At 38.3% G+C, this 66,673-nt stretch overlaps 5 protein-coding genes and 3 long non-coding RNA genes across 12 annotated transcripts in view; 2 read left to right on the top strand and 6 right to left on the bottom strand.

Annotated features, from left to right (window-relative positions):
* Positions 1 to 6,572: 6,572 nt before the first annotated feature.
* LOC136241784 (E3 ubiquitin-protein ligase TRIM71-like) lies at positions 6,573 to 9,022 on the bottom strand. The gene has a single exon (XM_066033102.1). It carries the CDS (start codon positions 9,000 to 9,002, stop codon positions 6,714 to 6,716), a length of 2,289 nt encoding a protein of 762 aa, XP_065889174.1. The 5' UTR covers positions 9,003 to 9,022; the 3' UTR covers positions 6,573 to 6,713.
* Positions 9,023 to 18,019: 8,997 nt separating this feature from the next.
* Positions 18,020 to 20,414, bottom strand: LOC136241790 (E3 ubiquitin-protein ligase TRIM71-like). The gene has a single exon (XM_066033107.1). The coding sequence runs from the start codon at positions 20,375 to 20,377 to the stop codon at positions 18,104 to 18,106; it is 2,274 nt and encodes a 757-aa protein (XP_065889179.1). The 5' UTR covers positions 20,378 to 20,414; the 3' UTR covers positions 18,020 to 18,103.
* An 18,566-nt stretch (positions 20,415 to 38,980) lies between these two features.
* Positions 38,981 to 40,031, bottom strand: LOC136241678 (uncharacterized). The gene is made up of 3 exons (XR_010694368.1): positions 39,937 to 40,031; positions 39,730 to 39,888; positions 38,981 to 39,678 (listed from the first exon to the last, which is right to left on the bottom strand). It is a non-coding gene; the product is annotated as an uncharacterized lncRNA (long non-coding RNA).
* Positions 40,032 to 40,304: 273 nt separating this feature from the next.
* On the bottom strand, positions 40,305 to 42,704 carry LOC136239944 (E3 ubiquitin-protein ligase TRIM71-like). The gene has a single exon (XM_066030686.1). The coding sequence runs from the start codon at positions 42,702 to 42,704 to the stop codon at positions 40,305 to 40,307; it is 2,400 nt and encodes a 799-aa protein (XP_065886758.1).
* On the top strand, positions 42,614 to 60,313 carry LOC136241801 (uncharacterized). Of its 5 annotated transcripts, none has more exons than XM_066033132.1 (10): positions 42,614 to 42,762; positions 42,818 to 42,934; positions 53,891 to 53,948; positions 54,210 to 54,307; positions 54,361 to 54,496; positions 55,872 to 56,521; positions 56,575 to 56,675; positions 59,613 to 59,742; positions 60,035 to 60,093; positions 60,151 to 60,313. In XM_066033132.1, the coding sequence occupies exons 2-6, from the start codon at positions 42,874 to 42,876 to the stop codon at positions 55,891 to 55,893; spliced, it is 375 nt and encodes a 124-aa protein (XP_065889204.1). In that variant the 5' UTR covers positions 42,614 to 42,762; positions 42,818 to 42,873; the 3' UTR covers positions 55,894 to 56,521; positions 56,575 to 56,675; positions 59,613 to 59,742; positions 60,035 to 60,093; positions 60,151 to 60,313. The 5 variants fall into 5 exon arrangements, with proteins under 5 accessions (XP_065889204.1, XP_065889202.1, XP_065889203.1 ...); XM_066033130.1 differs by having other exon boundaries at positions 42,618 to 42,762; positions 42,818 to 43,015; positions 56,441 to 56,521; XM_066033128.1 differs by having other exon boundaries at positions 42,620 to 42,762; positions 56,441 to 56,521.
* On the bottom strand, positions 45,021 to 47,720 carry LOC136241805 (uncharacterized). Its single transcript, XR_010694413.1, has 2 exons — positions 47,386 to 47,720; positions 45,021 to 45,263 (listed from the first exon to the last, which is right to left on the bottom strand). It is a non-coding gene; the product is annotated as an uncharacterized lncRNA (long non-coding RNA).
* Positions 60,314 to 65,174: 4,861 nt separating the features above from the next.
* Positions 65,175 to 66,673, top strand: part of LOC136240718 (uncharacterized) — a 2,955-nt gene continuing 1,456 nt past the window's right edge. Inside the window, exons 1-3 of the long non-coding RNA XR_010693930.1 lie at positions 65,175 to 65,514; positions 66,211 to 66,323; positions 66,452 to 66,673. The exon at positions 66,452 to 66,673 is cut by the window's right edge and continues 457 nt beyond it. This is a non-coding gene — a long non-coding RNA (uncharacterized lncRNA). The remainder of the gene's footprint in view (positions 65,515 to 66,210; positions 66,324 to 66,451) is intronic.
* LOC136240717 (uncharacterized) overlaps positions 65,590 to 66,673 on the bottom strand; it is a 2,557-nt gene continuing 1,473 nt past the window's right edge. The window contains exons 5-8 of the mRNA XM_066031753.1: positions 66,419 to 66,649; positions 66,207 to 66,356; positions 66,007 to 66,155; positions 65,590 to 65,948 (exon numbers count right to left, since the gene is read on the bottom strand). Coding sequence (XP_065887825.1) covers positions 66,145 to 66,155; positions 66,207 to 66,356; positions 66,419 to 66,649 — 392 coding nt within the window. The 3' untranslated portion in view covers positions 65,590 to 65,948; positions 66,007 to 66,144. The remainder of the gene's footprint in view (positions 65,949 to 66,006; positions 66,156 to 66,206; positions 66,357 to 66,418; positions 66,650 to 66,673) is intronic.

Raw genomic sequence — 66,673 nt, forward strand, 5'->3', positions numbered from 1 at the left:
AAACTGAATTACTGATGTATTCTTTACACCAACACAATACTCAATAGACTAGTTCTGTATTGCAAAAACAAACGACAAAGGATACACGCCAACATATTAGAAGCCAAGTAACTCAGAGAACTGTATGTTTCTGACTCCCTGTATTCGACTCTAGTAGGATAAGCGAGTTCTAAATATAGTGTACTCGTGTGAATAGGCTTCTAGCACACTCACGTGTGAATAGGCTTCTAATATGTTGGCGTGTATCTTTTGTCGTTTGTTTTTGCAATACAGAACTAGAGTATTGTGTTGGTGTAAAGAATACATCAGTGATTCAGTTTTAAGGTGAATTAAAGTAATCTTACTCTGTGTGTGTGTTAATACGCGCGCGCTATAATTATTATAGTTATAATATAGTATCGATTGAAATCTCTTGAGGCTTCCTACCTGTGGATAAAATATAAATTCTACAGTATGCTGTATGTTACACTAGGGTATAAAAATTTCCCAGTGCTCAAAATCAAGTTGAGCATGCATATCACGTGATCCGCCGATCCGTGATCCGCTAAATACAGACGCCCCAGCTTTATGTTACTTCAAAAACAAGCCATGGGAACTACAACAAAAATGTATTTGTCATAAGCTAATTACATGTGGTCCACAAAGACTTTGTAGGTGTGGTTCATGGGTGGGCTCTGAAATTCTTGGAAACTGAACAATGAAACTGCCAGACTACACAACAACCCCCTTTGTGATTTTTCCCCTGGAATACAGATGAGATGCCCTTGCTCTGAACAAGCCAGATCAATGCTAGCAGTTACAGGACAACATACAGAAGAGCAATGTCCCCTTTAAGCACATGATGGCAGACATTAATAGTGAACAGAAAACCCTGCATCTCAACCAAAACAAAGCATTGGCTATAATTCCAGCTGTACATGTCTTGTTTTCTCATACCTTTCTTGCAACATACAAAGTAACACATGAATTATCTTATCACTTGATCGGAGAGTCACACAAACCATAAACACTCTAATAGAACAGTCACCAAGAATAAAAAGTACAATCTTTATTAAACCGATCAAAACTTCAACAACTGGCAATGTGTAACAAACTAATAGAACAGTCACCAAGAATAAAAACTTACAAGACATTGAGCTAGTGACTTCATGCCTACAACAAGGATCACATGTAACCGTCGAGTCACTGCTGCCAGATATGGTGGAAACTTGACCCTCTGTGTAACGGATACTGTTCATTTAACCTTTTCATAAAGGACAGTTTCTGAGGTCCCTATAGACCTCTACCAATATAATGTTTACCTTTGAAAAATGACAACCTCCATAGCAATAAAATTTCATACAAATCGTTTGGTACAAAAGTGTCTATTATATAGAGGCTCCACTGCATTTATCTCTCTAGTTTACAGTAGATTCTCATATACGTATTTTATTTTTTGAACTCCAGAAGTGACTGTTCTATTGGAATGTTTTATGAACAGATGTTGAGGCTCAGTCACATTATAAAGGTGTACAGATAATAGTCATAAATGACATTTATTCTTATCATTTCTAAACTGGTACACTGGTGTTCTGATAATGTCCCATTGTACCTCATCAACTAAAGGTTTGGTCTAATGTTGTCGCTATGAAAGTTTAAGAAAGTTCTAACATTATCACTACAGCCATTGCTTGGCCATCACCTTTGGTATTGTATATTGCAATATTTGAAGGCCACATACCCTTTCTCCAGCTCAGCTGTTTTGCTATACCGTGATGGAGGTAGTGGCAATTACAGTGGAACTAAGCCACCTTTGGGCCAAGGGTCTTTATAGAGAGGTGACTGCCTAACATGTGTGCATGCATAGGCGGATCTGAGGGGGGGCCAAGGGGTGCTGTGCCCCCCCTGGCCCTTCTCTTGCCCCCCTTGGACCTACAGTACTATATTGATACCAGAAACTAGAATCATGCATTTACACTATATTCAGAAGTATATAGAAAGCCAATGGGCAAATCGAAGACAACAGTTTAAATGTACACTATGACTAAACTGTACACCTGTCCACTGTAAAGAAAGTGAGGCAATAAATTTTGAATTTTAGTGCAAAGATTGAGATACTCTAATAGAACAGTCGCGATTGTAATACATCAATTTACAATTTTTACAAATCATAACAAAACTAGCTACACCTTATTTTGATTTAGTATACACTTTACCACCAAATATAAATAGATTTATCTCAGATAGGCTAACCAATCTTTGTACGAATTGCAAAGCATACACTTTGTTAGCTAAATGCTATCAAAAATTCTCTCAAATTCAACCCTAGGAGGTCTAATTTAAAAAATATTTCTCCAACCACAATCTAAAAACTATATGTCCATCATTCATCCATCTACATACTGAATAAAGTTATGCAAATGAATATAACTTGTGTACTAGAATTCCATTCTTATCCTCTTAGTGGAATAAACACTGTTGTGCACTAAAACTTATTGCCCCCCTTTGGCCCCCCCTGATAGTGTCTCCTAGATCCGCCTATGTGTGCATGTGTAATGTCACTGTGTGTGTAGTGTTAGTGTGTTTGGTTATGTGGTTGTACCTTTGTGTATATATCCAGAGTCAAGGCCCTGTGGTATTAAGACTTTATTCAGTATTTTTTAAAGGTGGTACCTCAGTGTGACTAAATATTGGTACATTACAGATCCCTACATTTAGTCACCATCACCAACAAGTCTCAAGAGCCTGTTCTGAAGATCAAGGGTCCATGCTGCACCTCCTGATGTTGAGTTGATGTTGAATTTTCACTGATGCCGTCTACTTTGGAATTCAGTGTAAGTGATACCTGTCAACATTAATTTTCATTTCCACTAATGTTCCTAGTCAGCTATCCAAATGTAGGAGAATAAACGTAGGGTGTGATCACACCTGTTCAGTAATTTAATTCTGTGGACATTTTATGCAATGTTGTCTCTCCTGTTATTGAGGTTCACTGTACAATAATAACAGCTGTGTAATAAGGTCACCTGTCTAAACTGACCACTAAAATTTCATGACTTGCTTTGATACGGTCGTAAGTTGGCCTAAGGGTGGCTTGAATATATTGGCACATTTTATACCATGTGTTACCTTCCAATTGCAATTTTATTGTTATCCATCCATAGTTCCAATGGACCTTGATGTGAAGATGAAGGCTGTGATGATTGGAGCTTGTTTCCTCATTGTAAGTGTTACATCATCTAGTGTTCTTACTACACACCAGTACTTGTGTTCTTTACAGGATTTCATGTTCTTTGAACAACAACAGAACAACTGAGAAGACTTTGTGCCTGTAACCTGATTATTATGTGTTGTAGAAAGTGTTAATCTATGTTAGGCTGTGTTGTTGTAACATGTTGTATCATATTTTAATTTGATCACAAACACACTTTTATTACTGTATAGTTGAGGGGGTGAGTTTTCATCGATTGCCACCATTCAAAATTTTGAGTAGGGAACTTCTTCAGGAATATTTTATGTGTTTTGACTGAGCTTCAAATTTCAAGGGGGAAATTTTCATGGATAGCTGCCAACGTGTGATCATGAAAATCACTAAATACCCCCACTTTGTGGTAGGTTTATTCACTATGAAGTAATCAAGAGCTCCCAGTAATTTTTTGAAGTGTACTGCCAAAGTGCCAGTACAACACAGATTTTGTCCTGCAAAACATAAAAATGTACTGGTGCCCAGTTTTAAGCTTTCAGTGCTCAAGATGCTATAGTCATGCCAAAAGTGATGTAACCATGTCATAAAAATTAAATAATGTAACACACTGTTTCTAACCAAGTACAACAGACAGTCTTTAATGAAACTTCATGCATCCCGCAAGTCAAAGGTAACACTGGATAACACATTCACAGCTGACAAGTAGCTACAAGTAGGCTGGTGTTCAAACGTCACTGTTTTGGCTTGAGGTAAAGCTTGTGGCCACAAACCATAAACAAACAGCTTAATTAAATATTACTGCTTTTGTAAGGCTGCTCTCCTGCAGTAGTGTATATAGCACTCTGATTTATCCAGCCACAATGTCCAGACAACAATAAAATTAACCACTCAATATACAATATTGACCGAAAATTGGCTGATTGTCGAACATTATTTTGAGCCCTGAAGCTATGCTCATATGCTTAAGCAAGAACAAAGTTCCATCGTGTTGTTAGAGAAAGTTTAGGGTATGCCCTCTTAGCTACCACAGAGCCTGAAATTATGGCCCATTTTCCGACCATTTCTAGGTAATGTCTGCACACTCTTAGAAGGTTTTTGTACAGTACTATTGAGTGTGTCCGACCACATAACTAGGAATTTGTCAGATTGTTTTCAAAACATAATTTCAGGCCCTGCTATCATGAGATTGTATGTGGTAGTAACAACTATTTGTAAGTTCAAATCTACACCCACTAGCTGTGTGGGACATAGTGTGGACACAAGAAATGTAGGGGATCATGTGATCAAAACTTAGCCTCTTTAAAGTGCCAAAACCCAGCAGGGACCTGTAGATCTAATAGTCTTCCAACTGAGCTAATACTTCACTATTATTTTTGGTAGTGCTATCCCACTAAAAATGACCTCGAGCTCTTGCAATGGCTAAACATTCACAACTAATCTGTATACTGGTACTTATCATCACAGTGTATAGAACATACCTGTTAGGGTGGTACCAACCTAACCACTAACATCCTGCTTTATAATAACTGTTATTACAATCACACTTGTAAAATGTTTTTGGCCTGTTTACCATCCACTTGACGTTTTGAACACATACGTAGATAAGTTTTACACCGGCAGGAGATGGCTACCGGCAGGAGATGGCTATATTATCACTGGCAGGAGATGGCTATACTATCTGGCTAACAATTCTACACACTAATTATTTTGCCAAGTCTGCTATCTAAAGACATGTCAAAGCCCACACATTACTATAGCAACTCTGGAATGACATCACATGATATTATTGGCTTTGACAGAAACAGGTTATGTTTTGTGCTACTGTAGTCCATCTAGGTTGAAAAAGGTCACAGCAAAAGATGCAATGAACAAACATGTCAAGTCCATCTGTGGACACTATTGCTGGTCGTACACATCTTTACATGACAAATCAGCAATCTTTTAAGCTGCAATCTATAGGCTACTTGGCCAGATACTAAAAGAACTATTGTATGCATTATAAAAATACTTATTGTGAGTCAGTCTACTCCTGAAGGAGGAACTATTATGGCTATACCATGCACAAGAAAAAGTCTGGATGATCCATCATGTGAAACATGCACAGTTGGCTAGCCTATGATCCCACTTATACCATTTTGTAGACTAGTGCAATTTAAACAGTATTTGGTAGCAACAGCATAGAATAGGACATTAATTTGACAGACATACACACACACAGTTTACACCATACAGAGAAAAGTCATGTTTTAGCTATCACTTTCACACATACACAGAACACATAATTACATGATGTATGTGTTACACTTTCACTACAAATCCTGGAGACAAACCTCCTGGGAAAGAAGACGTGTTATACTTCTTGAGCGGTGTGAGAATTCAAAGTCCTACCTGGACAGGATGGATTTGTTTCCGTCACCTTATATAGTAATCCAGCTGGATTTTTTGTTCAAGGGAATAAAATCACCAGCCGAAAAATGTTAATTCATACATGACACTTGTGTGTTTTCAAGCTCATACAAAAACAACATGATGATCTGTACCAGTAAATGTATTATAAGTTTAGTAGGTTAATGTTCTTCCATCAAAGTGGCTTGAAAAGTGGCTTCATCTCCTTGGTCTCTTGGATCATTTGGTCCTGAAATAATGATGACAGGTGCAACCAAATAGTAAATTAGTAGCCTCTCTGTTGCCATTAGTAATGTTTGGTCCCATCTGTCATCCTATGTGTTGTAGAACAAACATTCACACTGTAATAAACACACACACATACTCACTACACGCACTAACATATGCTAATACACTATAATGTTGTAGGTCCTCTACAGCTCTTCCTCTAAACTCTTTAAACTTATTCACTCTCAAACTTTTAACACACAACTCTGTGTCATCTTTGTCCTAATAGTATTCAATAGTGTAGGGACTGTACTTCCATTAGTGTTCACTAACCTTATCTAAGTCATTATTCTCTTTGTTAACTTGTACTGTCTTCTTGGTTTCCTTATTGAAATACTTTTAACTTCATTCTGCACTTCCTCACCACTGCCAGTTCAACTAGCACTACTACAGCCATAACACACTAGCTCAAACATTACATACTACACTTTTTACTTAACATCTTATTATCACCGTAGCTGTCTATACACACATCACAGCTCTGCTTTCTTATTCTCTGAACTGTTTGTTCATGTCTCATTCAACATGTGTTGTAACTCAAACGCTTGTTGTTCTGCCACTGTCCGCATCACCTAAACAATTAGAATACAACAAATAACCTTTACAAACATAACAGTTAGTCACTCACCATAAAGGACTAGTCATTCTAATGTCTTTATTACTGTTCCTCTGGTCTAGTTCCAAACATTACACTAAACCGTTACTACTACCCATGCCAGTTGTAATGTTCGTTTCAATTAAACCACTTTAGTGAAAAATAACAAATCTACAACAACAAATAACACACTTCCTACTACAATCTACTAAAACATTAGTCACTACAAAACTACTAAAATACTACTGGTGTAAATTGTTACTAAAACACTACTAGCCTGTTACCATCAATATCAGCTATTACAATGTGTCCATTATCCATCATCACTACTCCACAAGGATTACTAAACCTTTTCTTGCCTTGATAGGTACCTTCAATGGCTGATGTAAACTTCCCATCTTCTTCAAACACCAACACACAGTGAGTGTCATAACAACTGATCAACAAGTGTCCATCTAGTGTATAGTGTATCCCAACTGGCCATTGTAACTTGAAGGGGACATCAGTAAAATTACCAAACACTTTAAGGAATTGTCCTTTAGTGGTGAACACCTGGACTCTATGATTCAGAGTGCCTGTAATGAACAACTGATCTTCACTATTGTTCAGTGTCAGGTCAACAGGATTATTAAGGGTACCAGGTCCTGTGCCATATTGTCCAAAACAGTAAGAGAATTGTTCGTTTTTAAATATTTTAATTCTGTGATCATGCCTGTCACACACAAACAACAGTTCTGACTGGGACAACACTAGACCATAAAGAGACTGGAACTGACTGTTAGCTGTACCTTTACTGCCAAATTGGGAAATAAATTCTCCATTTAGTTTAAACTTCTGAATACAGTATAACTTACAATCTGCAACATACAAATATCCCTTCTTGTCTACTGCTATTCCAGTGATGTGCCGAAACTTTCCATTTCCACTACCTGCTCCACCAATAACATGAGAGTATTGGAAGTGTTTATCAAATACTACTAACTGTTTGGTGGAATTGTCACGAACAACAAGTTCATTGTTAGGTCCTTTAGCCAACAGATAAGGAAATGTTAACTTCTTGTTAGTTGGTCCATATTTGTCAATGATCTTTATCTCCTGCTTCAAGTTATTGTAGTCACGAATGTTCGTCAACACTTTGATTTCTTCATGGTTCACTTCTAATCCTCTCCAGTAAACTGATAATGAATGATCTTCCTTTCTTTTAGGATTATACCATATATGGTACTGTCCTCTTGACTCTTCTTCAATATGTGTATTCTGTAAAAACTCCCTCTCCTTGTTGCAACGGATTTCTAGATCTTTTGATTGGTTCACTACAGGAGACCCAAAAATGTCTTTCAGTGTAACAGTTACTTTAACTTTATCTGGTTTGACTATATGGCCATATTTGGAACAACTACAATCAGGTAAATGTGGAAGACAAGACACATCACAAACTGAACCATTAACAAACTCAACTGGGTGATGACAAATAACAATCATGTCACTTGGTTTACACTCTGGATCAAGGCTAGTATGTTCCACTTGTTTCGTTACTTCATCAACTCTATTCTCAATCCATTTGTTGTATGTAAGTAATTGTCTGGTTCTGTTCACTGTTACAATTTTGTGGCAGAACTCATCGCAGCTCACCAATTGGCTTTCCACAAATTTTACACTTTCTTTTCGTACAGCGAGTGTCTTTTTAAATGAAGTCTTGATGGTGTTCACCTTTCCAACTGTTTCTTTTTCTTGTTGCTTCAACAACTTGTACACTTCACCATATGTAGCTCGTATCTTATCAATATTTGCTTCACTCTCAATGTCAACTTGTTTCTCACAATGTTCAATTTTCTTTACTCCATTTCTTACTCGTTCTAACAACTGTTTCAGTGGAGCAGTGACTTGTTTCATCTTCTCTCTTTCTTCATCCACCATTTCATCATCAACAAAGTCAAAATCATGATCTCGATGACCACGAGGATGATCCTTCAACGTACAATACTGACAGATCAGCTTACTACAAGTCTTACAGTACAGGTCTAGTTTCTGCTCGGAATGAGCCACTAACTTGCAGAATTCTGCCTTTTCTGGAGTACCGGCTAAAGCTTGTATGGGATTTTGGAGAAATTCGTTGATGGGAACAGTTTTGTGTGATTCAAAATCCTCCCAATTCTCGTGAAACTCGTTACACTTCTGACATAGAGGGTTTCTACACTCCATGCACCACTTGATGGCTTCTGATCCTTTTTTACATTTCCCACATTTCATCGTCACTGAGCCTTGACCGGATTCCTTGCGTTTTTTGAAAATTTCCACTAAACGATTAATGGTAAAATTAGTGGGAATATACGCTATCCCGTCTTGTGGAAGTGGTGCACGACATAACGGACAACAAACAATGGTCGCCATTTTCTTATTAGATTCTATACTTCTCTCTATACATCGCTTACAGAAGGTGTGCAAACACGGGATGGTCTTCGGATCAGTAAAAAGATCTCCACAGATGGAACAAGTTATTTCTTCCTCGATCTGTCGCCATTCCTTCTCTATACTACCGCCACTCGCCATTATCTTCACGTGATCAATCTTGCAAGAATAAAGAGGGGGTGTGGCTGTAGACCCTACCGCAAAAATGTAGTCTCTGTTTATCCGTACAATTAGAGTAGGCGCCACAATCGATAATGCAGCTGATGAAAATGGATCATTTAACGTCATTGTTGTAGTAGACAACTACTTAGAGATGATTGATGATTTAGTGTGAGAGTAAGAGAAGTTTGTGTGTAGTGTAATTTACAAGTGAGCCGGTTTGTTATTAAGTGACTTGTCTGAGACTCTGAGTGGTCTCCCCCTCCGGCTATGATAAAATTGAGAGTGAACAAGGAGTTATGAGATGCCACTGGAGCAACTTCAGTAGGAGGTGTCCCCAAACAGGCTACCATTTCATGACAACCTGATGAGTTAATAGCCCCACTGCTGGGGCACTAACATTACCTGTAACCTGACAACACCAAATCATCATCATTAGATACAGAAAGGGAAATAGGCTTTATTGTGTACTGGGTGTTGATTGGTGGATCACATAACCACCACCCTATTTTCCAGTAAGAATTATCAAACACCTCACACATGCTTACATGAAAAACGCAGTGTTGTGAAATCTTACCAGGTACATTGAATAACCAGCCAATTATTAGTTATTTTTCACATAACCGATCTCTAAGATACTCACTCAAAAATGTACATAATTTTCTTGTGCTTTAATGTTGGTATCACACTTGTAGTAGGATTGTACTATAAGCATTGTTACTTGCTGCCTGTTACTTTAGCCATTATAAGACAATTTGACAAACTATACTACAAATTTTAAGGATAGGTATAGCTTACATGCTACGTAGGTGCAACAACAAAAAATTACAGGAAATTTCATTCAATTCAGTTAACCGTACAACCAACAGTTCTGATCTGCTCAGTAACTGATTATGATATTCTGTCCAGTTCACAGGTCTATGAAAATGATCCAATCATAAATGGAGGCCATAGTATCTTTGTTGTCTCCTTGGAGCAACGTCTGTCACTGCTCGCCCCTTTGCTAGGAACAAGGGTCTGGTGAAATACAAATCCCATCAAAGGAATTCATTAGGCAGCATACCATACATATGTAACCATGTGTTACGTGGGATTGCCCTGCAATTTCAATGAAGGTGTTATGTTGTCAAAGTGATTTTACTTATGGCTGAACATCATTGCTACGCAAGAATTGGCTAGTGGGAAATTTCTGTACTGGAACTGATAAGAATCTGTGTTGATCACCAGACCCTTTAAGTGAAGAGGTAGGCAGCATCAGACTAGGAGCAATTGTACTTTATCTCCCCAGCTCTGCAACCTGTCTTCCAAGTTGGTCACCCTCTGCTGTAAATAGTAGGGACCACAAAGGAGTAGGCATGGCCCACGAAATTACATCACCCAAAACCAGCCTCAATTTTCCCTGACAACGATGAGGCAGTATTGGTTAGGTAACCCAAGCAAGTTGCTACAGAATTTTAAAAATAATTTATTTAACAGAATTTCCAACTGACTGACTGACTGACTGACTGACTGACTGATGCCTTCAGACAAGCATAACTTGATAATGGCTAAGGCTATGGGCTTGATTTTTTCACTTTTTTTGGTCCGAGAAGTGCCTTTTGTCATACCTCAGTATGCATGATGTGTTCTTCATGGACTTACCGGTGTCCTCCTTTGTGTCTCATTCATCTTTGCTGACAGCGAAAAGTGTTGATTTGGCAGTAGCACGTGATGGCTTCCCTTCGTAACGGAATCATCCGTATTTTTCATAATGGCTATTTTGATTGCAGAGGTGCTTTTTAAACACTTCTCGATTTGTACTGCTGTGTAACAGGTTGAACACAGCCGACAGCAAAGCGTAGTGGATACTTTGATCACTTTTCAGATGGTAATTGATATAACTGGGGCCATTTCTCTCAGTATGCATGGACTGCAGAGGTGCTTTTTGAACAGTTCTAGATCCAAAATGCTGTGTAACGGGTTGAACATAGCTGACAATGAAGCATAATGGATACTTAACTTTTCAGATGTAGCTGGGACGCGCAGCGCCATTTCAGATGCAGTATGCATGGGTTCACCAGTCATAATAATATTTACAAAAAATGTTAACAAACAAGTACACAGAAAAAGTTGGAATTTTCAATTAGAGTACACAGTAAGGATATAACAGTTCCTATTGTTTTACTGTAATTTAATATCGTGCACTACTCCAGCTTGTTTCAGTACTTTTTATCGATGTGCTATGGTCCCTACACTAGTTGGAAATTCCTGTATACTTGTCTATATAAAACTACAGCATCCCACTTCATATTCAATATTAGGATCATACAGCTAAACACTTGTTATTACACCTTCACCCTCTCTCCTGAAATTATCCCTCACTGCTTCTGAGTGAGTTTTATCACAGTTACACTTGTGTATCAACAAACTGTGTAATCAAACACAGCCAACTTTCCCTAGTGACAAAGCTAGGTCACAAGAGCCAGCTCATTTATTACTCACCTAGACTATTTACTGAAATGCACATCCAATCCGGAAGAGAGATCTGTAGGAAGTTATTTTTGTAGTCTTTAAAAACCATCTAAACTGGCAGGAAACTTGTTGGTAGACACTTGTACATGTACAGCGGATGCCATGGAAGTAAAGAAAATTTCATTTGGGGACCAGTTATAGCAACCGCAGCAAATTTATATGGTCCAGCTGGACTATCTGAGTATGGGGACCACCTAAATTTGTCAATTCTAGTAACACAATCATTTTCAAACATCTGGCTAATTAATTGCTAGCCTGTACGATACCCTACAAAATATACAATAGTAATCATTTTGTGACCATGTTGCTTAACACTGCTCTATAATGTTTTAGTTCTTACTAATATTGTAAATTGTTATTGCATGTTCATGCTCTGTATACTTTATCTAGCTGTGTTGTTTGAACATCTCCCCCACCCCTCTCCTCTAGGGATGGTGTGTAAACTGAAGGAGCACAGACTACTAGCCAGCCTAGAGGAGTACTAGTTGATGATTGTGAAGAGTGTTGTTACACATTGACCACTCAGCTATGTATCCTTGGATTACTCTATTAACTACTATCCCACTAGGGACCTGATAAAGGTTAAAGCCTGTTAATACAGGGAGTAGTGTTGACATTGTTGAATGTATCTCAGACCAGCTGGTGACTTGACCCTCCAGTAACATGTAGTCTAGGTAACTACCTAAGGAGCCACGCAACCCAAGATCTAGAATTCCTTCTATGTTCAACCTATATATGATGAGCACCATTAGGGTGTGGTCATTGTGTAGTGTACAGGGAAGGGTTGAGTGAGTTAAGTGGTAACAGGTGGGTTATGTGTTAAGTTTGATTGTGTGCTACTGTAAACTGTTTGAGAGAGGTGTAAGCTAATTATAGGTACTTACCATAAGAGCTGAAGATTTTTTCTTTTATTACTTGTTAGTTTACTGGGAACTATTGAAGTGGTAACTCTCTGAAACTACATGAAACTACCTTTACCTTTTGTTTGTGAGTGGTTGGGTGGGGAAAAGAAGTGTAGCTATGTGACACTGGTGTAGTTTGTGTAGTACATGTAGTGTGATGTTTCCTTGACTGACTGGCTACCAGTTGGAGGTCATTTACTACAGAACATCATACTAGAGTGTCGGTGGGGTTCATCGATGGTGACCTTGTTGAGAGGTTCCTTGACCTCTGATGAGACAAAATGGAGGAAGAGAATATGAAAGTGAGTACACACATCACACCTCCATCCTCTCAGCACATACCACATAGCTAGTGTGTGGGTGTAGCCTCACCAAACATCGTACACAGAGACAAATATTACAGTCGGTCACAGGAAAGGAGATTTAGCTGAATGGCTGAATTTGTAGAAACAGAAAGAATTGTCGTTTACAGAGTATGGACAGCCTTAGAACACCCACTACCAACACCCACTACCAGTAACTGTTTATGAAAAATATGGTGGCTGCAGTGGTATTAACAATAAATTTGGGTGCTGTGTTTGATGACTGTACCTGGTTTCACAGCTCAAGCATAAAGAAGTCTAAGGCATTGAGTGTTGGATCTGAGCATTCCTGTTTGGAACTACAATAGCTGGCTGTTATGTGTTACCGAGGTGACCACTTAATGCAAACTATTTTTGTTGATTGGGAAAATGTTGAGGCATAGTGATGTGGCCACTATACTGAGGTGACCAGTCAACTGAGGTGTGTCCATTATATCCCCACTTTATTGTTGTCTGTATGTAGTGTATAATACACATTAACATGTTGTCATTGCATAACTGTACACATGTCACTATACAGGTACCACAACAATGTCAATTTCCACAATGGAGGATAAACCATTTGATACATCCTCTATACATGGAGTAGTGGACCACAATCTGATAATGTTTGACATGTAAGTTACCATAGGGGTACTGTACGTTTTAGTGGGCATTGAGAAATTTACCATAAGTGTAATGTTTAGACCGGTTGAATGAGTGTGGCATTAATTTAAAGCTTCAATTAAAATATGGGATAACCACACTGTATGACACAATGGTATAAATATATACTATAAAATTTTGAGTATAATTCCCACAAGCCTAATGATTACATACTTTGTTGAATTCCCTCAAGAAAGGAGGGTATGTATGTATCCTTAGCCGCACCCCTAGATATCTGGTTGTTCTATTTCCTGCAATGCCTGAATCTAGACAGCAAATGTATTACAAACCAAAGAATTTCACACCAGAACTGACTGTTGTATTAGACTATTATATCTTTTTATTTAAGGGGTGTATGTTCTGTTAGAGTAATTGACTGAGCTTCAAACGTGTTTTTATCATGAGGACTTTAATCTCACGTTTGGGGCACAATATTAAAAGTCGAAACATTTTTTTCATTACAATTTTGTTTGTCACGAGGTTTAGTACCTGTAAGACTGTTGTGTTGGAACATTCGCCAGCAAACCAGTGCTTATTTCTGTACATAACAGCTTGTTTATCAGCTTGCTTGTTCCTCTACACAACACATGTTGCTTGCTAAACACCACTGATCAGTGCAAGACAGCCACCCCCGCTACCCTGTTCCTGACAAACTTAAGGTAGCTGCATAAATATAAATTTGTCATGGGACATGGATACAGGGAAACACACCTATTTCAAACTATATTTCATTGCTTTCCATCTAGTATGCAAACACTTATTTCAATTATTAATAAATTCACACAAGAAATTTAGTGTTTCAAATTTGTTACCTTACGAGATTAAGTGTTGCATGGTTTTATTTTCACACGTAAATTTGTCTGTGAGAAAATCCCGCTATATGCAATGAAAAATTTTATCTACAAAGTGAGTGTTGTAATAGTGTGGGATGATATCAAAGCTAAAGCAACTGAGCTGAAAAAGTTTGCAGCTTTTATAGCATGTTTGACGTCAAAATGTGGTGGCTATGTACAGTGATCTCACTGCCATATTTAGATGCAATGTTTGATATTGTAACTTTTACACCAGCATTATTTCATTCATATTTACAACTCAGCTGTTTTGGTCTGCAGTTGAACCTGTCTAAAGTGTTTTGCATTGGACCAGAAATATTTGGGTTTTTAGTAGGGTGGTACCACACTCAACACATCAGCTGTTATATGTGTTACACTGATGTGAACTATTTCTGTAAAAAAATATTTTGGGATATATAGTCACATGTAGGGTTGGACAATATTGAATTTGTGACATGCGATTACTGACTGCATGGGTCATTTAATGTGATTATTGTAATATTGCATGTGAAATTGAAACCAACGTTGAAACCGGGTCACTACTGCTGACCCGGATGATCCACTGACCCGGATGTGACCCGGATTGACCTGGATGTGACCCGGATTAATTAAAGCCGAGACGCGTTTCGGCTAGTCTCAAGCGAGCGAACGAGTCTACATTTTGAGCGTTCGATTCGTGTTGAGTAAATGCAACTTCAACCTAGCTGTAGGTTGAAGACCAAAAAAAAAAAAAAAAAAGGTCTTCACCTACTGACAATAACTACCCCTCACCATAGATACCCTCAGTTTCGTGCTACATACTGCACTTACTAACAAATGGGCATGACTGAGCATATGTTGGTAATGCGATAAGTGGGCATGGCTCACGAAAGAGCTACGCGATAGCGTTTATAAGTTCCACGTCGTCAAACGAACAATTTCGTTTCTCACGTGATCCAATCCGGGTCAGACCCAGATAAATTGTAAACCGGGTCAGACCCGGACGACCCGGAGAAAATGTGACCCGGATGACCCGACCCGGTTTCAACGCTGATTGAAACACAACCATATAGTTTGAAAGGTCCATATACTGTTTGTTTTCACTGAAAATTAGTTTACAAACATAATTTCTTTGCTAGCAAGTTAACCAATTGACATAGTTAGCAATAGTATGCATGAACTGTATCAAATGTGAGGCCTAGAATATAGACACAAATTAGATGATAAATGCGATAATTGTTGTGAAATGCAATGAATATTGCCTATACAATAATATTGCGAAGGTAAAATGCATGCAACAATGGTATTGCGAGCACTTGCCAATTACTTGGGCGATATTGGCAATTTATTAAAATATTGCCCAACCCGTCACATGACCATTCACGGGGTTCCCCACTTTATTGTTGTCTGTATGTAGTGTATCTACACATTAACATGTTGTCATTGTATAACTGTACACATGTCACTACACAGGTACCACAACAATGTCAATTTCCACAATGGAGGATAAACCATTTGATACATCCTCTATACATGGAGTAGTGGACCACAATCTGATAATGTTTGACATGTAAGTTGTTAATGTGTTTATGAGAGTACAGTAGTTTAGTGGAGACTGGGAAATGTGTAGACCAGCCACTAGTGTGGACATTTAAACTACATTGGATAAACTCTGTATGTCACAAATGGTAAAAATGTACACATTATTATTACACTGTTGCTGCAAAGAGTTGGATAGCCAAAGAAGTAATTACAGTAATCACCTACCATAGAAGTGCAGTTACTGTGTTCTCTGTTATTAGCTTGTCTGTCAGCTGACACTAAGGTCTTTGATATCACAAAGAACAGTACTGTGTAGAGGGTTTTTACTGCGTCTATCATTTATTATGAATATTAAGAACATGACACAAATTTCTATGAACACAGCTCTCTGCTAAAATATAGTCCGCTAAAAATTTTTATTTCAATTACTAGAAACATGATGGAAGAGGAGAGGGAAGTGTTGATAAGCTTGACTACCAGAGTTGGAGTTGTTATTCTAAAAATGTAACTAGTTACATATTACTCATTACTTTTACGTGATGTAGCGCACTACAGTTACATATTACTTAATGAAAAAAGTAACGAGTTACTTATTACTCGTTACTCTGAGGGCTGTAACTAGTAATAAAATTGCATACTACATTTGTTTGTTACAAACTGGACCTATAAAGTAAGTCCAACCTTCTAAATACAAGCTACCAGCCTACAACTACAAGTGACACGAGCAAGGCACGCATTTCTCTGGTGTAGTTCAGCCTACACGTTAATAATAAGGTGAAAATGATTGGTTACATACAGACTCAACCGACTTTGTAGGGTGAGTGAGTCTATTGTATATTAAACCCATACATTTGGGCCTACTGAACGATAGTCTGTATTGCCACATGTAGACAGACTTCAATCCTACCAAATGGGTCATTTAGCCTCTATTTATACATATTTCATTACCTTCACTACAAAGTGGACATTGTACACAGCTATTTGAGTTGTATTGCCAATACAACACTGTATCAATTTCATTTTTAATCAGTAGGCCCATGACCTCAAATTTCTGGTATTAGGAAATAGCAGCCATTAAATGACACCCAGCCAGAGTATCAAGCAAGTGCTTCAGATTTCTTGGTAAGGTCAACGTTTATACAAATGTGTAGCAACATTATAACTACAGGTGGTCAATAGTATGCACGGAGTTGATTTGAAAGATCATAAAAGAATGTACCAATAGTAAGTACGCATTCTGCATAACTTTTCATCATTTTTTTTGTTTATTGTAGGTGTAACATTGAAGCTGATAGTGTTTTGAGATGTATGGTGGCACCTCTAAATACTGTACATGTGATGCACACTTAAAGTGAGTATGATATTATTATACATGTACATGCTGTAAATGGTTATTGGTAAGAAGGTGTCTTGGATTCTCGTACAATGACGATGGTGTCCATTTGTATAAGCCTGTAACAACTAACAAGACATGTTTATTATTATCAGAAACACAGAATGAAGTATGTTAATGGATACATGTCATGCATAGAATTGTATTATATATTTCAATAGGTCACGATAGAACTTAAATATCCTAACTGTCTGACATTCAATAGGGATATGCAAGTACTATTCATGAGGTATGTACATTACATATTGTTTAGTGTCTTACTACATTGTCTTGCAGATGATTACAGTGATTGTCAACCTTGCAGAGAAGGCTAGTGTAAGGATGATTGTCAACCATGCAGTGAAGGCTGTGACAAAAAAACATTGTTAACATTCTCGCATAATGCCAGTATGATAGTTTGAGATTTAATATTCATTGCACTGTGTACCCAAGTGACAAAACATTTAATTAATTAATGCACTGGAATTTCATTATGGGGCTGTGAATACATTTGTAAGTACATGAAAAGGTTTCACTTCATGTGTGATTTGTGGCTGGTGAATGATAGGTTTCCAAAGTAGTGCACAAATTGAAAATGCCCAATGTGCAAGTTTGGAAACTACTTCGGAAAATGAGTTCATTTCCAAACAATTTCCAAACTGAAACTGGCAATGTACAAATGTGTAAACCCTTGTGTTTATGTACATACACAAAACAGTTTCCAATCTGCGCACTGAGGCTGTTCTTGCTGTGGTTGTCCCAGAAAAGTGGGGGGCCATGCCCCCCACTTCTGTCTCCACTACCTATGACCGAGTTATAATGTTCACTCAAATAAACTATTTTAGTGAAAACAAAAAAAAATCTACAACAACAAATAACATACTTCCACCAGTCACTACAAAACTACTAAAATAGTAGCTACTAGTGTAAATTGTTACTAAAACAATACTAGCCTTTGGCTACTCATATCAGTTATTATTATCTGTCCATTATCCATCATCACTACTCCACAAGGTTTACTAAACCTTTTCTTACCTTGATAGGTACCTTCAATGGCTGATGTGAACTTCCCATCTTCTTCAAACACCAACACACAGTGAGTGCCATTGGAACTGATCAACAAGTGCCCATCTGGTGTATAGTGTATCCCAACTGGACATTGCAACTTGAAGGGGACATCAGTGAATTTACCAAATACTTTAAGGAATTGTCCTTTAGTGGTGAACACCTGGATTCTGTCATTGCTGTATTCTGTAATGAACAATTGATCTTCATTTTTGTTGAGTGTTAGGTCAACAGGTTGATTGAAGGTACCAGGTTCTGTGCCATGTTGTCCAAAAGAATAGCAGAATTGTTCATTTTGAAATACTTGAATTCTGTGATTATCCTCGTCACACACAAACAACAGTTCTGAGAGAGATAATACCAAACCATGCGGCCTTTGGAAATGTCCATCACCTGTACCCTTATGACCAAACTGGGAAATAAATTCTCCACTTAGTTTAAGCTTTTGAATAAAATGCAGCCTGCAATCTGCGACATACAAATATCCTTTCTTGTCAACTGCTATTCCAGTGATCCACTGGAACTTTCCATTTCCACTACCTGCTCCGCCAATAACATGAGAGTATTGGAAGTGTTTATCAAATGCTACTAACTGTTTGGTGAAATTGTTAGGAAAAATGAGTTCATTGTTAGGTCCTTTAGCCAACACGTAAGGTTTACTTAACTTCTTGTTAGTTGGTCCATATTTGTCAATGATCTTCACCTCCTGCTTCAACTTATTGTAGTCACGAATGCTCATCAACGCTTTGATTTCTTCATGGTTCACTTCTAATCCTTTCCAGTAAACTAACAAAGAATGATTTTCCTTTCTTTTAGCATTATACCATATATAGTACTGTCCTCTTGACTCTTCTTCAATATGTGTATTCTGTAAAAACTCCCTCTCCTTGTTGCAACGGATTTCTAGATCTTTTGATTGGTTCACTACAGGAGACCCAAAAATGTCTTTCAGTGTAACAGTCACTTTAACTGGATCACTAATTACTACTGGACCACTCACAGTACAATCAGGTAAATGTGGAAGACAAGACACGTCACAAACTGAATCATTAACAAACTCAACTGGGTGATGACAAATAACAATCATGTCACTTGGTTTACACTCTGGATCAAGGCTAGTATGTTCCACTTGTTTCGTTACTTCATCAACTCTATTCTCAATCCATTTGTTGTATGTAAGTAATTGTCTGGTTCTGTTAACTGTTACAATTTTGTGGCAGAACTCATCACAGCTCACCAATTGACTTTCCACAAACTTTGCATTTTTTTTTTGTATAGCGAGTGTCTTTTTAAATGAAGTCTTGATGGTGTTCACCTTTCCAACCGTTTCTTCTTCTTGTTGCTTCAACAACTTGTACACTTCACCATATGTAGTTCGTATCTTCTCAATGTTTGCTTCACTCTCAATGTCAACTTGTTTCTCACAATGTTCAATTTTCTTTACTCCATTTCTTACTCGTTCTAACAACTTTTTCAGTGGAGCAGTGACTTGTTTCATCTTCTCTCTTTCTTCATCCACTACATTTTCAATGAAATCAAAATCATGCTTCTCACGAGGATGATCCTTCAAGGTGCAGTCTCGACATATTAAACTACTACAAGTCTTACAGTACAGGTCTAGTTTCTGCTCGGAATGAGCCACTAACTTACAGAATTCTGCCTTTTCTGGAGTACTGGCTAAAGCTTGTTTGGGATTTTGGAGAAATTCGTTGATGGGAATAGTTTTGTGTGATTCAAAATCCTCCCAATTCTCGTGAAACTCGTTACACTTCTGACATAGCGGGTTTCTACACTCCATGCACCACATGATGGCTTCTGATCCTTTTTTACATTTCCCACATTTCATCGTCACTGAACCTTGTCCGGATTCCTTGCGTTTTTTGAAAATTTCCACTAAACGATTAATGGTAAAATTAGTGGGAATATACGCTATCCCGTCTTGTGGAAGTGGTGCACGACATAACGGACAACAAACAATGGTCGCCATTTTCTTATTAGATTCTATACTCCTCTCTATACATCGCTTACAGAAGGTGTGCAAACACGGGATGGTTTTCGGATCAGTAAAAAGATCTCCACAGATGGAACAAGTTATTTCTTCCTCGATCTGTCGCCATTCCTTCTCTACACCGCCGCCACTCGCCATTATCTTCACGTGATCAATATTGCAAGAATAAAGAGGGGGTGTGGCTGTAGACTTTACCGCAAAAATGTAGTCTCTGAGTAGGCGCCACAATCGATAATGCAGCTGATGAAAATGTGTCCAGGATCATTTAACGTCATTGTTGCAGTAGACAACTACTTAGAGATGATTGATGATTTAGTGTGAGAGTAAGGGAAGTTTGCGTGTATGTAATTTACAAGTGAGCCGGTTTGTTATTAAAGTGACGTGTCTGAGACTCTGAGTGGTCTCCCCCTCCGGCTATGATAAAATTGAGAGTGAACAAAGAGTTATGAGAGACGCCACTGGAGCAACTTCAGTAGGAGGTGTCCCCAAACAGGCTACCGTTTCAGGTGACATACCATTTCATGACAACCTGATGAGTTAATAGTCCCACTACTGGGCCACTAACATTACCTGTAACTTGACAACACCAAATCATCATCATTAGATACAGAAAGGGAAATAGGCTTTATTGTGTACTGGGTGTTGATTAGTGGATCACATGACCACCACCCTATTTTCCTGTAAGAATTATTAAACACATCACACATGCTTACATGAAAAACGCAGTGTTGTGAAATCTTACCAGGTACATTGAATAACCAGCCAATTATTAGTTATTTTTCACATAACCGATCTCTAAGATACTCACTCAAAAATATACATAATTTTCTTGTGCTTTAATGTTGGTATCACACTTGTAGTAGGATTGTACTATAATCATTGTTACTTGCTGCCTGTTACTTTAGCCATTATAAGGACAAATTGACAAACTATACTACAAATTTAAGGATAGGTATAGCTTACATGCTACGTAGGTGTAACAACAAAAAATTATAGGAAATTTCATTCAATTCAGTTAACCGTACAACCAACAGTTCTGATCTGCTCAGTAACTGGTTATGATATTCTGTCCAGTTCACAGGTCTATGAAAATGATCCAATCATAAATGGAGGCCATAGTATCTTTGTTGTCTCCTTGGAGCAACGTCTGTCACTGCTCGCCCCTTTGCTAGAAACAAGGGTCTGGTGAAATACAAATCCCATCAAAGGAATTCATTAGACAGCATACCATACATATGTAACCATGTGTTACGTGGGATTGCCCTGCAATTTCAACAAAGGTGTTATGTTGCCAAAGTGATTTTACTCATCATTGCTACACAAGAATTGGCTAGTGGGAGATTTCTGCACTGGAACTGATAAAGGATCTGTATTGATCACCAGTGAAGAGGTAGGCAGCATCAGACTAGGAGCAATTGTAGTTTATCTTCCCAGCTCTGCAACCTGTTTTCCAAGTTGGCCATCCTCTGCTGTAAGTAACACTCCACCTGTATCATACAGTACTATCGTACTGTATAGTAAGGACCACAAAGGAGTAGGCGTGGCCCACGAAATAACATCACCCAAAAACCAGCCTCATTTTTCCCTGACGACAATGAGGCAGTATTGGTTAGGTAAAACTAAGCCTAAACAAGCTTTCAGATCAATCCGAAACGCTTTCAACAAGTTGCTATGGAATTTTAAGAATAATTACTTTAATGGAATTTTCTCCTGACTGACTGACTGATGCGTTCAGACAAGTGTAACTTGATGATGGCTAAGGCTATGGGCTTGATTTTTTCACTGTTTGACGATGCTTCGGCCCGAGAGGTGCTTTTAGCGTACCGCAGTATGCACAATGCATTCTTCATGGAGTTACCAGTGTCCTCCTTTGTGTCCCATTCATCTTTGCTGACAGTGAAATGTGTCAATTTGGTGGTAGCACATGATGGCTTCCCTTTGTAACGGAAATCGTCCGTATTTTTTCATAGTGGTTGTTTTGATTGCAGAGGTGCTTTTCGAACAGTTCTCGATTCGTACTGCTGTGTAATGGGTTGAACACAGCCGACAACAAAACGTAGTGGATACTTAACTTTTCAGACGATAATTGATATAGCTGGGGCACACTGTGCCATTTCAGATGCGGTAGTGTGGGTTCACCAGTCATAATAATATTTACAAAAAAGTTAAACAAGTACACAGAAAAATTTGGAATTTTCAACTAGAATAGGGACCATAGCACATCGACAAAAAGTACTGAAACAAACTGGAGTAGTGCACGATATTAAATCACAGTAAAACAATAAGAAGTGTTATATCCCTACTGTGCTCAAGATACCATAATGGAAATGCACAGTAGGGATATAACAGTTCTTGTTGTTTTACTGTGATTTAATATCGAGCACTACTCCAGCTTGTTTCAGTACTTTTTGTCAATGTGCTATGGTCCCTGCTCTAGTTGAAATTTCCAAAATTTTCTGTGTACTTGTCTATATATAACTGCAGCATCCCACTTCATATTCAATATTAGGATCATACAGCTAAACACTTGTTATTACACCTTCACCCTCTCTCTCCTGAAATTATCCCTCACTGCTTCTGAGTGAGTTTTATCACAGTTGCACTTGTGTATCAACAAACTGTGTAATCAAACACAGCCAACTTTCCCTAGTGACAAAGCTAGGTCACAAGAGCCAGCTCATTTATTACTCACCTAGACTATTTACTGAAATGCACATCCAAGCCAGAAGAGGAAGTGATTTTTGTACTCTTTAAAAACCATCTAAACTGGCAGGAAACTTGTTGTTAGATACTTGTACATGTACAGTGGATGCCATGGAAGTAAAGAAAATTACATTTAGGGACCAGTTATAGCAACCACAGCAAATTTACATGGTCCGGCTGGACTATCTGAGAATGGGGACCACTCAAATTTGTCAATATACAGTAGTCTATAGTAACACAGTATAGGTGGGCATTTTCAAACATCTGCTGGCTAATTAATTGCCAGCCTGTACGTTACCCTACAAAATAATACAATAGTAACCATTTTGTGACCATGTTGTTTAACACTGCTGTATAATTAATGTTTTAGTTAATTCTTACTAATATTGTAAATTGTTATTGCATTTTCATGCTCTGTATACTTTATCTAGCTGTGTTGTTTGAACATCTCCCCCACCCCTCTCCTCTGGGGATGGTACAGGATGATGTGTACAGACTACTAGTCAGCCTAGAGGAGAACTAGTTGATGATTGTGAAGAGTGTTGTTACACATTGACCACTCAGTTGTGTATCCTTGGGTTACTCTATTAACTACTATCCCACTAGGGACCTGATAAAGGTTAAAGCCTGTTAATACAGGGAGTAGTGTTGACATTGTTGAATGTATCCCAGACCAGCTGGTGACTTGATCCTCCAGTAACATGTAGTTTAGGTAACTACCTAAGAGCCACACAACCCGGGATCCAGAATTCCTCTATATACAACCTACACTTACTCTATATGATGAGCACCATTAGGGCGTGGTCATTGTGTACATGTGCAGGCAACCATTCTATTCTAGTGACATGTAGCTGTAGGTTTGAGTGATGTTGTTTTTGTTATGTGTACCAACTACCAAAGTTTGAATTTGTGCTACTATAAACTGTTTGAGAGAGATGTAAGTAGTCAATTATAGGTGCTTACTGTAAGAACTGAAGCTGTGTTCTTTTATTGCTTGTCAGAACTGTTGAAGTGGCAACTACCTGGAATTATCTTTAACTTCAAAGTGAAAATCTGTCGGCCATGATTAGCATGTACAGTACCCCAAGGGTGTGTTAGACTTCTGACCAGATGACCTTTCCCTTTTTTTGTGAGTGGTTGGGTGGGGAAAAGAAGTGTAGCTATGTAACACTGGTGTAGTTTGTGTAGTACATGTAGTGTGATGTTTCCTTGACTGACTGGCTACTAGTTGGAGGTCATTTGCTACAGAACATCATCTAGAGTGTCAGTGGGGTTCATCGATGGTGACCTTGTTGATAGGTTCCTTGACTTCCGACGAGGTGAAGTGATGAAGAATATGAAAGTGAGTACACACCCACCACACCACCGTCCTCTTAGCACATGCCACAATAGCTAGTGTGTGGGTGTAGCATCACCAAACGTCACACACAGAGACAAATATTAGTCGGTCACGGGAAAGGAGATTTAGCTGAATGGTGGAAACAGCGGAATTTGTAGAAACAGAAAGAAGCGTCATTTACAGAGTATGGACAGCCTTAGAACACCCATTACCAACACCCACTACCAGTAACTGTTACACATGAATGCAGCTACATAGAACTGTAGATAACTCACCACAATTGAAGTAAATGGTCTTTATAGTGCAGGTTACTTCTTGCAGCTTAGCATCATCTGTGGCACCATAACAGGGCAGCCCGACTATTCAACACCAGTTCTGTAATTCAACACATAGTTAAAAAACATTCTAAAACACTCTATACATGTTTGGTACCTAGGAAGTGCTTTGTGTTGATTGTAAAGCAATGATTGAGGTGATGATCAATGAGGCTAGAGATGAGACTACCGCCTGGAGACTACAGTCTAAGAAGAATTGATTGCCATGGATGATGTTAAGTTGAGAATCGGCACTACAAAGACCATGCGCTTCAATTGTGCTGAGTTCATGTAGCTGTATTATGTGTAACAGGTGTTGTAAGGCTGTTCATAATCTGTAAACGACTGTTTCCACCAATTCTGCTGTTTCTGTCATTTGGATGGCAAATGTCTGGTCACCGGACATTTGTCGTTCAAATAGCCTCTGTATCTGAACATAACTCAGTTTGCTCATATAATGTCCTAATTAACAAAAAGGAAAGGGATGGAGCCTAAGGAATACAGTTTATCTGTTTGGTTTATGGCTTGTACCAATGTTGAAACCGGGTCACTACTGCTGACCCGGATGACCCACTGACCCGGATTGACCCGGATTAATTAAAGCCGAGACGTGTTTCGGCTAGTCTCGAGCAAGCGAACGAGTCTACATTTTGAGCGTTCGATTCGTGTTGAGTAAATATTGCAACTTCAGCCTAGCTGTAGGTTGAAGACCAAAAAAAAAAAAGGTCTTCACCTACTGACAATAGCTACCCCTCACCATAGATACTCTCAGTTTTGTGTACTGCTATTCATAACTACCACTTGGTTGTTAGGAGACACTACCTTCTTACAACCCAAGCCCAAGGGGAGTGGCCATAGATGTACTAGTGTTATAGTAGCTCACAAAAAGAGCAATGAATGATGTGAACAGTAAATAACAGAATTAATAACCATGTACAATCTAACTCTGAGTTGAAATGTTGCACTCTATCCTACAATGACTAATCAAGCCTGCACATGACAGGACATTATGACCAGTCTACTGCAGAATGTTATATTTGTGCTCACACACCTCATTAGCTAGGAACCGTTGTTACTCTTCTTTTTGTAAGCTATAAGGGGATAGCTTATCAATGTTTCAGCCTCAACTGTGGGTTGTTAACATCTACAGTGATAGCTTATTGCTGACCATAATAAGCAGGCGGCTACATCAGGCAGGTTACTTTGTACTCAAATGTCACATTTTATGATTTTCAAGTTATCTTGCTTTTGTGGTATTTTTCCTTTGAATTTACAATGTACTGTACATCCTAACTAAAAACTATATAAGCAACACCATGGCAACACCAACAATAATATTGTAATTTTTACTGGTCTTTTGTTAAGAATCCCTCAACAATATCCGGTATTAAAAAAGTTTTCACTACACAGTTAACAGTTTTAGTATGATATTTGTTACACCCCTAATCCTGTGTGTGGTCCCAACACTTGTCACTAGTGTACACACATTAGTGACCAGGTGTGTAATAACCAGTCTTATCAGCTATGATAGGAGAATTACCATAGACATGTAGCCACATAAATGTACTATTACACTGTCGTAAAAGTTAAGTTGTCTACTTTTACAGGCTGAGCCATACAAGTGGCCTTGATGAGGGCTCTGTTTGTTTAACTTATGAAAAATGAAGGGACACTTGACTGTTAGCTACCTGGTCCCTGCACAGTGGATGAGCAGAAAGTTAGTAATTGTCGACAACTTTGGTACATGTAGTCACTAGCCTCACCCATTGGCAAACTGAATTAAAACTGACAGTATCAGCCTCTTTAGAAATAGGTAATGAGACCAGTAATCCCAGAGGCTGTAGTTACATTTTAGAACTATTATATCAGTATACTTCCCTAATGTGGTCAATTTCAAGTGGTCAAGTCCAGAATAGATGTAGTTCCAGTGTAGGAGCCTTACACTAGCAATGAACTAATACCAAAAGTATTACTGTGAATCAGGAAAGTATCACGTTGAAAATATTCGTTGTTAAAATATTTGACATAACATATTTGATCGATGACAATATTACGGCACATTTTTGCTCTAGTAATATCCTAGTGATGCCTGTTTGTGTACATGACTGTAATGTCAACTAAAGTCCCACACTGTCATTTTATAACTGAATTCAGAGATCAAATTGTTTACCACATCAAATCGTTTTTTTTTTTGTTTTTTTTGTCAGTTTGATGGCACATTATTATATCGGTTATTTGAATATCAGCTGAAAGTCATAATGGTGGACTTCTGTTTATTTCAGAAGGGATTTACAAGTCATGATCACTTTACATAAGCCACACACATGACTTGTAAAACCACAGGACTGTCACATGACTTCCTGTCTATCCAAAATTTATAGCCTTGTGGTTTCTAGAATAGAATTTTTGCTATTCTGTGTGTTGTACAGAATTTCATAGTTGTTAATAACTGTGTGTGGACAGGTCCCTGGAGTACCCAGTCCTTGTGGTGCTCAGCTGAAAATTATTTAAGCAAAGAGTAAAAGTATGTAGCTACTTCACCTATAAAGATCTGATAGAGCAGTCTCAGCAGTAATAAATATTCTAATAAAGCAGTCCACTGTATTTGAAATAGTTTACAATTTTATTTATTTTTGAGTCATTACTAGAGAATCACAAGTCCATGAAGCATAATATTAATTTGGTATGGCACAAAGACAAACACTACAAACAATTCGACAGGCCGACAAACAAACAAACACAATGTTAAGCAACAATTTTTTTTAATAAGTGTTTTCAACTTCAGCAGCCCAAAAAGATAGAAATTAATGTGATTTCTCATGCTGTATTTGAGGAATAGGATATATTTTTTAGTTTTCTGTGTTAAAGAGGTTTTAGTGTCCAGTTTCTCAATGGTTTCTGTACATTTTGATTAGAGATGTACCGATTCAACATTTCTGAACTATTTCAATCCGATCTAACACATTTGTTACCGATATACTGATATTGTACCAATCTGACATCAACTATATCATCATGTTGTTCATGTATGGTCTATTATAATTTTTAGGCTTCACCTGCTACAGGTAGCTCATAGGATTTTACTCAGTGTCTCAAACTCTTATTAGGAAATTGTAAGCTGCCAAAGTGTTGTTGCAATAGTCAGTGCCAATTGTGGCCTCAATTACACAACACAGACAATAAGGCACCCACAAAAATATGCAATCTCCTACCAAGACTGGAATATGTGTTTGAATGGCTTGTAAGCTGATGTAGCACAGTGTCCAAGTGTCTTACTTCATTTAGTGTTGGTAAGTTCAAGTTTCACTGCGTAAATAGTAAATCCATGTGTTGTTGTATGGCTTCTTATGACTTAGGCAACAGAAAAGATATGTGTTCCCCTGACACAAAGAAGAGAAATGATAGAGTAAGCTAAGTATGCTTGAACACATGGAGTTAGACTTAGTTATCAGAAAGATCGAAATTGAATCGGTGTTTATACACAAAAATCGGTACTTATGATTTTGCTCAAGTTGTCCAGATCAGCTGTCGATCTGATAATATATCTGTACATCTCTAATTTTTATAGTTAACCACAACATCCAGTATTGTGTATAGCAAGTACTAGAGCAATTAAAATACTTTTGCCTTAACTGAACTGGTCATTGAAGAATCCTGTTGTTCCATGCTGTATGATGACATCATTTTGACATGAACCTCTTGTCAAAACCTTGTATTAAAATAGTACCACTGGTCCTTTTGTAGTTAAGACATGGTGGTTACTACTGTGTGACCTCCCACCTATATAGCATGACAACTAGCATACTAGTGTCCATGTTAGCCCTCAAGGGACAACTTACATTGAGGAAGTAACCAAGCAAGTGTCTTCATGCTTTATCTGTCTGTAAAAATGTGTTATAGACTTTCTAGAATTAAAAATTGTAGTTTCACAAATTAAAGTTTTATCCATTGAGAAGTTTCCCCAAAACTGTGCAACTGTTATTCTAATATCAAGGGTTATAACCGTTGAGCCACTACTACCATCAATTTATCTCTCTTAGTTTCCACCCAGATATTCTAGTTAAAATATACACTGCTAGTGAAAACGTGGCACAACTTGGCGGTATTTATGGTTGGTATGAAAAAATATGGTTGCTGCAGTGGTATTAACAATAATTTTGGATGCTGTATTTGATATTGTGTACTAGCAATATTTCATGACTGTACCTGGTTTCACAGCTCAAGCGTACTTAATGCAAACTATTTTTGTTGACTGGGAAAACGTTGGGGCATAGTGATGTGGCCACTATGCTGAGGTGACCAGTCAACTGAGGTGATTGTTAAGGTGTCCATTATATCCCCACTTTATTGTTGTCTGTATGTAGTGTATATACACATTAACATGTTGTCATTGTATAACTGTACACATGTCACTACACAGGTACCACAACAATGTCAATTTCCACAATGGAGGATAAACCATTTGACACATGGAGTAGATCTGATAATATTTGACATGTAAGTTACCACAGGGGTACTGTATGTTTTAGTAAACATTGAGAAATTTCCCATAAGTGTAATGTTTAGACCGGTTGAAAGAGCGTGGCATTAAATTAAAACTGCAATTAAAATATGGGATAATCACACTGTATGACACAATGGTAATATATACTATAAAATTTTGAGCATAATTCCCATAAGCCTAATGATTGCACAAATATGGCCTTTGTTGAATTCCCTCAAGAAACGAGAGTACGTACATATCCTTAGCTGCACCTCTAGATATCTGGTTGTATTATATATTTCCTGCAATGCCTGAATCTAAACAACAAACGTATTACAAACCAAAGAATTTTATACCAGAACTGACTGTTGTATTAGACTACTTTATCTTTATTTAAGGGGTGTATGTTCTGTTAGGGTAATTGACTGAGCTTCAAGTATGTTTTTATCATGAGGACTTTAATCTCACATTTGGGGCACAATATTTTTTAAACCAGGTGCATGCCTACAGCCGGTCAAAGGCTGGCTGTGGGCACGTGCCTGGTTTACTGAAATTGTTTTCGTAAAAACGTGTGTGTGTACAGTGTACCTATCTACCTATCCATCTACTTATCTATGTTTGTCTGTATGCACCCACGTGAGCAAATCCTTTTAGTGGTAAAAAGCAGTCAACCTATGAAATTAAACACTAAATGAAGCTTGTATTAAACTTGAAGATAGGTAAAGTTTGCAATGAGGCAGTTTCTTTTTGCCAGTTTGAAATACGGGTGTAGCGACTCTCGACACATTTCATGAATTTCCTTCCCATTGGGTTCTTCATGTATTTAACTACTGGAAAACACCATGGCAGGCCTCTTAGGCAACTAGGAAATGCGTATCTCTTCAACTCGAAAAGGGGCATCTCCCTACATACGCGAACAAAAATGAAGGGTAGCCTTGAGGTCATGTAGAGAGAATTTGCGGGAAAAATACTATAGACAAACAGTTGAGAAGATACTTCTGTGTGTAATAAGTTGTTGAAAGCGGTTTGTTCTAAAGCAATGCATAGCAACATAATTAGAGAATTATGAAATAATTCACCAATTACGAAATCCGAAATTACAATAGCTGCATTATTACAAAACAGAAGCTTTAATAGTTATAATATATTTCCAGCTATGCAACTAGCATCTGGTTTTTAGAAGTAGCACATCAACTTGTTTCATTACATAGTAGCTATTTTGTTTGTCAGGAGGTTTTAGTGCCTGTAAGACTGTTGTGTTGGAACGTTTGCCAACAAACCAGGTGCTTATTTGTGTACATGACAGCTTGTTTATCAGTTCAATCAGTTGCTTGTTCCTCTGAATCCTCTACACAACACATGTTTCTTGCTAAACATCACTGATCAGTGCAAGACAGCCACCCTGCTACCCTGTTACTGGCATGGCAAACTTAAGGCAGCTGCATAAATATAAATTTGTCATAAGACATGGATACAAGGAAACACACCTATTTCAAACTGTATTTCATTGCTTTCCATCTAGTACGCAAACACTTATTTCAACGATCAATAAATTCACACAAGAAATTTAGTGTTGCAAATTTGTCACCTCGCAAGATTAAGTGTCGCATGGTTTTATTTTTGCACATAAATTTGTCTGTGAGAAAATCCTGCTATATGCAATGAAAATTTTTTATATAAAGTGAGTGTTGTAGTAGTGTGGGATGATATCAAAGCTAAAACAACTGAGTTGAAAAAGTTTGCAGCTTTTATAGCATATTTGGTGTGAAAATGTGGTGGCTATGTACAGTGATCTCAGAGCCATATTTAGATGCCTTGTTTGATATTGTAACTTTCATACCAACATTATTTCATTTGTATTTACAACTCAGCTGTTTTGGTCTACAATTGAACTTGTCTAAAGTGTTTTGCATTGGACCAGAAATATTTGGGTTTTTAGTAGGGTGGTACCAAACTCAACACACCAGCTGTTATATGTGTTACACTGATGTGAACTATTTCTGTAAAGGATGATTGGGAATCAGTTGGGACATAGTCACTTGTAGGGTTGGGCGATATTGAATTTGTGACATGCGATTACTGCATGAGTCATTTCATGCGATTATTGCAATATTGCATGTGAAAATCGAAACACAACCACATAGTTTGAAAAGTCCATATGACTGCTTGTTTTTTCTGAAAAGTAGTTTACGAACATAATTTCTTTGCTAACAAGTTAACCAATTGACATAGTTAGCAATAGTATGCATGAACTGTATCAAATATGAGGCCTAGAAAATAGACACAAATTAGATGATAAATGCGATAATTATTGCAAAATGCAATCCTAATATTTCGAATGTAAAATACATGCGATAGTGGTATTGCGAGCACTTGCTTAGGCGATATTGGTGATTTATTGAAATATTGCTCAACCCTAGTCACATGACCATTCAGGGGGTTCCCCACTTTATTGTTGTCTGTATGTAGTGTATATACACATTAACATGTTGTCATTGTATAACTGTACACGTGTCACTACACAGGTACCACAACAATGTCAATTTCCACAATAGAGGATAAACCATTTGATACATCCTCTATACATGGAGTAGTGGACCACAATCTGATAATGTTTAACATGTAAGTTGTTAATGTGTTTATGAGATCTAGAGTACAGTACTTTAGTGGAGACTGAGAAAAGTGTAGACCAGCTACTAGTGTGCATAGGCAGCAGAAAGGGCTTAGCCCTCCCTCAGAATGATAACAAACCGAAATTATCCTTCTTGGAGTGGGGCTGAAAACCGTGATAAAGATCGAGATACTCTAATAGAACAGTCGCTCTAATAAAGCAATGAGTATGTAGCGAGCTATGTAAGGATTTTTATGTAGTTTATCAGCTATAAATGCATAGCTGGTGAGGTGGATAGCTATTGTCAGCTGGTTGTGACCTTTTTTTTTTTTTTTTTTTTGTCTCACCTTACCAAATCAGAGATAAGTCTGGGTCAGCCCAGCCCCCCCCCCTCACATCAACTACTTCCTCCGCCTCTGCTGGTGTGGACATTTAAACTACATTGGATAAACTCTGTATGTCACAAATGGTAAAAATGTACACATTATTATTACACTGTTGCTGCAAAGACTTGGAAGTAATTACAGTATAATAATCACCTACCATAGAAGTGTAGTTGCTGTGTATTCTATTATCAGCCCATCTGTCAGCTGACACTAAGGTCTTTGATATCACAAAGAACAGTACTGTATAGAGCTCGAGGGTTTTTACCATGTTTATCATTGAGTGACAAATTTCCATAATTGCAAGTCTCTGTGAAAATAGACTCCACTAAAATTTTATTTCAATTACTAGAAACACATTGGAAGAGGAGAGGGAAATGTTGTTTAGCTTGGCTACCATGTTAGTTGGGATATGCACTGTGTGATGATCCAATAGCAGTGGGGCACACTATCTCACATGTATTTAGTTTGTTTACGTTTCGTGGCACAATAATACGTAGAGTCACAGCACAAGAACATGTGAGATAAAATAAGCACAAACTTATTACCATGGCTAGCCACTGTCAGTGAAACAAATAAGTATTCACAGTAAAAACCTGCTATAGGTAGTAATGTTTTAATGTTATTTATTTAGTGACTGGAATAATCAGCTGCAATGTGTGAAAATACTACGTACTTTAAGATTCTGGTATATTACACACTTTTCTGTTACGTGCTTCCCTATTTGTCTTAATCAGCAGTACCAATTCAGATTGCAGTTGTATTGTTTAGTCTGTATTGTGGACCTCAGAGACACGTGTGTGTGTATGTGTGTGTGTGTGTGTGTGTGTATGTGTGTGTGTATGTATGTATGTGTGTGTGTGTGCGTGCGTGCGTGCGTGCGTGCGTGCGTGCGTGCGTGCGTGCATGCGTGAGTGAGTGTAGTTGTGAAGCGGCATAGCCAAGTGGCTAGATCATAGGCCTGATAACCGAACAGTTCCAGCTTTGAACCCTGGTTGTGTCAATTTGGTGTTGTTGTTTCCTTGAGCAAGAAACTTTACTCATGTTTCACCAGTCTACCCAGCTGTATATTGGGGACCTGGTGGCTGGTATCATCTGGGGAGTAGCCCACCAGCTGTAACATCAATGAGTATCTGGTGCTGACTGGGGAAGTAAATGCCCAACTTTGCTTGTCTTGCTTAGTGGTGCTGAGGTCATTGTGGAACTTTGCTTCCATGACCTTTCTCCATGAGACCTGGACAATCCTCCTGTGGGTTACTAGTCCTGCCCCAGGAGGATTTTCCTTTAGTAAACTTGAGTGCCTGAGTGGTGCATAGACACCTAACTGGGCTGCAGTAGCTGTTTTGCTTGTCTGCTGGAGACTTTGCTTTTTGTGTGCATGTGTGTGTAGTTGTGGAGTGGAGATAAGTGTATTTCTGTATGTGCATGTACAGTATTATGGGGGGTGTATGCATTAGTAAGACTTGTGTATTTGGTTGTGTAGTTTTCCTGGAATTGACCATTATGAACGAGTCTTGAAGAGCCTATTCTGAAGATGCTGTACCTCCCGATGTTGTACTGATGTTGAATATTTGTAAGGCTAAAGGCAGTAATGGAATTTTTGTATTCTAACATTTCAACTCATAGGTGATGAATAATGATGGGAGCCAACCAGTTGGTAAGATCTTCAAACAATGGTCTGGTCTTGTTAAAGAGTATTTCACTGATGATGACAACTTTGTAATTCAGTGTAAGTGATACCTGTTAATGTGTATATCATAGTTCACTTGCTCAATCTTGTAAGGAAAAATTTTTAATATATGCTGATATGTCAAGTGTTACCAATTAAGCACATACTTCAGCTTAAGTCATTCTTGCTATAGATACACAACCCACAGTGGGGATAGGACAATCCGACGTGAACGCATAGTAATGTTGCACAAGTACTGAAAGTATTTCATGTGAGCTGAATAGGTCCTGTGCAAAAAGTTGGTAAGGTTTGATGGTACAACAATGATTGCATCATAATCATTGATGAGTATCGTTACTCTTGACTGTTGATGTGAAATTCATGACCGAAACATGTCATCATCATTAGAAGTCTAATTACTCCATATCAGCAGCGTTTTCCCAATATATTGTGAATCACACCATTGCAAACAACAAATTAGGTAGAACTAAAATATGCATCTATTGCTTTCACCAGGTAGTATGACTATGTTTAATAAAACATTTTTATTAGCACTTCATAGTGTATGTGGTCACTCCCCCTGTTTCCTCAATGAGAATAAAGAAGTGATGGATAGAGTTGGCATCATCGTTACGTAATGTAAAGATTTGTTGTACTGTCACATTTGGGAGGTAATTTTACACTGAGACCTGCAATAAGGTCACTGTGTAATAAGGTCACTTGTCTAAAATTGAAATTCCCTAAATGTATTATTTGTGTACAAGTAACCTGTCTAAAGTAGCCACTTATTTAGTGACCAGATTTGAATTGATCTCATGTATTACTAAAAGTGCAATAATGTTAGTAATTTCAATCACAAATTACTGCCACAGAAATGTTGTGTGTTTCTTTGGTACACTTCTAGTACTGTAATTCACTTTATTTTCGTGCAAAATATTTTCGTAATAAAAATTTTCATGTAAAAATATTATCGTATGATTTATGTAAATGACTGCTCTATTAGAGTAGTTCGATCTTGTATAAAAATTTTCGTGCAAGAAATTTTCATACAAATTTTGCATATGAAAAATTTTTTTTACAACGAAAAAAAGCAAATTATGGTAGTTTCTCATTTTGCTTGAGCACATAGTATATAGGTTTGGTTAGTTGAACATGTCAACATCTGTTCTCAATACCCCTCAATGTCACTGTACTGTAAGTTGTGCATTCATAAAAACAAGAGTTGAAACAGCAGCGCCAGTACTGTATGTATAAAAGTTTGCAGTGGATAGCTAGGTAGGTACCTGTTTATAGAAAGTGGACCTACTTTTAGCAACATTTGGATAAAAGTCCTCAAATTTCTTGTTACATGCCTAGCCCAAAAGGTAACTGGTCCCATTTTTAATGTCATATAATGACAGTAGCAAGGTCTGCACATGTGTGTGTCTTGACTTGTATGACTCCATTTAAGGTATTTCTATATGATCATGTTATGGTATGACATGTAGTGACCTCATCATGGAGTTGTTGTTCACTCTGACTCATCCAGAGCTGGTACACAAGACCATTTGTGACATTGTGAATCTGCTGAGATGTAAATCAACGATGTTGATCAACAACCAGTTGATGATCCTGCTGATAGTACGGTTGGGAGAATAAGATGTTTACTGGTTAGTTGCTTGTATACATGTACACAAGTCCATGAAACGTCAATATCCACAAGTTTTCAACTAATGCTTCTTTACGTAGTATTCGATGTTTGTTTCAATCCTCATGATAGTTTCTGATAGATAGCCTGTACCCCTGATCTCACAAATGTGCACTTGTAAAGCATTTTACATCAATTTATTTTACATTATAATATGTCTTGTGTGTAATTCCTCTATGAGGTAGTGTTCCTATCCTGTTTCTATCTGAGGTTACACAGCTGTTTCCATCACTCAGTGTATCTTGCTACTATACACTAAACATTCTTACACTGTACACTAGTCCTACAATATACCCTAATAGAACAATCACTACATGTTAGAAGTGATAACAAGTCACTGACACGTGCTAACACTACAGGACATACCCTGGAGGGTGTGGTCCAACAAGTTTCCTGGGAATTCCCTTATAATGAGATCATAAACACTTCCCCTAAATTGGTCTATGTATGCCTTTAACAGCTGTACATGTCTTGTTTTCTCATACCTTTCTTGCAACATGCAAAGTAACACGTGAATTATCTTATCACTTGATTGGAGAGTCACACAAACCATAAGCACTCTAATAGAACAGTCACCAGACTAAAAAGTACAATCTTTATTAAACCGATCATAACTGCAACAACTGGCATGTGTAACAAATTAATAGAACAGTCACCAAGAATAAAAACTTACAAGACATTGAGCTAGTGACTTCATACCTACAACAAGGATCACATGTAACCGTCGAGTCACTGCTGCCAGATACGGTGGAAACTTGACCCTCTGTGTAACGGATACTGTTCATTTAACCTTTTCATAAAGGACAGTTTCTGAGGTCCCTATAGACCTCTACCAATATAATGTTTACCTTTGAAAAATAACAACCTCCATAGCAATAAAATTTCATAAAAATCGTTTGGTACAGAAGTGTCTATTATATAGAGGCTCCACTGCATTTATCTCTCTAGTTTACAGTAGATTCTCATATACGTATTTGATTTTTTGAACTCCAGAAGTGACTGTTCTATTGGAATGTTTTATGAACAGATGTTGAGGCTCAGTCACATTATAAAGGTGTACAGATAATAGTCATAAATGACTTTATTCTTATCATTTTGTGACTAAACTGGTACACTGGTGTTCTGATAATGTCCCATTGTACCTCATCAACTAAAGGTTTGGTCTAATGTTGTAGCTATGAGAGTTTAAGAAAGTTCTAACATTATTACTACAGCCATTGCTTGGGGCTGTCACCTTTGGTATTGTATCTTGCAATATTTGAAGGCCATGTAAGGTGGCACCTCAGTGTGACTAAATATTGGTACATTACAGATCCCTACATTTAGTCACCATCACCAACAAGTCTCAAGAGCCTGTTCTGAAGATCAAGGGTCCATGCTTCACCTCCTGATGTTGAGTTGATGTTGAATTTTCACTGATGCTGGCTACTTTGCAATTCAGTGTAAGTGATACCTGTCAACATTAATTTTCATTTCCACTAATGTTCCAAGTCAGCTATCCAAATGTAGGAGAATAAACGTAAGGTGTGATCACACCTGTTCAGTAATTTAATTCCATGGACATTTTATGCAATGCTGTCTCTCCTGTTATTGAGGTTCACTGTACAATAATAACACCTGTGTAATAAGGTCACCTGTCTAAACTAACCACTAAAATTTCATGACTTGCTTTGATAAGGTCGTAAATTGGCCTAAGGGTGGCTTGAGTATATTGGCACATTTTATACCATGTGTTACCTTCCAATTGCAATTTTATTGTTATCCATCCATAGTTCCAATGGATCTTGATGTGAAGATGAAGGCTGTGATGATTGGAGCTTGTTTCCTCATTGTAAGTGTAACATCATCTAGTGTTCTTACAACACACCAGTACTTGTGTTCTTACAGGATTTAACAGAACAACTGAGAAGACTTTGTGCCTGTACATTTTGTAACCTGATTATTATGTGTTGTAGAAAGTGTTAATCTGTGTTAGGCTGTGTGTTGTCAATTATGTAACATGTTGTATCATATTTTAGTTTGATCACAAACACACTGTTATCATACCGTATAGTTGAAGGGGGAAGTTTTCATGGATTGCCACCATTCAGAATTTTGAAGAGGGAACTTCTTCAGGGATAGTTTATGTGTTTATAACACTCAAACTAAGCCATGTTGATTGAACTGTAAATTTTGAGGAGGAAACATTCATGGATAGTTGCCATTCCTTGAAAATCACAATAAACCCTCGAACAAACCTGTTATATGGTAGGTTTATGAAGTTATGCTCGTACCCTAAAGCAAGAACAAAGTTCCATCATGTTGTTAGAGAAAGTTTAGGGTATACCCTCCTAGCTATCACAGGGCCTGAAATTATGGCCCATTTTTCAACCATTTCTAGGCATATTTAGAAACTTTTAGTTGAGTGTGTACGACCACATAACAGGATTTGTCATATTCTTTTCAAATCATAATTTCAGGCTCTGCTAACATGAGATTGTATGTGGAAGTAACAACTATTTGTAAGTTCAAATCTATACCCACTAGCTGTGTGGGACATAATGTGGACACTAGAAATGTAGGGAATCATGTGATCAAAAATTAGCCACTTTAAAGCGCCAAAACTCGGCAGGTACCTGTTGATCTAATGGTCTTCCAACTGAGCTACGTACTTCACTGTTTTGGTAGTACTATCTCACTAAAAATGACCTCGAACTCTTGCAATGGCTAAACATTCACAACTAATCTGTATACTGGTACTTACTGTAAAATTAGCAGGTAACATGTACACAACATACCTGTTGGGGTGGTACCAAACTAACCACTAACATCCTGCTTTATAATAACTGTTATTACAATCACACTTGTAAACATGTAATAACAGTTATGTTAGTGGTTAGTTTACCACCCACTTGACTTTTGAGATAAGTTTAACATGCAATAACAGTTATTTTAAAGCAGCTGCAGGATGTCAGTGGCACCCACTTGATGTTTGACCACAAGTGTAGATAAGTTTTACACCAGCAGGAGATGGCTATACTATCTGGCAAACAATTCTACACACTAACTTTACCTTATTTTGCCAAGTCTGCTATCTGAAGACATGTTAAAGCCCACACATTGCTATAGCAACCCTGGAGTGACATCACATGATGTTATTGGCTTTGACTGGAATGTATAGACAAGTTACAAAACAGGTTATGTTTTGTGTTATTGTAGTCCATCTAGGTTGAAAAAGGTCACAGCAGAAGATGCAATGAACAAACACGTCAAGTCCCTCTGTGGACACTATAGCTGGTCATACACATACAGCACACATCTTTACATGGCAAATCAGCAATGGTTTAAGCTGCAATCTATAGGCTACTTGGCCAGATACTAAAAGAACTATTGTATGCATAATAAAAATACTTATTGTGAGTCAGTCTACTCCTGAAGGAGGGACTATTATGGCTATACCATGCACAAGGAAAAGCCTGGATGATCCATCATGTGAAACATGCACAGTTGGCTAGCCTATGATCCCACTATACCATTTTGTAGACTAGTGCAATTTAAACAGTATTTGGTAGCAACAGCATAGAATAGGACATTAATTTGACACACATACACACAGTTTACACCATACAGAGAAAAGTCATGTTTTAGCTATCACTTTCACACATACACACAACACATAATTACAGGATGTATGTGCTCACTTTCACTACAAATCCTGGAGACAAACCCTCCTGGGGAAAGAAGGCATGTTATACTTCCTAGGCGGTGTGGGAATCCAAATTCCTACCTGAATTTCACTCACCTTAATAGTCCTATATAATAGTCCAGCTGGTTTTTTGTTCAAGGGAATAAAATCACCAGCTGAAAAAATGTTAATTTATACATGACACTTGTGTGTTTTGAAGCACATACAAAAACAACATAATGATCTGTACCTGTAAATGAATTATAAGTTTAGTAGGTTAATGTTCTTTCACCAAAGTGGCTTCATCTCCTTGGTCTCTTGGATCATTTGGTGTTGATCTCCTGAAATAATGATGACAGGTGCAACCAAATAGTAAATTAGTAGCCTCTCTGTTGCCACTGGTAATGTTTCATCCTGTGTGTTGTAGAACAAACATTCACACTGTAATAAACACACACACATACTCACTACATGCACTAACATACGCTAATACACTCTAATGTTGTAGGTCCTCTATAGCTCTTTCTCTAAACTCTTCAAACTTCAATTTCAAACTTTTAACACACAACTCTGTGTCAGCTTTGTCCTAATAGTATTCAATAGTGTAGAGACTGTACTTCCATTAGTGTTCACTAACCTTATCTAAGTCATTATTCTCTTTGTTAACTTGTACCGTCTTCTTGGTCAACTCATTGTAGTGATAGTATTTAACAGTTCAACTTCATTCTGCACTTTCTCAATACTTCCAGCTCAACTATAGCAGTATTAACTTAACACACACTCATCAACACTGCCACTACAAATAACAACATTACATACTTTATACTTCACTTAAACATCTTACTATCGCCATAGCTGCATAGACACATCATTCTCCAACTGTATGTTCATGTCTCATTCAACATGTCAACTCTGTTGTTCTGCCACCGTCAGTCATCACTTAAACAATTAGAATACATTAAATCATCTTTACAAACAGACCAGTTAGTCGGCATTCACCTTATAAAGAACTAATCATTCATCACTAGTTCCGGACATCACACTAAACTGTTGATTGTACTACCACTACACTACCCAGTTATAATGTTCACTTCAAATAAACCACTTTAGTGAAAAATAACAAATCTACAACAACAAATAACACACTTCCTACTACAACCTAAAACACTAGTCACTACAAAACTACTAAAATACTACTAGTGTAAATTGTTACTAAAACACTACTAGCCTGTGACCACCATTATCAGCTATCACAATCTGTCCATTATCCATCATCACTACTCCACAAAGACCACTAAACCTTTTCTTCCCTTGATAGGTACCTTCAATGGCTGATGTAAACTTCCCATCTTCTTCAAACACCAACACACAGTTAGTGTCATTGGAACTGATCAACAAGTGTCCATCTAGTGTATAGTGTATCCCAATTGGACGTTGTAACTTAAAGGGGACATCAGTGAAGTCACCAAACACTTTAAGGAATTGTCCTTTAGTGGTAAACACCTGCACTTGGTGATTGTGACAGTCTGTAATGAACAACTGATCTTCACTATTGTTCAGTGTCAGGTCAACAAGTTCATTAAAGGTACCAGGTTGTGTGCCATGTCGTCCAAAACAGTAAGAGAATTGTTCTTTTGTAAATACTTGAATTCTGTGATTGTACTTGTCACACACAAACAACAGTTCTGACTGGGACAACACTAGACCATAAGGAGACTGGAACTGATTGTTAGCTGTACCTTTACTGCCAAACTGGGAAATAAATTCTCCATTTAGTTTAAACTTCTGAATACAGTGCAAGCTACTATCTGCAACATACAAATATCCCTTCTTGTCTACTGCTATTCCAGTGATGTACTGAAACTTTCCATTTCCACTACCTGCTCCACCAATAACATGAGAGTATTGGAAGTGTTCATCAAATACTACTAACTGTTTGGTGGAACTGTCACGAACAATAAGTTCATTGTTAGATCCTTTAGCCAACAGATAAGGACGTGTTAACTTCTTGTTAGTTGGTCCATATTTGTCGATGATCTTCACCTCCTGCTTCAACTTATTGTAGTCACGAATGTTTGTCAACACTTTGATTTCTTCATGGCTCACTTCTAATCCTCTCCAGTAAACTGATAATGAATGATCTTCCTTTCTTTTACGATTATACCATATATGGTACTGTCCTCTTGACTCTTCTTCAATATGTGTATTCTGTAAAAACTCCCTCTCCTTGTTGCAATGGATTTCTAGATCTTTTGATTGGTTCACTACAGGAGACCCAAAAATGTCTTTCAGTATAACAGTCACTTTAACTGGATCACTAATTACTACTGGACCACTCACAGTACAATCAGGTAAATGTGGAAGACAAGATGACACGTCACAAACTGAATCATTAACAAACTCAACTGGGTGATGACAAATAACAATCATGTCACTTGGTTTACACTCTGGATCAAGGCTAGTATGTTCCACTTGTTTTGTTACTTCATCAACTCTATTCTCAATCCATTTGTTGTATGTTAGTAATTGTCGTGTTCTGTTAACTGTTACAATTTTGTGGCAGAACTCATTGCAGCTTACCAATTGACTTTCCACAAACTTTGCATGTTCTTTTTGTACAGCGAGTGTCTTTTTAAATGAAGTCTTGATGGTGTTCACCTTTCCAACTGTTTCTTCTTCTTGTTGCTTCAACAACTTGTACACTTCACCATATGTAGCTCGTATCTTCTCAATGTTTGCTTCACTGTCAATGTCAACTTGTTTCTCACAACGTTCAATTTTCTTTACTCCATTTCTTACTCGTTGTAACAACTGTTTTAGTGGAGCAGTGACCTGTTTCATCTTCTCTCTTTCTTCATCCACTACATTTTCAATGAAATCAAAATCATGCTTCTCACGAGGATGATCCTTCAAGGTGCAGTCTCGACATATTAAACTACTACAAGTCTTACAGTACAGGTCTAGTTTCTGCTCAGAATGAGCCACTAACTTACAGAATTCTGCCTTTTCTGGAGTGCCAGCTAAAGCTTGTTTGGGATTTTGGAGAAATTCGTTGATGGGAACAGTTTTGTGTGATTCAAAATCCTCCCAATTCTCGTGAAACTCGTTACACTTCTGACATAGCGGGTTTCTACACTCCATGCACCACGTGATGGCTTCTGCTCCTTTTTTACATTTCCCACATTTCATCGTCACTGAACCTTGTCCGGATTCCTTGCGTTTTTTGAAAATTTCCACTAAACGATTAATGGTAAAATTAGTGGGAATAGACGCTATCCCGTCTTGTGGAAGTGGTGCACGACATAACGGACAACAAACAATGGTCGCCATTTTCTTATTAGATTCTATACTCCTCTCTATACATCGCTTACAGAAGGTGTGCAAACAAGGGATGGTCTTCGGATCAGTAAAAAGATCTCCACAGATGGAACAAGTTATTTCTTCCTCAATCTGTCGCCATTCCTTCTCTACACCGCCGCCACTAGCCATTATCTTCACGTGATCAATATTGCAAGAATAAAGATCTACCGCAAAAATGTAGTCTCTGTTTATCCGTACAATTAGAGTAGGCGCCACAATCGATAATGAAAATGTGAATTTCTCCAGGATCATTTAACGTCATTGTTGCAGTAGACAACTACTTAGAGATGATTGATGATTTAGTGTGAGAGTAAGAGAAGTTTTTGTGTAGTGTAATTTACAAGTGAGCCGGTTTGTTATTAAAGTGACGTGTCTGAGACTCTGAGTGGTCTATGATAAAATTGAGAGTGAACAAGGAGTTATGAGATACGCCACTGGAGCAACTTCAGTAGGAGGTGTCCCCAAACAGGCTACCGTTTCAGGTGACAGACCATTTCATGACAACCTGATGGGTTAATAGTCCCACTATTGGTCCCACTCTGTATATGCCACAGGAATGAAGTGTATGTGTGTGTGTGTGTGTATGTTAGTTAGATGTACTCACAAAGTTAGTTTCTCATTTATCTGCAGCACATAGTAACTGGGTTTGGTTTTATGTCACGTACATCAAACAACATCTGTTCCCCCATTGTCTCTGTAATGTATTAAGTTGTGTATTCATCAAAACAGGAATTGAAATAACAGTGCCAGTACTGTATACATAAAAGTTTGCAATGGATAAATACAGTAGCTGTTTATTAAAGTGGGCCTGCTGTATGTGAAACCTCATTAATAATGTCACTTAAGGGACTGGCCTCAATAATGAGGTGGTCATATTAATGACTACACCATAGCTGTGTTTGGGACCTACTTGACGACATGGTCAGATGGTCTTATTAATGAGGTCATGAAGTACACCTTAGCTACATTTGGGACCTACTTGGTGGTCCCACAGGTTTCCTTTCAAGTTGGGATACCTCCCACACCACACTTGAACTAGTCATCTGTTGTGCACAACCTCAACAGTTGTCTTATTTTCAAATTGCAATTAATATGTGCATTATCCTATTCACTTCATTGGAGAATCACACAAACCTTGCTTACTGAGTACAACAACCATCGTAACAAAAGCAATTAAAATACTCTAATAGAATAGTCATCAAGGATAAAAGGTACAATATTTATCAAACCGATCAAAAATCTGAAAGAAATTTATAATGCAGAATGTGTAACAAACTAATAGAATAGTAATCAAGAATAAATACCACAGGAGATACTAGCACTGTATACGGAATGGACGCTGTCCGTGAATCATTTCACTTGGCGGACTGTATACGGGTGTAAAACCGTGCGGTGCCCGCCTAATGGCTTCCTCCACTACGCGGATACAACGCCTATACCCGCAAAGCAACTTATTCTACAACGCGGACAAGACGGAAGTAACGGGTAGATAATTATAGTAGCTACAGGCTCCCACAATGATGTATCCATAGGGCTAAAACCACAGATTCAGAATTATAGCCCATGCGCGTTATAGCTTGAGGCCTGCACTCACTACTGTCCACTTTACCAGTCAGGTACTGGTCATGGAAGGTGAACATTGGAGGCAAAACCTGTACGAGGTGCTTATCACGAGCCTGGACACATAGAGGCCAATGAACGACTAATAAGAAAAATCGGGAGTATCGATGCTTTGGAGTTATTTAGGGTGAAACGCTTGGGCACTTGAAAGCAGGCGACCACTGTGTCTCGGTGCTGGAAACACTTTGCACATGATGCATCAGCTAGCATGAGACCCCTCCTCGCCACAGATTATACCCCAGCACTCGTGTTTAGTGGCAAGTACCGCGGGTGCGGTTACCATTAGCTACAAGAGTGCCAGACCTGCAGTTCTGTGGCATATTATGGCACAACATACCTACATCAACTTTTAAAGCTAGCCCCACCCCCCGGAATCCCGATACACCTACTGGGGATTTGACCATCTACATCCTGGGGCTTTTGATGGTGGCAGTCAAAAATCATTTTGATAAATTAATTCCCCTCAGAAATCCCTTTTGAAGTCGGAATATAGTGGGGGTTTTAGTCTCAGTACTAGGAAATTTGACACTAGACCTTGTCAAATCTGCTGTATTCCCCACCCTACCTGGAGTGGGACATGAATAGTGCATTGAAGTTTGGTAGAACTCACCATAAAAGCTGTCACATTAACAAATACTTGAATTGGAGCTATGACAGCATGGGAAGTGTGGCTTCATGGACCAAGTAACTAAACTAACTTCGTAACAGTATACTACATCCCTTTCTTCAATAAGACACTCAGAACATTGTTTGTTATGCATTAATCAATTATAAATTATTATACTTCTTTCAATCGTGTTTCCCATTTATGGTATGTACTGTCCAACTTGACAGCAGCTCATGATTATAGGCTAGCTTCAATCACATGGCAAAGTTGTTAGCCCAGTTGCATACCTTTACCACGTCCAGTATGTGCATAGATAGGTGACATACCTATTATGATGATAATTTCACTGTGACAGTTCATTTAGCCTGCAAACAGAAACAAACAACTCAATACATTTTTAAATGTAGTAGTTTCAATAGCCGTATGTGTCCAACTCAGCAAAATCCTCGTATGTGTCCAACTCAGCAAAATCCTCGTATGTGTCCAATTCAGCAAAATCCTCGTATGTGTCCAACTCAGCAAAATCCTCGTATGTGTCCAACTCAGCAAAATCCTCGGCATATCACAAAGCACCACTGTTGGACCTGTATAAGTGTTGTATATGTACAATTCATTAATTATCAAACCTGACAAACACATAATGGACAAATCACATGCTGGAAGGAATGATGTGGCGGACACGGCTTTACAATACAATCATTGTTATACAATTGTTTTACTTTCAGCAGGTAGTACATATGAATAATAGTTAGCATCTTATATAGTTACTGTGGGCTTGTCCCACCACCCCTGCATACCACCCCTGCATACCATCCCACAATTCAGCTCCATTTCACAGTTTTAACTATGCCACTAATACAAGCTTGGAGTTCCACATGCCAGACAAGTGGGCAGTTTAAATCTTGCTACACAGTCACAACATTAAAGAATACTTATAAGCATTTGATCTGATTAATACACAGTAAAGAGGAAATTGTTCATTATCAATATCAGTGGATATATAATTAACATCTTGCAGAGGAGGCTGGTCATGCTACATCAAATATCTTATGGTCTCCAAATTGTTGAAACCATTCAACTGTGATGCTAAAAATTATTGAATTTAATTATTTTAAAAGGACTCTGGGAACAATAGATTATGGTTCCCAGAACCCTACTCAACACTTGTTTGGCTTTCATAACTAATGAACAAATGCTACGAACATTATGCATACCCACTTAAAAGTGTCAAAGGACTCCATATGGATGATGATATTTTCAGTGCCCCGTTTGGTTCTGCAGGCAATGTCGTAGGGCTATAACACACGGCAAACCATGAGCTCCTCTGGTTTAGGGTAGTAAAGATCAATCATCCTACACTTATGCTAATCCAGTTTGGTAAATCAGCTAAGTACTTACACACCCACACACAGATGCACACCCACACACAGATGCACACCCACACACAGATGCACACCCACACACCAGGAATATGGCAGGAAACACCAACAAAATAGTTATGAGAAATCTTGATAGCTGAGATTTCTGAAAACTATGTTTTCAAAGCTGCAAACAGTGAGCTGCATACCCACTGATTTTTCCTGTCTAAAGATGGGACATCTTGACAGGACATGCCAACAAAAGATGGGACATCTTGATGGCTGAAAATCATGAGTACAGAGCTAAAGCTTGTACTGTTTTGCAACTGCGAACATCGTAATAACATTGATATTGATAAACAGTTACGTACCCACTGATTTTTCTTGCCTAAAGATGGGACATCTTGACAGGACTTGCCAACAAAAGATGGGACATCTTGATGGCTGAAAATCATGAGTACAGAGCTAAAGCTTGTACCGCTTTGAAACTGTGAACATCGTAATGCATTGACATTGATAAACAGCTACGTGCTCACTGATTTTTCCTGCCTAAAGATGGGACATCTTGACAGGACTTGCCAACAAAAGATGGGACATCTTGATGGCTGAAAATCATGAGTACAGAGCTAAAGCTTGTACGGCTTTGAAACTGCGAACACCGTAATAACACTGATATTGATAAACAGCTACGTACCCACTGATTTTTCCTGCCTAAAGATGGGACATCTTGACAGGACTTGCCAACAAAAGATGGGACATCTTGATGGCTGAAAATCATGAGTACAGAGCTAAAGCTTGTACGGCTTTGAAACTGTGAACACCGTAATAACACTGATATTGATAAACAGCTACGTACCCACTGATTTTTCCTGTCTAAAGATGGGACATCTTGACAGGACTTGCCAACAAAAGATGGGACATCTTGATGGCTGAAAATCATGAGTACAGAGCTAAAGCTTGTACGGCTTTGAAACTGTGAACATCGTAATGCAATGACATTGATAAACAGCTACGTACCCACTGATTTTTCCTGCCTAAAGATGGGACATCTTGACAGGACTTGCCAACAAAAGATGGGACATCTTGCTGGCTGAAAATCATGAGTACAGAGCTAAAGCTTGCAGTTTATAAAACTGTGAGCATTGTAATAACATAAAATGAGATATCTTGAAAGCTAAAAACCATGAGTACAAAGTTAATTTGTATATTGACAGCGATTATCAAACATAGAACGTCTTTGAAGTGGCCTATTTTCTTCATTGCTTTACAGATACATATATGGAATTACGATGCGGGTTAGGTTTAAACCTCTTGAGTTCACCAAAGACTTAAATACAGGTCGGCTCACCATTTTTTTGTTCTAGTGAGGGTACGGAGAGTATACTATCTAACAGGATATCTCGTCGGATGTGTCAGTCACTCTGAGGATAGCTACATGTTAGCCGCTAGCTCAGTACGTCGGTAACGAAGAGACGGTTGTTTCTTCCGTTTATCGTCCAATACTTGAACACAATACAGTAGCAGAATGATAGGTACCACACGAGGTCTAAAGATTGTTCTGGAATTATTTTAACAGATGCGCACCTTTTAACTGGTGGAGGCGTGCGCACAACAAACCATCTTTGATCATCAAAATCACGTGCGGTTTCTTTTTGACTGAAGTGATTGGATACTGACGCTAAACAGTCTAACGCAGCCGGACTGTTGAAGAAAACTAAGGTTAAACATGGTGCAACATTGGCGCTACTCAATACCAATGATTGCGACGATACTTTCATGGAATTTGGGGGTTTTCGGGTGCTTGGCAGCTGAGACGTAATGGCGCTTGACTGAGCAGATCTAGATGTGAAGGATACCATCGTGTCAAGTACCTCAGATTGTTTTCGCCAATCGATACGGTGAAATACGTATTGTTTTTAATAACTGTTTTATGTATTATAACAGACATTCCGGGTTGAGAGAACTGCTGTCCTAGTCTGCTTTCTTCTGTTAGAACACTAAGCTGTGTGATGGTGTGTACTCTTTGGTAAGTATAGTTGTGTTTTGGTTGGTAAGCCATGGCTGTTTTGTAGTGTAGTCGCAGTTTATTGGACCAAAGTTCACGTGTGCCCTTAGTGGATGATTTCAACCCAATATCTGCTATGTCGCTGGGATGCAATCGTACCACGGGCTGTTTTGCTGTCGTAAGGATTTTAGTTACCTACTATTCAAATTCATGGTAAGACTTGTTTTAGTGTAGTTTGATATAATTTAATGTGTTACTCTGTGTACCAGTTGTCTAGCCAGCTTTCCAACAGTAGTTCAATACTATCAAATTATTTTGCCTTTATCTTTTAGGATTTCCTACAAGATATTTTACAGCATTAGCATCTCAATGGAATTTCCTTGCCACTAGCAACGTAAGCTGTCAAGTACTCAATAACTGAAACACCAGAGACTGTTAACAGAATCCTATGGCATTAAGCCAGTCTTTGGAAGCCAGATTGTTGCAAGCTGATCATAGCAGTATGATGACCCCTCTGGCACGTGATGGCAGACATCAACCACAAAACAAACTCTTTACCTTATCCAGAAACTTCTAATGGATATTCCACTTTCTGCTAACGTCAAAGTCAACTTGTAAACAGTGGTAGCTGATGGACACTTGACTATGGTATGTGCTGATAGTGTGTAACTATTTTCTTTCCATTATGTATAGGCTTTTTCCAGGTGTTGTCGTGTTTGCAACAAAGACCTATTCACACAAGTAGTGTTCACATCTGGTACTTTGGCATGTGCTAGGTTAGTGTATAGTAATGTGCAGTTTGTGATACACTGTAATGTATGTTTTTCTTCAGGTTGAACTTGTTTTGCTTCGAACAGTTATTCAAGGTACATGTGTAGTGTGTAGCTGCATCATCTTACTTTTGTTATTGACAGAACTGGAACGTTGGAATGCATGGAGCTAAGAATGTTGCGTAAAAGAATGAACAAGACATTTTTATTTTTATTGTGGAATTTTATGCATTTTAAATTATGCTCTCACGTGACAAAAACTGAACTCATTATCGGACACAGCGGCCCGCGCGTAGGATCCTGCCTGACCCCTTGGGGGCTCATTGGCGGACACCGGATAGGTGCTTACGGAGAACTAGGCGGTTTATTGATGCACCGTACGGATTTCTTCGCGGGTGAGACGCGTACATCCGCGTACAAGTGGTCCCAAACGGGGTACTAACAGTAGTCCGCGTACGCCTACGCGGATAACCGCATCTCAACCGCCTGCTCCCACTACGCGGTGTCTAATTCCCTGGGTACGCTGTCCGCAATCAAGGTGCGTTATTCCTGTGTACTGTATGGCAAAAGGAAGTATCAGAAAAGTTACAAGACATGAGCTAGTGACTTCCATACCTACAGCAAGGGTTGAAACTGTTGAGCCATCACTGCCAGTTATTTATCTCTCTTATGTAAAGTAGAATCTCAAATATTTGATTATTTTAACTCTTAGATGTGACTGTTCTATTAGAGTATTTTATCTCTATCAACAGATGTTTTATTAAATGAGTGTATGTTCTATTAGACGGTCTATGAAAGTTTAAGAAAGTTCTAACATTATCACTACAGCCATTTCTTGGCTGTTACCTTTGGTACTGTATCTTGCAATATTTGAAGGCCATATACCCTTTCTCTAGCTCAGCTGTTTTACGGAGGTAGTGGCAATTACAGTGGAATTTAGTCACCTTTGGGCCAAGGATTTTTATAGAGAGGTGGCTACCTAACATGTTTAAATATGCTATTGGAGAGCCCGGAATCATACTATCTATGCTAAAATGGCGTACACCTTGATTTTATTAATCTAGGTCACATCCTGGTCTGTCTGTGGGTCATCCAGGTCAACAATAGTGACCCGGTTTCAATGCTTGTATATAATGTACTGTAGTATACATGTTTGTAACACTGTGTACATACATGACTACTACTACCTAACATTTACTAATGTCAACCATATTTCTTGTTATTGAAACACTTAAAACATGTTAGTAAGACCAGTAGAGCTGGTGTATGCTGAGTGGGATTTGTAATGATGATGTCATTATGGACAATTAATGTTCATTATGTGCAGTGTTGGGCAAGTTACTTTGTAAAAGTAACTAGTTACATATTATATATTACTTGCAACTGAACTATTTAGTTACAGTTACATATTACCCATAAAATAAAGTAACTGTAATAATATTACATATTATATTACTTTGTGTCCACAGCCTTAAGCTGTCACATGTGAAACTACCACCTTATCACGTGACATGATTGCGTTGTTGGACGATATGCAAATCTTGGTTATAAGTAAGAAGCTGGTGAATAAGCTTCATTCAGTAGGTCTCGTTACTTCGTTGTGGCTAGGCGTTACTCAGAGGATAACTAACGAGTTTAGTAACTTCGTTACTTGTAGTAATAATATTACGTAATATTAGACTCGTTACAGTAACTATATTACTTAGGTAACGCGTTACATTTGTAAGTAAAGTAACTTGCGTTATATTACCTGATTTTATAGCGTATTTCGTTATATTACTTTGTTACCACAAAAGTAAAAAACTCCCAACACTGGTTATGTGATGTTTATGAGTCCTGTAGTCAACAGTTTTGGACTAATTTCACAAAAACATAACTTTTATAAGGATCTTCAATCATGGTGGGCTAAGTGGATGCCTAATTCTCATATCTTATAGAACTTTGCGTGGGCGAGATCAAAGGAAAAAGTGTACTTTAAATTTCATAAAGTACCCTCTCAGCCGGCCGACTGCTTCATCGACCACAAAGAGTGCTTTATTGCACCGCAAAGAGTGCTTTATTCGTTCAATAAAGCACAGTTGCCCACGTGCCTTAGTGTAGGCTAATAGCCTACGGGGCTCGCACCAGTACGACTAATCACCCAAGCCGGTGAAGGCTGATAGCCTCGCCGCGCTGAGTGATCAATCGCCCCAGCCAATACGAGTTCCACCACTGGATTGCTTTTATAGACATACCTAAATGCTTCGATGATGGGTGGGAGAAGGTAACGTTGCTGTTACGTTTGTTAATGTAAACGGACAAGTCCTGGAGATATCACGGAAATACTTCACCATGTGACTCACAATAGAATCGATTGTGGGTTGCGAGCAAAACCTGCCAAAAGACGCAATGAACGTCTACTATGCCAAACTATGGTGAAATACGCGTGAGTTACTTTGTTAAACTAGTTTGTGTGCGTTCAGGCTGCTAATAGTTCGTGTAACGCTTGTTAATTACGAGTCCTAGTGTATGGTGAAGCTACACGACTAGAAGTTCCATAAATCATTTAAAGCATAGCCTTGCTCGTGCTATATGAAAAATAAAGTACTTGGCGCTTGGCCTCGTACTTTATTTTTCATATAGCACTCGCGGCTATGCATTAACATATACTTAATTCTGCTTAGTGAAAATTGTGTATGTGCTTCATGGTTGTTTGAGACGTAAATCCTAGTGATGCCTGTTTATGTACATGACTGTAATGTCAACTAAAGTCCCACACTGTCATTATTAGCATCCAAATTGTTAGAGGAAGTCTGTTACCTCAATTGTCAGATCAACTGTGTTTGTCGATATTTTATATTAGTTATTGGAATATAGCTAAAAATCATAGAAGGGATATATGTACATGAGTCTTGATCATTGACATAACATTACATAACGCATAATTTGTAATGTCACAGGAATGTCACATGACTTCCTGTTTATCCCAAATTTGGTAAAATTTTTATAGCCTTGTGGTTTAAAGAGCTATATTGGATTTGTGTGTTTTACAGACTTTCATAGTTGTTAAGAACTGTGTGTGAACAGGTCCCTGGAAGAACAGCAGAGTACCCAGTCATTGGTGCTCAGTTGAAGGGTGACCCTTTAGTGCATCTGTGAAGATTGAGATACTCTAATAGAGCAGTCTTAAATACTCTAATAAAGCAGTCTGTTGCGACTAACATTATTCGCAATTTTGTTTTATTTTTTGAGTCATTGCTAAATAATAGTTAGACACCAAGACCAAGGGAACTAAGTGATTTAGTAGCCCCGATGGCCCAAGGCTGTAGCGTCCCGAGCACAGCGTGGGCACTACTAAGGGCCAGAGGGTTACTAAATCGCTTAGTTCCCGCTGGTCGCGGTGTCTAACTTATTTAGACTATGGTTTAAAGTACATACCTTTACAGCCAGAGCATTAGGGTAGGGTGAAAGAGCAATGCAGAACGGCAGAACGGTTTCTTCCTGAAGTCCTTACAGTGCCCACAAAAATAATTATTTGACTGGTAACCAGAGTAACCGCTAGAGCTACAGTAGATATGCCGTTTAGTCTACTATTTGTCCAGAATAATTGTAGAACACGGAGAAGAATTGTATTACAGTATTATCAAGTACTCCAGTGTACCTTTCGTGTTATAATTATTTTTCATGTACAAAATTGCCTGAGGGCGGGTTACTAAATGAACATTATGAGGTGACTAAATGAGCATGTCAGGTGACTAAGTGATTTAGTAACCCTCTAAATGAGCTGTACCATAGTCTAATAGAGAATAATATGTACATGAAACATAATATTAATTTGCTATGGTACAAAGATAAATGCTGCAACACAATTTGACAGGTCAACAATCAAACACAATGTAAACTTTTTCACTAAGCATTTCAACTTCAACAACCCAATGTAAAGTCCTATGCTGTATTTGTAGACTGCAGGTTACTTTTTAATTTCTCTATACAAATCCTATGACCTCATGTTTGTCATACCTCCTCTGCTACTTGACATGGTCACTTTCATTAGATGGTCTTATTGATGAGGTCATGAAATACAAGTTTGTGACATTCTGTAGAGTACAATTTTGTACCTTGATTGTACCCAAAACACAAATGAGATGGTGTTTCCACCTCGGCACTGTCCACCCCCAACCAATATTACAGAGCTGTTGTTTCCATCACTCTGAATAGTTGTGTAGTAGTTGTATATGTACCTTGCTTCTCTATAACAAGCATCCAAGAATACCATCCTACAATATACCCTAATAGAACAATCACTTTACATTAGAAGTGATAACTTGTCACTGACAGTTGTTAACACAATAGGACATGCCCTGGAGATGTGATTTCCCTTGGGGTGGGACATATTCCATTTTGCTCACAAATTACTGTCTTGATAGTTAGTTATTCATTGATACGCGTTTCCCATGCACCAGCGTAAGGTGGCATTTATCGATGCCAATCACTTCATCCGTTGTACTGCTTTGCATCATTTAGACAGGTGTAGCTGAAGTGTCTGATATTCATTGTTGAATGGTGCAGCATAATAGCCTCGGGTAGCTTAATTTATTGGCTAACGAGTGTGTGCTATACTGATACCCGGCTGACGGTTGTACTGCTTCCCATTCATTCAGACAAGTGCAGTATTGTGTGTTTATTTGTTCCAGAGAGATTTACCTCCTTGTCAGTCTTTGATGTATTAGCCTTGTATTGTGACTTCCTGCATTGGTCTGGTGTTTGGTTTTGTTTGATGTTTTTGAACTTAGTGGCCACACTGTGTGGCCAAAAGGAGGTACAGCCATGTTAGAATTATTTTTAAACTGGTTTACAGCTGATTTGTAACACTGGCGGCAACCTTTGATCTTCCCCCGCACCATACTACAATTGGATTATCATCCCCTCCATACTACAATTGGATTATCATCCCCTGACACTAAACTTGTTGTATTCTCACATGGAATACATTGTGTGGTTATGTATGTATGTACATTTTATTGATGGTTCTTGTAGTGATTAAAATAACAATGGTGACCTCATGCTACCATCTCTGTCAATGAAGTTCATTTGTATAGTGTACAGCCACCTGAACTGGGGAGCCACCAACTGGATAACCTACCGACCAAAATGTGTGTATGTGTGTGTGTGTGGTGTTCGTGTGTAATGTGTTTGCGTGTCTGTTGTGCGTGTGAGCATGAGTGTATTGTGTGTGTGTAGTGTAGTGTTGTGTGTATGTATGTATGTGTGTGTAGAGTAGTGTGGTGCGTGTGTGTGTGTGTACTGTGCATCATATGCACATAGAGTGGAGATAAGTGTACTTGTGTATGTGCATGTATGGTATATGTCTGTGTACAGGTGTATGCATTTGTAAGACTTGTGTGTTTGATTGTGCAGTTTTATCTTTGTATACCTGGAGTTCACCATCACCAATGAGTCTGGAGAGCCTGTTCTGAAGATGCTGTACCTCCATGTTGTACTGATGTTAAATATTTGTAAGGCTAAAAGCAGTAACAAAATCTTTGTATTCTAACATTTAATCCAATAGGTGGTGAGTGCCAACAGGTTGGTGGGATATCCAAACAATGGTCTGGTCTTGTTAAAGAGTATTTCACTATGACTATGCTGATATACCAGATCAGGGGCGGTGGAGCAGGCCAAAGAGTGAGGGGGCCAGGCCAGCTGTAAGTTGAAGACCAAAAAAAAAAAAAAAGGTCACAGCCTGCTGACAATAGCTGCTCTCCACCAATCATATCTCCTTATTTATAACTACACATACGTAGCTAAGGAATTTGCTACACTCTTCTCTGAATACTGTGACTGCTCTATTAGAGTATCCAGATCCTGACTGTTCTATTAGAGTATCTCGATCTTTTCTTGCAAACAGTGTCCCAAAAAAGTGGGGGGGCCATGGCCCCCCTGGCCCCCCCATCTCCACCACCTGTGTACCAGATGTTACCCAGGGGTGCAAACTAAGCCTCTTATTTGGGAGGTAACTTGCTGCTCTGATACCTGATGCAATGAGGTCACTGTGTAATGAGGTCACTGTGTAATGAGGTCACTGTGTAATAAGGTCACTGTGTAATAAGGTCACTGTGTAATAAGGTCACTGTGTAATATGGTCACCTGTCTATGCCAGCCAACTAGATAATCCCTAAATGTGTCATCTGTACATAAAGTGACCTGTCTATTGTAGCCACCTGCTTAATAAGGTCACTGCATAATAAGCAGATCACCTAAATCTTTTGTTTCTAGGGCCTATATTTTCTATGCAAAATGTTTATGTTTACACATGATCACCTTGCATGTAGAGATAACGTCATGAAGGGTTTGTAAAGAATTACCTTTTAAATTCATCACAAAGTAAGGAACACTTGATATCTCACTATATAGCTGGCTACTGACAGATGGTACAGTAATCATAGTGTAGCTTAACTTGCAAAATCACTTTTCGGTTAGCAAAATTTAATATTATTATTTTAATTCTACTGACTTACTGACCAAGTACTTGGCTGAGTTTGTCCTGAGAAACATAAGGTTTAGTTTGAAGTGACCTAAACTTGAAAATCCCTTTAATGTGTCGTTTGTGTACAAGTAATGTAGCCACTCTTTAGCAAATAGATTAGAGTTGGTCTCACACAAGCCACAGAAATGTCAGTAATTTCATCTACAATTACAGCCACAGAAATGTTTTTTTTTTGGTGCACTTTGGAAGTCAGTTTCTCGTATATCTGTAGCACATGGTATATAGGTTTGGTTTTATGGTACTTAGTGGAGTTCTCATTGCCCCCCCATTGTGATTATGATGTCTTAAGCTGTACATTCATCAGCAGATCGATAGTTACAATATCAGTATTTGTATACAAAAGAGTTTGCAGTGGATAACTAGGTAGGTACCTGTTATAAAAGGTGGGCCTGCTTATAGAAGCCTTGTGCTTAGACAAAAGCCTCTCAAATTTAATTGTCTAATGTCACATACCTGGCCCAAAGGTAACTGGTCCCATTTTAACATCATATATGACAGTAGCAAGGTCTGTATGTGTATGTGTCTTCCATTAGAAGTATTGAGTCATCAAGTTAAAGATTTTGCTGAACAGTGTTTTTGTTGGCTGATATTCATGTGTTGGTCCTTGAAAACTACTCATCACTGCTTGATAAAGCTAGTAATAGAGACTTCATAGATCACATTAAGGCTATGACTTGTGTTTCATGGATGTGGTGGGTCAGTATTTTGACATGCCAAAAAGAAAGATCAGATGGTTGAAAAGAGTGCTAATATGACTGTAGACACCTAAACATTACACAAACAGTCATACATGTAGTGGGAAATGAGGCTCAGTCAGTTTATTTCTAGAGGTGTACAGATAATTGGATCAGCTATTTGTTAATGGCTCCCTGGAAGAACGATAGAGTATCCAGTCCTCAGCTGAAGTGTGTCCCTTCAAGCAAAGAGCGAAAGAGTAGTAGCTCCTGCATCAAGATACTCAAATAGAGCAGTCATAAATACTCTGATAAAGCAGTCTGCTGCAGCTGAAATAATTTATACAATTTATTTTTTATTTTTCGAGTCATTACTAGAGAACAATAAGGTCATGAAACGTGAGATTAATTTAGTTCTGGTTGTGTAGTTTCACCACTGGAGTTCACCATCACCAACGAGTCTGGAGAGTCATGCTTGTACCTCCATGTTGTGCTGATATCAAATATTTGTAAGGCCAAAAGCAGTACCAAAATCTTTGTATTCTAACATTTCATCTCATAGGTGATGAGTAATGATGGGAGCCAACAGGTTGATAAGATCTCCAAACAATGGTCTGGTCTTGTTAAAGAGTATTTCACTGACAATGACAACTTTGGAAAAGTGTAAGTGATACCTGTTAATGTGTATATCATAGTCCACTTGCTCAGTCTTGTAAGGAAAAATGTTTCAACCTGTTGATATGTCAGGTGTTACCCAGGTTGTAAACTAAGCACTTTAGCTTAAATCATTCTCGCTATAGATACACAATCCAACCAGATTAATATCAGTAATTTCAACTACAAATTACACTCTGTATATGCCATAGGAATGTAGTGTGTTTGTTAGATGTACTCACAAAGTTAGTTTCTCATTTATCTGCAGCACATAGTAACCGGGTTTGGTTTTATGTCATGTATGTCAAACAACATCTGTTCCCCCATTGTCTCTGTAATGTATTAAACTGTGTATTCATCAAAACAGGAGTTGAAATAACAGTGCCAGTACTGTACATATAAAAGTTTGCAATGGATAAATACAGTAGCTGTTTATTAAAATGAGCCTGTTGTATGTGAAACCTCATTAATAATGTAATGATGTCACCTAAGGGCTTGGCCTCAATAATGAGGTGGTCTTATTAATGACTACACCTTAGCTGTGTTTGGGACCTACTTGACATGGTCACTATAATGAGGTGGTCTTATTAATGAGGTCATAGTAGCTACATTTGGGACCTACTTGACAAGTGTGTGTTATACATGTGTACATATGCCATTCCCATGCAGAACTGAGGTATATAATGTTCCCAAACTTTCCATCTTGTTTCTGTCTAAGGTTACACAACTTTTTCCGTCACTCAGTGTATCTTGCTACTCTACATTAAACATTCCCACACTGTACACTAGTCCTACAATATACTCTAATAGAACAATCACTACATGTTAGAAGTGATAACAAGCCACTATCATGTGTTAATACAACAGGACATGTCCTGGGGAGTGTGGTCCCACAAGTTTCCTTTCAGGTTGGGATACCTCCTACACCACACTTGAGCTAGTCATCTGTTGTACACAACCTCAACTGTTGTCTTATTTTCAACTTGTAATTAATACGTGCATTATCATATTCACTTCATTGGAGAACCACACAAACCTTGTTTACTGGGTACAACAACCATCGTAACAAAAGCAATTAAAATACTCTAATAGAACATTCACCAAGGATAAAAGGTACAATATTAATCAAACCGATCAAAATCTGAAATTTATAATGCAGAATGTGTAGCGAACTAATAGAACAGTAATCAAGACTAAATACCAAGAGTTAATAATAAGAGAGGAGATTATCTAACGCCGTATAGTCCTGTAACAGATGATTGCACAGAAGTTAAACGGCTTCTTTTCCGCGTAACATACAGACTGGCTAGTATATTTTCGCATTTAACCACAAAGGTTATCCCAGACACAAGGGCGTGCGTTCAACTCGATGTTCAAGTTCACCACGAAGAGCATCGCTCTGTTGCGTAAAGAAGTGTGGCTGTTAATCTCGAAGATAACTCTGGGGGAGAGGGTCTGAGAAACCAATAAACACTGAACCAAAGGCGGAGTATCGCTTCGAATTTTCACTGCGTCGCCATGTTACCCTACCTTTAAGCATTCTTCAATTGAAGGAGCACTGTTCCCTGTACATACAGCTCAGTCTTTAGTTCAGTCTTCGAATATTCTCGAGGATTCATCACGGTGCGGCTAAACTAATTGCAGTAAGGAAACGAACAAATACTAGAAGCCTATACGTTACACGGAAAGGAAGCCATTTAACTTCTGCGCAATCATCTATTACAGGCCTATACAGCGTTAGACACTCTCCTCTCTTATTATTAACTCTTGTAAATACTGTATGGCAAAAGAAAATATCATAAAAGTTACAAGACATGAGCTAGTGACTTCCATACCAAGCCAAGGGTTGTAACTGTATCATTTGTGACTGGATTTTGGAAAAACGATCCAAATCGCACATTAGAAGTTTCGAGATAAATGGTTTTAAAGAATTGAAGCCAGCATAACTCTCCAAGGATAGCAAGCACGCGTATGAAATTTACACAAAAGATGCATCAATCTGTTACCTTTCAAGCCACTTCCAGTACTTGTAGCTGTTTGTACAGTTTCCCGCCAAATAAGATAGAAAATCTGAGCAGTTGGACGAGCGAAGTAGTATCACGAGTGCTCACAAAGGGGTGGAGGCTGGGGGGTGGCGGGGAGGGCAAAAGATAGGCCTCAAAATGGAGGCAGACCACAATTGGAGTCCAGTCACGAGATTACAGGGCTGTGCTGGCTCCTTAGTGGCTGATATGTAGCAAAATCTACAGAGAACACGTCTGGCCAACATTATTAGGCTGTCCACCAGTAAACCACTGATTCTTGCCAAGCCAGGTCCTTCACAAGGCCTGAAACCGCCATTTGGGCACTCCACACCACCCAGAAAAGACGTCTACTAAAACCAGCCTCGTGTAGTTTGAGTAGTGCTGAGGGTCAAAACTTGTAGTACGATAGTGTAGCTATCCACTGGTGGTGTTAGTTTGATTTTGCCTGATGTGCGATTTGGTTCGGTTCTGTAAAATCTGGTCACATTTTGTGACTAAACTGGTACACTGGTGTTCTGATAATGTCCTACTGTACCTCATCAACTAAAGGTTTGGTCTAATGTTGTAGCTATGAAAGTTTAAGAAAGTTCTAACATTATCACTACAGCCATTTCTTGGCTGTCATCTTTGGTATTGTATCTTGCAATATTTGAAAGCCACATACCCTTTCTCAGCTCAACTATTTTACTATAACATGATGGAGGTAGTGGCAATTGCAGTGGAACTTAGCCACCTTTGGGCCAAGGGGCTGCCTAACATGTGTACTTGTGCAATGTCAGTGTGTGTGTGTAGTGTTAGTGTATCTGGTTATGTAGTTGTACCTTTGTGTATATATCCAGAGTGAAGGCCCTGTGGTATTAAGACTTTATTCAGTATTTTTAAAGGTGGTGCCTCAGTGTGACTAAATATTGGTACATTACAGATCCCTACATTTAGTCACCATCACCAACAAGTCTCAAGAGCCTGTTCTGAAGATCAAGGGTCCATGCTGTACCTCCCAACGTTGGGTTGATGTTGAATTTTCATTGATGCTGGCTACTTTGGAATTCAGTGTAAGTGATACCTGTCAACACCCCTAATGTTCCTAGTCAGCTATCCAAATGTAGGAGAATAAACGTAGGGTGTGATCACACCTGTTCAATAATTTAATTCTGTGGACATTTTATACAATGCTGTTCTCCTGTTATTGAGGTTCACTGTACAATAATAACACCTGTGTAATAAGGTCACCTGTCTAAACTGACCACTAACTTTTAATAGGATCGTAAATTGGCCTAAGAGTAACTGGCACGCTTTGTACCAGTTGTTATTTAAGTTTATTTCTTTATTGTTATCTATCCATAGTTTCAATGGACCTTGATGTGAAGATGAAGGCTGTGATGATCGGAGCTTGTTTCCTCATTGTAAGTATTACATCATCTAGTGTTCTTACTACACACTAGTACTTGTGTTCTTTACAGGATGTCATGTTCTTTGAACGACAGCAGAACAACTGAGAACACTTTGTACCTGTACATTTTGTAACCTGATTATTATGTGTTGTAGAAAGTGTTAATCTGTGTTAGGCTGTGTGTTGTTAATTATGTAACATGTTTTAAATATTATTTGTAGTTTTGATCACAACACAGTTTTATCATGCCACATAAATAGTTGAGGGGGAAATTGAAGAGTTTGAGGAGGGAACTTCTTCACGGATAGTTTATGTGTTTATAACACTCAAACTAAGCCATGTTGATTGAACTGGAAATTTTGATGAGGAAACTTTCATGGATAGTTGCCAATCCTTGAAAATCACAATAAACCCTAGAAAAAACCTGTTATATGGTAGGTTTATGAAGTTATGCTCGTATGTTAAAGCAAGAACAAAGTTTCAGCGTGTTGTTAGAGGAAGTTTAGGATATGCCCTACTAGCTATCACAGAGCCTGAAATTATGGTCCATTTTCCAACCATTTCTGGCCACTTTTAGAAAGTTTTTGTTGAGTGTGTCCGACCACATAACAGCATTTGTTAGATTGTTTTCAAAACATAATTTCAGGCCCTGCTATCATGAGATTGTATGTGGAAGTAACAACTATTTGTAAGTTCAAATCTACACCCACTAGCTGTGTGGGACATAATGTAGACACAAGAAATGTAGGGAATCATGTGATCAAAAATTAGCCTCTTTAAAGTGCCAAAACCCAGCAGGGACCTGTAGATCTAATGCTCTTCCAACTGAGCTATGTACTTCACTGTTTTGGTAGTGCTATCCCACTAACAATGACCTCTTGCAATGGCTAAACATTACAACTAATCTATACTGCAGCTACTTATCATCACAGTGTAAATTAGCAGGTAATGATGTACACAACATACCTGTTGGGGTAGTACCAAACTAACCACTAACATCCTACTTTATAATAACTTATCACAATCACACTTGTAAAATGTTTTTACTTGAAATAACAGTTGTTATAAAGCAGGATGTTAGTGGCTAGTTTACCACCCACTTGATCATGACTTTTGAGCACATACGTAGATAAGTTTTACACCAGCAGGAGATGGCTATACTATCTGGCTAACAATTCTACACACTAACTTTACCTTATTTTGCCAAGTCTGCTATCTGAAGACATGTCAAAGCCCACACATTGCTATAGCAACCCTGGAGTGACATCACACGATATTATTGGCTTTGACTGGAATGTATAGACAAGTTACAAAACAGGTTATGTTTTGTGTTATTGTAGTCCATCTAGGTTGAAAAAGGTCACAGCAGAAGATGCAATGAACAAACACGTCAAGTCCCTCTGTGGACACTATAGCTGGTTGTACACATACAGCACACATCTTTACATGGCAAATCAGCAATGTTTTAAGCTGCAATCTATAGGCTACTTGGCCAGATACTAAAAGAACTATTGTATGCATTATAAAAATACTTATTGTGAGTCAGTCTACTCCTGAAGGAGGGACTATTATGGCTATACCATGCACAAGGAAAAGCCTGGATGATCCATCATGTGAAACATGTACAGTTGGCTAGCCTATGATCCCACTAATACCATTTTGTAGACTAGTGCAATTTAAACAGTATTTGGTAGTAACAGCATAGAATAGGACATTAATTTGACACACATACATACACACACAGTTTACACCATGCAGAGAAAAGTCATGTTTTAGCTATCACTTTCACAAATACAACACATACTTACAGGATGCATATAGTACACTTTAGTTATGTTTGGGACCTACTTGACATGGTTACTATAATGAGGTGGTCTTATTAATGAGGTGATGAAGTACACCTTAGCTATGTTTGGGACCTACTTGACATGGTCACTATAATGAGGTGGTCTTATTAATGAGGTCATGAAGTACGCCTTAGCTATGTTTGGGACTTACCTGACATGATCACTATTATATGAGGTGATCTTATTAATGAGGTCATGAAGTACACCTTAGTTACGTTTGGGACCTACTTGACGTGATAGACAGTGTGTATTATACGGAAACTTTAACATTTATATAAGGTTGTGCTCATGAAAAATATTGTGGTACACATCACAAAAAATATATACTTAACAGGATGTGTCCCACCTGCAGAGAAATTGTGGAACACACACCCAGGGCATGTCCTGTTGTATTAACACATGATAGTAGCTACATTTGGGACCTACTTGACAAGATAGACAGTGTGTGTTATACGTGTATACATAGGCCATTCCCATGCAGAACTGAGGTAGTGTTCCCATCTTGTTTCTGTGAAATTCTGTCTGAGGTTGCACAGCTATTTTCCATCACCCAGTGTATTTTACTATATACTCTATACTACACTGGCCCTACAATATACCCTAATAGAACAGTCACTACATGTTAGAAGTGATAAGTCACTGACATGTGCTAACACTACAGCAATGAAGTGAATACAATAATGTACATATTAAGAAAATAAGACAACTGTTGAGGTTGTGCACAACAGATGACTAGCTCAAGTGTGGTGTTGGAGGTATCCCAACCTGAAAGGAAACTTGTGGGACCAACCTCCCCAGGGCATATCCTGACAAACCTTGTTTACTGAGGACAACAACCATCGTAACAAAACAATTAAAATACTCTAATAGAACAGTCACTAAGGATAAAAGGTACAATATTTATCAAACCGATCAAAAATCTGAAAGAAATTTATAATGCAGAATGTGTAACAAACTAATAGAACAGTAATCAAGAATAAATACTGTATGGCAAAAGAAAATATCAGAAAAGTTACACAAGACATGAGCTAGTGACTTCCATACCTACACAAGGGTTGAAACTGTTGAGCCACCACTGCCAGTTATTCACCTCTTATGTAGAATCTCAAATATTTGATTATTTCAACTCTTAGATGTGACTGTTCTATTAGAGTATTTTATCTTTTATGTTCTATTAGAGTCTATGAAAGTTTGAGAAAGTTCTAACATTATCACTACAGCCATTTCTTGGCTGTCACTTTTGGTATTGTATCTTGCAATATTTGAAGGCCATATACCCTTTCTCTAGCTCAGCTGTTTTGCTATACCGTGATGGAGGTAGTGGCAATTACAGTGGAACTTAGCCACCTTTGGGCCAAGGGTCTTTATAGAGAGGTGGCTGCCTAAAATGTGTAATGTCACTGTGTGTAGTGTTAGTGTGTTTGGTTATGTAGTTGTACCTTTGTGTATATATATCCAGAGTCAAGGCCCTGTGGTATTAAGACTTTATTCAGTATTTTTTAAAGGTGGTACCTCGGTGTGACTAAATATTGGTACATTACAGATCCCTACATTTAGTCACCATCACCAACAAGTCTCAAGAGCCTGTTCTGAAGATCAAGGGTCCATGCTTCACCTCCCAACGTTGAGTTGATGTTGAATTTTCACTGATGCTGGCTACTTTGGAATTCAGTGTAAGTGATACCTGTCAATATTAATTTTCATTTCCACTAATGTTCCTAGTCAGCTATCCAAATGTAGGAGAATAAACGTAGGGTGTGATCACACCTGTTCAGTAATTTAATTCCGTGGACATTTTATGCAATGCTGTCTCTCCTGTTATTGAGGTTCACTGTACAATAATAACACCAGTGTAATAAGGTCACCTGTCTAAAGTGATCAAAATTGGCCTAAGAGTGGCTTGAATATATTGGCACATTTTATACCATGTGTTACCTTCCATTTGCAATTTTATTGTTATCCATCCATAGTTCCAATGGACCTTGATGTGAAGATGAAGGCTGTGATGATTGGAGCTTGTTTCCTCATTGTAAGTGTTACATCATCTAGTGCTCTTACTACACACCAATACTTGTGTTCTTTACAGGATTTCATGCTCTTTGAACGACAACAGAACAGCTGAGAAGACTTTGTGCCTGTGCATTTTGTAACCTGATTATTATGTGTTGTAGAAAGTGTTAATGTATGTTAGGCTGTGTGTTGTTAATTGTGTAACATGTTTCAAATAATGTATCATATTTTAGTTTGATCACAAACACAGTTTTACCATAGGTTTCTTCACAATGAAGTTATGCTCATACACAAAAAACAAGAGCAAAGCCTTCAGCTGTTGTTGGTATATGGTCATGGCTATCAGTGAAACTGGACCACCTGTGAACTAAACAGCTGCTGCAGGTTGTGTGAGTACATGCTGGCAAATCCTCAGGACTTTAGTACCCCACAGGAGGACTGTACCCCTCAACTGGTCTCTGCTAATCTGTTGGCTTGGGGATAATGAGGGGCTGTGTTGGAGTAATATTGAGACTATTGATTACATTCCTAGTATTATACTGTGATCGCACAATCATCTTACAAACAGAGACATGAATTATACACTGGAAATTAGCTTTCCAAGCAAGGAGAATTTGCCATTGACAAGTGGTGAACTTGCCAACCACTTCCTGTATGGAGATACCTCCTTGAAACTGCTATGGGATTTCACAATACAATGTGACAGACAAATACCACACAGTTGCCCAGATGCATGTTGTATGTGTAGATTACCATATAGGGAACTTTGGGGGAAAACTTAAGCAAATTTCTACAAATTAACCAACGTTTAACCTGAGAATTACTTGAAGCACTTGAGATTAGAGCTAAAAGTTGAGCTTCAATTTGCCAAATGCAATTCAGTTGGCAATTTGCCAAAGTTTACCCACTCCAAAGTTTTCCTCTATACTGTGACGGTACTGACCTAACCAAGATAACTTATTTAGCTATTCCTTCCATGTGACACTAGAGTTATACAAAGAAACATCAATGGTACACTGATCTAAAGATTGAACACCAGAAAATATGGAACATGTGGGTTGTCATTCTCCCCCTTAAAGGTTAACTGCAGTGGAAATTTTACCTACCCTTTTTAATGTCTGTGTATGTTTATTTACTCATACAGTGCACAGAACAACAATTTTTATAATGATGTGTTGTTGTGTTGACGAGATATAAACCCGCAAAAATGTTGAAACGTCACTTCCTAGAATTCAACCACAAGTCTTTGATGTCGATTGCAACGTCACGGTCAGATCCGGTGAACTGCTGACTACGCTAATTACCAATGGCGAACGGGTGAATGAACTTGCTCTGGTCTTGTTTTGTAGTGAAATATTGCAGCTGGTGTGTTTTTAACTTTGTGTCCAGAAGCATGAGAACCTGTAACATGTTTTTTCCGTTTCTGACGCATGTGAAAGAACGTGATTTGTCCTGTCAGTTCAGTGATATACTATAGTACGCTATGGTGCCTGGAAAATCATCACGAAGGATGCACAAGGACGTATGCCGGCGAAGCAGCGAGTTTTGTCAAAAAGGAGGTGGCAGCAATGCTTAAGGTAACATATTGAATGTCTGTAATGGTGTAGCTACAACATTGTTCGCCACAACTGGGCCTGACCTAGCATCGGCAACCTTAATTATTATAATGTCTAACAAAATCCTTTGTGTCAGTATACTTTGGTGTTGTAAATAAATGTTTGGCATTAATCTACAGCTGTACTGTCTAGCTCCTATTGTGAGAAAGTATCCCATAATTGCTATTTTACACCTCAGTGAATGACATATGCATGTTCCAGTACAAAGAAAGATTAATGTGTATGCAGTATATTGATGATAAATTATTATCTTTTGTATCGAGAGAACGATGGAATAGTGTCCTTATTGGGATGCTCATATGCACTAGCCAATGGTGTGGGTGATTCAGAGTGCTCATGTTTTTCACCAGCAGTACAGTACTCCACTGCTTTGTGCATCAGCTTCTCTACATAGACTATATTGAAAGTTTACATGATGCATGAAACAAAATTATTCTTTTTTCTGTCACTTACTGTATGTCTTGGGAACTGGGATAGGTTTAGGAGTGCATTCACCAGCTTTAGCCTTTGTATATGCTATTGCTAAACGCTCCTTTCCTTCCCTTGTCCTTGCTTGTGGTCTTCCAAAGTTCTCATTAAAGTGTAATACAGCTAGTAACAACCTAATTACAATACTTATGTAATACTGATATCAGCTATGTTATACTAACAACCTAGAGTGCAATCCATGGGAGCAAAATGGTTCACCACACTGTGATAAGCCTCCAAGCTGCTTGTTTGATGCTGTGATGATAGTTTCTTGATGTCTGGCAACAACATCTTACTGCATAGTATGTCATATAATTTTTCATGTGCTTTGCTGCCTATGTGTTGTATAATAAACTATAGAATTTCAAAACAGTATATAGGGTATTGATAATGTTACCTGGTGCAAACCACTTTTTCCGTCTATCTTCAGGTGACAGTGTTGTGTGGTAGCATTCATCATGTTCATCACAGATGTGATCCATCAATGACTTCCATCGCTTCAAGATGTCATCACCATCAATTCCATTCGCTGCACACCAATAAAGATGATTGGTAATGCTTTTTGTCCACTCCCTGACGAGGTCACAGTCTGCTTGTTTTGATAACTTGCCAAGCTTTTTTTTAATACCTACAAATCCAAGATATTTCAATG

The sequence above is a fragment of the Dysidea avara genome, chromosome 12 (genome assembly GCF_963678975.1).
Source record: "Dysidea avara chromosome 12, odDysAvar1.4, whole genome shotgun sequence".
In the NCBI taxonomy this organism is placed as follows: domain Eukaryota; kingdom Metazoa; phylum Porifera; class Demospongiae; order Dictyoceratida; family Dysideidae; genus Dysidea; species Dysidea avara.

Coding starts and splice junctions, on each gene's coding strand:
- LOC136241784 (XM_066033102.1), bottom strand. CDS start 9,002: ATGGCGAGTGGCGGTAGTATAGAGAAGGAATGGCGACAGATCGAGGAA.
- LOC136241801 (XM_066033128.1), top strand. CDS start 42,874: ATGAGATACGCCACTGGAGCAACTTCAGTAGGAGGTGTCCCCAAACAG. Junction 42,935..53,890: donor CAAACAGGCTACCGTTTCAG/GTGACAGACCAT, acceptor TCATTTGTATAG/TGTACAGCCACCTGAACTGG. Junction 53,949..54,209: donor ACCTACCGACCAAAATGTGT/GTATGTGTGTGT, acceptor TTGATTGTGCAG/TTTTATCTTTGTATACCTGG.
- LOC136241790 (XM_066033107.1), bottom strand. CDS start 20,377: ATGGCGAGTGGCGGCGGTGTAGAGAAGGAATGGCGACAGATCGAGGAA.
- LOC136239944 (XM_066030686.1), bottom strand. CDS start 42,704: ATGATCCTGGAGAAATTCACATTTTCATTATCGATTGTGGCGCCTACT.